Source organism: Castor canadensis, chromosome 7, assembly GCF_047511655.1.
Source record: "Castor canadensis chromosome 7, mCasCan1.hap1v2, whole genome shotgun sequence".
NCBI lineage: Eukaryota > Metazoa > Chordata > Mammalia > Rodentia > Castoridae > Castor > Castor canadensis.
Window position 1 is genome coordinate 113,585,069 of NC_133392.1, and position 72,089 is coordinate 113,657,157.

The following is a 72,089-nucleotide window of genomic DNA, read 5'->3' on the forward strand; positions in this document are numbered from 1 at the left end:
ATATTTCTTGGACAATCTTAAAAAGTGTCATCGAACCACTTGACAGAGATACTTGACTCTGCCCACTCAATGGAGAGTAGAAGCGAAGGAATGCAGGCCCAGTGCTAGGAAAAACCAGCCAAATATAGGCCCTGCTCTTTGTCATCTTCTTTGTTCATTTTGTTATTGCTTCCACTTAATTTTTTTGATCCTCTGCATTCTCTTCTCCACCCTGCAGTCACAGGAAGCTTTCCACAGGACAACCCTATCATTCTCTGTTGTCATCAAATTCAAGTCAATTCTCGTTTGGGTTATTTAGCTCTCAGTTAAAAGCATCAGATCCAATGTCAGTACATTTAATTAAAATAAATTGTTTCTTTTCCTGAGAGAAACCTGGGTAGCTCATAAAACTGCAGCAAGATCTGAAGGATACAGGCGCTCAAGTCTTGGAACTGGTATCTCTATGATATCCTCCTTTTCTCCCTGTGGGTTTCCCATTTCTTCTTTCTTATCTTTGTTTTGTTTGTTTTTGTGAATAAACACATTATTTTCTACTACTGCACTCAAGTCTTCTCCGTGTGCTGGGCTTTCTGATTGTTCTCAGTCCCAGAGAAACAACTTTATCAGAAAGGATATTAATGAAATGTAGTACCTAAATGTTTTATAGAAATGCATCTATACATTTGTGGGGAATGGATTAAAGCCTAAGAGAACTGGACACAAGCAAGGCGAGATGCAGCTCACCTGCTTTTCCAAGACTGGCACAGCCCTGGAAGCAGAGTAGCTGTTTCTCCTAAGTTGTTTGCATTCAGTTCAGAGAAGCAGGAATCCTGTTACAATGTCATGCCCATCCCCAAGAGCCTCTGGTCCACCCTGTTTGCCATGGTTTGTAAAAGGCCTGCTGAAGGAGGGTTGGCTTTTACTTTGGGCTTTTGCTTTGGAGGTTTTTGGGGCTTTGGCTTTTTGGTGTGGGACGCTTTCAGAAGGGAAAAGAACTGCTAAAGGGAAATTGCTGAAGGGAAAAGAATGGCTAAACAGGGGCTGATAGAAAGTCTGCACCGAAAACTTTAACATAGGCCTTAGAAAAAGAAAGCTAAAGAAAGAACTTTAACATAGGCTTTAGAGAGCTAAGCTAAAGAAGAACTCTATACATAGGCCTTAGAAAAGCAAAGCTAAAGGAAAGCCAAAGAGAACATGGGACAATGCAAGATAGAGGACTGAGACTTTAAGAGTTATGCATATGCAGTTTTCAGGCACTGCTGTTGCAAATCTGAGCACTGAGGCTTTAAGAAAGCTAAAGAAAGATGGAAGATGCAAGCCTGGGGGCAAAAAGACTTTAAGAGCGATGAAGCTAATGATAAGCTAAGAGAAAACATGGGAGGTGTGAGTCTAAGGAAAGACCTTTTAAAGAAGACTTTAAAAGCAAGGTTTTAAAGAACTGCAAGGAGTGAGGCCTTAAAGAATAAAGATAGTGAAAAGAAGCAATGAGGATTGGGTGTCTCCACCTGAGCGCTCAACACACCTGACCCCACTTTCTGTCTGTCTGTCTATCCTGTGTCTTTTCTAAATCTCCAGTGGCCCCCCCCAGTAAGCCCCATTAGGTTCAGTAATAACCAGGGTGTGAGCGAAAGCTGGCTCTAACAAGAGAGGGAGCGAGAAACCAGCACCCCCTCCACATACTAATCTTATAAGAGGTCTTTAATGAAACCTGACTGCAGTACATGCCCACTTTTGACAAATGCCTATGTTGAAAAGACTAGGCCAAGTCTAGGTCACCTCACTCCCTCCAACCCAGTGCAGGAAACTTGTGCTGAGAGATGCAAGGCTGTAATCACGGCACCGCAAACGTAAAAGATTTCATGAGTAGACCCCTGCCTATTCTCATTTCTCTTTGGCTGCCACAACTTTTGTACCATATGGAACGAGAGGCATTTGGAATCATCTATAGCAGTGTGCTTTTGTAAAAGGTGTTTCTTCAACTTGGAAACATCATGGATTGTCCACCTTTACAAACTGGAAAATTGCTGCTATGTAATTTAAATTTCTATGAGAAATCTTTCCTGACTTCTGCTGGTAGATATGTGGCTACTTCATGCATGCTTTCTCTCTAGACTTATTTTGCTTTCCCATTAGGTTGTAACCATAATAGTAGGGTTTCTTTCTTATTTACATTCACCTTATGTTTATATCCCCAGCCTCAAACCCTTAATGTGTAAAAAATCCCTTACTGTACAAAAGGCAGTAGAAGTTTTGGCTAAACCTTTAGCTTTCCAAAAAGATACATGATAGAGAAGGAATTTTCAGTAAATCAGCCTGAACAAAATGGTTATTCACATGTAAAGTAAAGATACTGGATCTCTACCTCATAATACATGTAAAACATACTGAACGACTGAAGACTTAAATGTCAAAGCAAAGATTAGGAACATTAACAAGGAAGTAACAGATAATAGTATCTTTCTTACCATTAGTGATGGAAGGATTTCTAAGCAGAGATTTTAAAAAAGAAAATCTATAAAATATTAAAAAAAGATAACTAAGAACTGTTTATCAAAATGATACCTCAAAGAAAGTATCATAAGGTATATTTCTTAAAAACAAGTCCTAAGATAGAGAGTTTGGGGCAAGTGATTTGTTGAGGACATTCTTTCAGGAGGAACCTGTAGCGAAACAAAGGAAGTAGAAGGAGGAGGAGAAGGAGCTGAGTAAGGATATGGTTTTAGCTAGAGTCTAAGTCAGCCTGATTCCATGAGACGCTCTGGGGCATGAACTGTACCACAGTGAAGGTCTTGTCTTGAGGTAAAGAGGCAGCATCTCCTGTTTACTACCAGTCAACTGTTGGATATAGGCTGACTCCAGGGTATGGTTGAGACAGATGCATTGAACAAGCACCTTTCTCTTGAGAAGGATGTAGTTATAAACTATACTGCCAGCTAAAATTCACTTAAAAATAATATCTTCTAGACAAGTCAAATGGTAAGGAGCAAAGGAGGAGGAGATACTGACGATGCATATAACTAATGAAGGATTTGTATCAAAAGTATGTAAAGTCCTATAAACAAATTGAAAAAAGAAATAGAGTCAATGTGTGATGGTATTCTCCACCTTATTGGCAATTGATGTAATGCAAATCAATACCCAAATGAGAGATCATTTTCCATGTAAATCTCACAAAATTATTAGAATGTGATTCACCCATATCTCTTGCACCTTATTGGGGTTTAAAATTTGTCATAACCACTTTGTAAAAGCAATGCAGCATTTTCCTGTAAAGCTAAACATTGCCATAATTTACAAACCAGCAATTCTACTTCTAGGTGTACTACTTCCAGTAACCCGCTCTCAAAGTCTTCTAAAATATTTATGGCAGCATTGTTCATCTTAGAAAAACAAAGAATTGAAATGACTCAAATTCATATGAATAGAAAAATGGGTGAATAAATTGTATGTCATATAAAATAGTATGCTTGCATATTTATAATATTGAATTAAGAGTTCTTAGTTCTAGAAAGCTATGCAATATGATAATTTCAATTCAAAAATAAACTTCAAAAATAAGCAAAATGAATAAAACTAAACTAAGTATAAAAAAGAGGCATGATACACATAAAATTCAAAAGGAGGAGCACATAGATATAACAGTTAATGACAATGTTTTACTTGTAGGGTTGAGTGGTGGATTCATGGATATTAGTCATAGTATTAAATAAAGAATATTCATACACAGAAAGCATTCAGGACCTAGTGATGACTGTGATGAATTTAGGAATATAATTAATCAAATTTCATGCACTTGAGGTCTATTTAAATAAAAGGATAGCTTAAAGGAATAAATTTATGAGCATGTGGCTCTAAAATTCTATTTAATTAAATATAGTGAATTGAATTTTGAATAAGAAGAAGGGAGATGATTTCCCATCTTCTATTTATTTTTCATGGAATATTGGTCAAGACTCTCTAAGTTTCCTCACTTTCCTGCTCTGAAAATGGGATTAAAGACAGCTGTCTTTAAAGTCCTCTGAGGGAAACTTGGGGTTCAAAAGAAGACCATATATTTGAGCTCACAATGTAAATTATAGGTAGATAAAGAGAGATAAATGAATAAACATATACATATACATACATATGTATACATATATGGCAGGTGATGATGATGATGACATAATTGAAGAAATAATCATGTCATCATAACAAAAAGTATTGACTGAGGTCTGCAGTGTACCAGGCATGGAGGTTGGTACTGCCTACTGTGGAGAAACACAAATAGGCCAAAGATAGAGTGCATTAAAGAAGACTACATAGGAGAAATGATTCTGACATCCTGAAGGATGATTGGCTTGCCAAAAGAGATTTGGAAAAGGCATCCCAGTAGGTCAAAGAGAACATGGCCAAGATAGTTTTAGGAAATGGTAGGTTTGGGGGATGATGGGGAAGAGGATTGCTATCAAAGTGGAATTCATCTGGCAACAGAGTAGAGATAATACCTAAATTCCTGAGGAAAAAAACCACCTATTATATCTTCCATGACTTTTATAAAAGAGTCTACTGCACATAATTTATTCTAAACCAATCTTTCCCAACATATTCATAACATCCCTTCCTAGAGAATAAGTAAATTGTGCCTTCTGAGTCTAAAGGAGCTATGAATTTCATTCACAACTAACTTTTATAGTAAGAAAAATACTTAATGAATACCATTTGTATTATCACTCTGAGATCATTTCCTTCTTACAAAGGAGAATAAACTTCTATCAGCTTCACCTAATTTACTAAAACTTGTCTTTGATCCATAAGAAACATCCAAAGATTTTCCTCACACCAAATTCCCTACTAAACTTATTCTTTAAATTAGACATGGGTCTCGTCTTGTGTTTATTAAGCTGTCTGAGAAAAACCACTATGCCCACATCATCTGGAGACCTTTCATTCACAGTCTTTAAAAATCTCAAAAAAGCTATCAACCAGGAGATGATTATATTACTCATTACTACTGTAAGAATAAGGCTTTTTAATGCTCTGTTCTTTGCATCTGGGATAAAAATTTTTGTATAATAGACTCCTATGTTGTGAGTGCTTCCCCAGTATTTTAAAAAGAGAGTAAATTGTCTCTTTGTTCCTTAAGAGATTAGAGAAAATGTGAGAGTGTCATTTAAAACAGTGCCTACAAAATTCTTAATTCTTCTATTAAAATTTCCATGAACTTTTTTTTTCTCTATGGTTTCAGGATTCAGAAGGGCTCAACATAGCAGAGGAAGCAGATATGTTCTGGAAAAATATAATACATCAAGAAGCTAAGTCAGAATCTTTCAGCAAATCAAAGGGCTTTGCTTGTTGCATTAAATAATTAGTGCCACTCAGATGTCAGACAGATGATAGACAACTGATATCATTCTCATACATGCTGTCATTCTTGGTGGGTCTTCCCTTGTCTATATTCTCATCTCCCTTTACATATGGATTATTCATCTTTTCTCATAACTACCTCTAAACTGGTTATTTCTAAATATCTGTTTCTTGCCCCAATCTCTTCCTATCCAAATATCCAAATTTGCATTTTCATTTGAATGCCCCAAAGCATCTCACTCTTACCATTTTCAAAAGCAAATTCATCTTTCTTATCCTTTCCCCAACATGGTGGTTAACTTGTATTCCAATATTTACTTCATTATCTTCTAAGAAACCCGGACTTAGCCTTGAACCAGTCCTTACATGGACCAACTTTCTAAGTCTTGGAGATGGTTGTCTCCTAAATATATTTAGAAAATGCTTCTTTATATTTATTCTCATGACCACTTCTTTATTTGTAACTTTTATTATTCCATGTACCTATTATTGTAATGCCCTCCTAAATTATTCCCTGCCTTTATTTCCCTCTTCACCTTTATGCTTGATATGTGCAAGAATGTGCCATCTAAAATGAAAAAGTAAATAAGTTTTTTATCTGCTTAAAACCTTTCCATGGGGCTGGGGGAGTGGCTCAAGTGGTAGAATGCCTACCTAGCAAGCATAAGGCCCTGAGTTCAAACCCCAATACCACAAAAAAAAAAAAAAAACAAAAAAACCCAACCAACCAAACAAACAAACAAACAAAAAAACCTTTCTATGGTTTTCCATTGCCTTTAGGAGAAAGAAATGATTCAGTTTATCATGGCATGCATAGGCCACATGGTCTGGCTTAGTGCTTTTCAGACCCTATTCTTGTTACTCCTTTCTTCACATCCTAAGATCTAGGCACACAGAGATATTGGTGATTCCCTGAATTTCCTATGCTCTTTCCCCTCAGTGACTTTGAATGTTCATTTTGCCTAAATCATCCTTTCTCTTCTTTCTATTGATCACATTCCCCTTTCTTTAAAGGCAACTCATACTTTATCTTATTCCAGATGAATTCCTTGTCCCTGAAAAGATTTCCCTCCTTCTCTGGTGTACACACCTGTTTATTGCACTCTACTTTAGCATCCATCACATTGATGACTTTAGTTTATTTGCATATTTATGTCCCCAATTTAGTTATGAGAATTTTAAGAACAGAGGCCAGAATGTTCTTAGCATTCCCAAATAGTGTCTGATCCAGAATAAGAATATAGTAAATATTAGTTCCACAGTTAAGTGGATTTCTTGAAGAAATGAAATGAGGTCCACAGAAAACATAATTTTCTATTTCTGTTCTCTTTCAGTCCAAGAATTAAATTCTTCCCAGGACAATTGTGGGAATGTCCTTCCCAGGACAATTGTGGGAATTCTTTATGGAAAACACCTTTCTCCAACAGAGGTACTGTCTGGCCATGGGACTACAATAAGACAATGACAAAAGAAGGCAACATGCCCACAGCAATGCTGTTGGAAAAAGGCTCAGGTACTTACTTCCAAATTCACTGGTACCCTAAGGTCACATTGCTAGGATGGGATGGAGTAGAAATCCAAATCAGTCCAGTTTGGGTTGCCAAACATATGCATCTTGGGTAAAATCAGCAATAATTTGCAGCCTAAGTTACTTAATAAAGAAATCTTTCTCCCAAGCAAGCAGCAATATATGTAAAGAAATAGCTTTGCTAAAGCAAGCATTCAGTTTTCATTGCCAAATATCACATTTATCCTTTTATTCTAAAACATATGTATTTATGTTATTTCACTGTTTTCTATAAGAAGGTAGACAGCAGTGAGGTGGGGTGGGATGGAGAGTAGGTATTTACATTTGCATAGCTAAGTACATATATCCAGATGATTCTATTCAAAACAAAGAAATGATTTGCTTCGAAATTTAGTTAAAATATCTACCACTTGCAAAATAGAAATGACATAAGCTCTGATACTATTTAAATTTTCTGCTTAGTTAACTTTTAAGCAAAAAAATAAAAAACTTTAAGACCAAAGTAATCCAAAACAAATGCATGAAGTAAAAATTAACCCAATAATAAAAATAGTCATAAGAACAGCAAGAGTAAAATAACAAAATAATAGTAATAATGATAATATAAATAGAGCTTGTTATTTGCCAAGTTTAATTTTCAGCATTTTCCTATATGTTAATACATTAAATCTTCATGACAATCTTTTGTGTTAAGTACAACTATTACAGAGAAGGTCACTGTAGAGATTAAATACCCTGAATAAAGTCTTATAGCAATAAGTGATAAAAGGAAATTTAGAAATCTTGATTTCAGAGTCTGCACTTTTAAACACTACAATATATACCTAAATGAATGATAAGTATGAGTTCCGTATTATAAAACATATGCATATGCGTATGTATGCACTCAATTCTGAAATAGTGAACATAAATTTGTATATACATAGATGCACATTTAAATGCATATACTATATGTAGACACATATGCTCACATGGGTTATATGTATATACATAGAAAATGGAGGCATACATATTTATATATACACACAAATATGGAAATATAAAATATGTAATAAATATAAAATATAAGTATAGCAACAGTTTTGATAACTTTTCCTACAAAAATCCATTTGGGTCTCCCAAATTCAACAACATGAAAATAAGAAAGTTTCCCTCACAATTATACTTAGCAAATGTTTTCCAAGAAATATTGTTTAATCACTTCAGGGAAGCAGAACTTTCTAAAGGCTGAAGCCAAGTAAAACTTTTTAAAATTGTTTTTGTAATGTTTACCCAATGAGATCATATTTTTATTGCCTTGATGAAATACAGGTGCAAAACCTAAATATAGCCCCCATAGTGCAGTTTCCTGCAGAGCTCCTTTCTTAGCATGGCTGAAATCCTCCACCCTTTTTTTGCTATCTCTGTCCTCCACCCCAGAGTTTATTGGACTCAAGTGAGTCTAACAATTTCCATTACAACAGTAAATGAGGAAATTACTATTTCCTTTCTGCAATAATACTTTCAGTATTGCCTACTACGTGCCAGTAACCTTAACAAGAATTATTTCATTTAATGCATTCAGCAACGTCATGTGGCAATGCATTATTTGTTCACAAGGAGAAACACAGGCTTGGAGAAATTAAGCAACATACTCAAGAAAACAAAGCCATTAAATGTTGGAACTAGTAACTTACAGTGTTCTCTTGTTGCCACAGCAGAATGAAAGAAAGAATAGAATTATAGAAAATCATTGTTGGAGTCAACTTATTTATTGGGTTCCAATTGTCTGTTTACTATGTGCTCCTGGAGGAAGATGAATAATTTTTGTTCATATTTGAACACACAGTCATGTACAAAGTGCTGGCACAGAATAACCACTGGATAGTGTTTACTTTTAAATAATTGATTTAAAAATATAATATTTAGGGGCTCAGATTTGTTAGACATTTTTCTATCCATATTGTGTATCTTCTTCCCTTCAATAGACCCTAGCACTACTTTCTAATATTTCATTTAGAAACATGGAGGCCCTGGAAGATAAAGCAGTTCATCCACGGATACCCAAAGAGCTTGGAAGTGACCAGTTGGAATTAGTGTGCTTGGGATATGACAGGAAATAATCCTTCATTGTTGGTACATTTTTGTTTAGATGCTTTGAACTGATTGTACTTGAACCAAACAGAAAACTATAGATTCCTTGCTCATCTAAACTGCCAGTGCAAGTTCACAGAGCAGATGGAAAGAATGTTTACTCCTAATGGTGCTAAGAGGTGAAGACATCCTTTTTTGTTTTAATAAGCAGGACAGTAGCACCCTCTAGCCTGGAGCTGGTGTTCCCACGCTGAGGGCCAGAGCTGCCAACCATAAATCACAAAGGTAACAGCCTCTGCTGGGGACTCAGACCCACATATTCCTGCATGGAAACTAAAATCTTTTTGCTTCTTAATTCAATCACATACCCAACTGGCAATCTTGCATATCAAAATGGGAATCCTGGGAGGCTGTTGGAATATGCAGATCAACAGAAGCTAATTAGCATTAACTTGCAGCCATCCTGAACTGATTGGCAGCACAGCTGTGGGGACCCAACAAAGCATGCTGAGTTGCATGTTTGTCAGGCCACCTGCCACTTGGCGGAACCCAAAATAGTGCAAACCACTATGCCATAATACTTGGTGACCTTAGTTTGGGAGGAGCAGGGAACAGACATATTTGGATTGAACAGTAATTAGTACAGCCTTCACCTGACACACATTCAACAATAGGCTGTATGGCGCACCTTCTCATCTGACCCGTTGATGTCTTAATTCAGATTGACAGCTTCTTCCTGAGGCTACCAGTTCTTCATGATGCCTGTAATCTTACTCATGATCATTGCAGCCTGCCTGAGCTGTGGGCAGAGATTCTCCATGTGTTTGAGATGTCCTGGAACCTGGCTCTCAATTTTTAAATGTAAGAATAAACACAGAAGACTTTAGGGTGGTTATGGGGAGCATGGGTGCCAAAAGTTTTCTGAGGTATTTTGGGCTTTATTTTCGTTGGACTTTCAGGTGTTATTTAGAGTCTGAATTCCCTTTGATTGTCCATACTGGAACATTTGCAGTTGGAGACTATTGTAAGTTTACAGTGGCAGAAATCTCCTTGTCATGTTTACTCTACCTCTTACTACCATTGCTGTTAAATCCCTCCTATCTTTACACGTGGCTTGTGAAATGCGGTAGACGTGTATTATGTTTGGAGTGGGTAAAAATTCAACTCTGAGATGAACAAGCGCAGGTTTCAGCTTGGATCTTGGCTCTGGCCAATTTGCAGATAAAGCTGGAGCGTTGAATGGAGATAGCTTGGCTCGTGAGGACAAGGTGTGAAGCTGGGATCAATGTGCCATGAAACAAGTATACTTCATCTCTATTCTAAATTTCTTTTAACAATTGGTTATTTTCTTAAAGTAGGTTTGCATTGGAGGGTGGCAGGCAGAGACAGCGTAAGGACACTGTGCACCAGAAAGGAAAAAATTGGGTCATGTAGATAAACTGGGTAATTGAGTTGGGATATCCCTCACAGGCATTAAAAAGAAGGAAACAAAAAATAAGCAAGTATCATTTAAAAAGCATTCACAGTGTTTCAGCCCAAATCTAGCAGATATAAACACAGGCAGTCATTTGATGGATAAAAATAACTGAGGACGCAGAATGTTGGACAGAGTGACAATCAGCAAATGATAATTCAAGATCAAAGCTTATAAGTCTTTGCTTATGCTTATGTTTGTGCTCTCCTTGCTAAGTAATTCTGTGTCTTAGTCTAGGAATGCAGGACACGTGTCAGTTAAGGAAGGAGGGCCACGGTAGAGGAGTATAATATGATACACATTGTTCTAACTCCCTCTTTGCTGTCTGTGAACCTGGGCAAGTCACTTACCCTGATAGTAAAAGTTCTATTTCATTGGGGTAGGGCATGAAATAAACACTCAACATCATTGCTTATTTAATTCCTACAGTAAGAGTGAGATATGGTTCATTCTATTTTATAGACTGGATTCTGAGAGCTTAAATAATTTTTCCAAGAAACATTTAGTGAGTATCTGAGATAAAAGTCCAGATCTCTCAATCTTCAAACTCTATGTTTTATCATGGATGCTCAATGGTAAAATAATAGTTTTTAGAATAAATGAATGCTTTGATGCTACAACAGGAGAATTAAAAATGAGGGGAGACATGGATTTGAAGGGCTAAGAAAAATACTGTAGTGATAGGAAAGAGAATGGATGGCAGTGGGAAGAAAAGAAACCCCTGTAATCTACCTAAAGTGCTAACATGCAATATACAATGCATAATAACTCAGTTCTTCCTTTATCAGGAACTCTGGGTTCCATCCTCTTCTCCATCTCCATGAGCAGGAAATTTTAGCCAAAACTATGGGGCAGTACCAGTTCTCAAAAACAATCTTGGTCCTTTGATGAAAGCCCTTGTAGGACTTTGGGAGAAATGTCTGGGTGATCTGGGATCTCCCCTAAAGAGTGTGTATGGGGAGTATCAAGAGGAAGACTTACAGGATAGAGTAACTAGGATCTTCAGGTTTACATGGGGCCACCATTGGATTCAAACAAACCTGGGATATGAAGGGAAATGAAGAGAAAGTAAAAAACTATGAACACTGGGAGACCTCCTGGTTTACACAGGAAAAACATTATTCTAGGTAAATTCTGGGAATTCTCAAGGCTCACTAGGTACCAAGATGGTTTTTCTGAGCCATATTTTGTGGTTTTAAAATGTTTCCCTAGTGGAAGAAAATAAAAGTAGATAAAGGAAAGGACTGACAATGGAAAGGGAATGAGTGAAAGACAGGAAGCTAGCCATGGGGCCTTGTATTTCACACCAGATTCACTGCCCTTCTGGTTCAACAGGCATTCCCTGAAACTATGCACTGAATTGTGTCCCTCCTCCAGTTCAATTCCTTTTTCTGGATATTTCTTACAAATGTAATGATCCATTATGTAGTCTGTTATCTCTTCTTTTACTTAGTGTAATATTTCTAATATTTTTATGTAGAACATATCAGTTTTATGTAGAATGTATCAGTATTTTGTTCCATTTTATTGCTGAATAGTATTCCATTGTATGGATATGCCTTACTTTGTTTATCCCTTTTCCAGCTGATGGAGCCATTTGCCTCACTAGCGGCAGTATTCCTGCTTCCTGAAATCTCATGGCATTGTCTCTGGACCTCTCTAGGTACTTACAGAAATATTTCACCTCTAATTTAACTTGTTTGTGTACATATCTTATCCTTTTGCTCAACTGGAAAATTTCTGAGTAGACAGATCCTGTCAGTCGTCAGTATCTCAAAATGCAAAAATTGAACACTGAACTTTGTTCATATTTGATGTGTGAGTGAATGTCCCAAAGGATAATTAACAGGTTTTAATATGAGTTTTTTTTTTCTTTTTCTTTCTAAATTGGAAGTATAGAAATGCATTGTTGGGTGATTCTGTCTTCTTGGAGCATCATAGAATGTAATTATATGAACTAAGATGGCTACAACAATAAGTGATATAGTCATCTTATTGTTAAGATAGAATTTTTTTTTTCTTTTGCAGTACTGGGATTTTAACTCAGGGCCTACACCTTGAGTCACTCCACCAGTCGTTTTTTTGTGATATTTTTTTCTTTTTCTGAGATAGGGTCTCATGAACTATTTGCCCAGGGCCAGTTTAGAACCATGATCCTCCTAATTTCTGCCTCCTGAATAATAGATTATAGGCATGCGTCTCCAGTGGTGGGCTAATATATAATCTTAGGGGACCACCCGCATCTGTGCATTCCATTAGTCACTAAAAGTCATGAGAGACACCTGATTGTGCTTCAGGTCTCATTTTACATTTATTTCCAGTAAAGAAAATAAAGCATTTTGGAGAGTTTGGGCTAGTAGAAAATTTCCTTTCACAGGCTGCCAAAAAGTCACATTTAAATAAACTCTGATATACAGAATTTCAAATAATTTCTAACATATAGAATTTTGAGAGCAATCTAATGACCATAATTGTATTGGTAAATGTCCTTCTTCATTGGCATATTAAAAATTTTTTTTTCAGAATTCCTTTAGAACTTTCTAATCTTCTGTACATGAACCCCCTTTCCTTGGTACCCTTATATCATCATGGGTTCATGAGACTACTCTATGTGTCCTTACAAATTGCCAGTAATTGGGAAGATATAAGTCTACTTTGATCCCATTGTCAAAACTTTGAAAGACCTCTTTTGCTGCCTTCCAATGCTCCATCCTGTTTTCTGCTGGAATAGGTAGTGTGAACAGTTCTGTTTCTGAGACTGCTAAGATCTTATTTTGATTCTGAAGAATAGCAGTTTAGGAGTGGAACTGTGACTATGACATTTTGTTTTATTGACTGATTTGTTCCGTTAGTAAATCAAGAGTACATTTTATGGGATTTTAAAGCTAAGTGAACACCCAAATTGAGCACCAAATTGCTATTGTCTCAATGATTGTTTTTTTCTACTCTGGGAACATTTTGAGATTATAGCAGGTGGCATTTTAGGATTCTACAGACCCAAAAATATATGTGCACCAGTTCATGGAACACTTCCTATTTCAACATTGAATCCTGAGCATATAGCATTGTACCTGGCATATGTTTGTGCTTAAATAGCAACTTTTCTTTCCACTTCGATCTCTACGTGTTCTCTTTGTAGTTTTACTAGGAATCTTAACATCTCTGAGCTTATTAAGTTTCATGTGAAAAATACAACTACTGCTAAATACTACTAGAGATTAAAAGGCTGCCTTCTTCCATGGGATGATCTGACTGTGCTCAGGATGTTGAGAATGATTTATGGTCCCTTTCTGGTCGTGGTATTGCCACCACAGGTTGAAGCTAACTCTTAACAAAGACCGATTATTAGTTCCTCATTTTGGAGATGCCTTTTAAGGTTGGATGTCACATAGCTAGGTTTCTGGACCTTTAAAACATTTTAAAGTACAAGTATTATAAGATTTTCTTGTATACGTTGAAGCATACAAGAAATAAGTATGGAATACCTATATGTGCCAGTCCCTGTGTTAGGAACTAAGGATAAAAGATGAAGATACAGTCTCTGTCCTCAAGGAGCTTACAATACAATTGGGCAGTGCAAACAGAACAGACTCCACCAAGCTGCACAGAATGCTTTATTAGAGGAATGAATAATGTGCTCTGGGAATCAGAGAAGAGAGTGAATAATGTTGCCTGGGGGCTGGGGAGTGTGTTTATTTTGTTGGTGAGATACTCTTTTTCATCACTGGAAGCCCTGAGGACAATTTTTACACATACTCATTTGGCATGATAATATTTGTAAAATATTTTACTGTCCCCAGATCATAAGGGAAACAATTCATATGGCATAGCAGGACATGAAGCACCAGTCTAACACTGGATTAATATTTTCAAAGTATTTGCAGTCATCACTGTGAAAGGACCTAGAAAGATTCTAATTATTTGTCACAGTGGATGTGAATTAAACCTTGCTGGACAAATAACTGTTTCATCTAACTAAGAATATCCTCTCTTTAATTTGCTATTGTTAAAAAAGTCATTCCCTTCCTTCCTTCCTTTTTTTCCTTCTCCATGCTCTCTCTTACCTTCAAGCATTTTTGAGCACTTGCCATGTGTTAGACCTTGTGCTAGGCGCTGAGCATACAAAAGTGGCAAAAACAATCTAGCCAAGGGAACAGATACAAACAAATCAACTGTGTTCATTAAAGTATATGTGGTAATAGAAGGAGCGTAGTATGCTGGTGATGCTTTAAGAAACCCTTATTATTTCTGCTTCCTTGGAATCCAGCAAGGTTGCAGAGAGTTGGTGATACTTGGCTAGGGTCTTTTTCTAGTACTTTTATAAATTTGTATTAAAAAAAACTATTACAATGACATCAATGATCAATCACCTATATTACTCTTACTGTTGTGGGAAAAACTTACATAGTTGAGTCCCAAAGGAAAAGCCAAGACATTATTATTAGGCACCATGTAGTCAGAAAAGGCTGTTGGGTCTTGCCAGAAACAGGTATATTACCTGTTTCATGGGTAAGGTCTTACTGATGACCTACAGTAGCACTCCTTATCCACAGTTTTGCTTTCCATACCTCAGTTTCCTTCATTCACCAAGAGTGAGTTGAGTATAATAAGGTATTTTAAGACAGACCACATTCACAAAAGTTTTATTATAATATATTATTATAATTGCCTTATTTCATCAGCCATTGTTAATCACTTCTTGCATCCAATTTATAAATTAAACTTTATTGTAGGTAAAACATAGGCTCCAATACTGTCTATGGTTTCAGCATCCACTGGGGATCTTAGAATGTATACCCTGTGGATAAAGGGGACCATTGTGGCTAGTTTCTGTACAATTGTAGCAATACACATAAAAGATAAACCTAATCTGTATAAGAATAAAGTTATAAATTACATGTGAAAATTCTGTTCCTGAAACCCTAAACCATAAAATGTGTAATTGGCCATGAAAATAAGTGAAAAGCAAGGAAATTTGCAAAACATTAAGTTGTAAAATTATACCTTTAGTATAAAAACCATTTCACGAGTGTTCCTTTGAAGTGCTTTTTTAATGAAATCTGGGTTGTCTGAGAGTTCTTGAAAATAAGTGTGATAAAGTTTGGATTAACATTTCTAGTGCTTGATGTTCTTTGATGTATAAAGGGCCACTGAAAGTTTTTGAAATGCATTTCTAATAGACGGTTAGTTCCCATGACAATCAGATAAGGCCATGCAATCTTGTTCAGGTCTAATTCCAAGGCATGCTATTCCAAAATAAAAAGTCTGCAATATGAGTTGTGCTCCCATGAGTTAGATGGGTAGTGTGATAGTGCTGATATTTTCCAAGGTAATCTCATTTGACTCATCTTTAACAAAGAGGAGTCATACACACAACGTATACACACAAATGAACATATGTAAATACATCTTAACAGTACAACAAAGTGAACACATCATGTAATAAATATGCAAAAAAGAAATGGAATGTTACCAGAACATTATCATAAAGTTTGCCTCATGTCCCCTTCCCCTTCTAACAAAGTTAACACCTGTTCTGATTTTGAAAGTCATGATTTGCTCTGTTGTGTGTGTGTGCATGTGTGTCTTAATTACTCTATAGCACATCTTTGATGTACCTTTTAATGCGAGCCCTCGGTGTTCAGTGTGCATCTTTACATTTATCATAGTCTACATTTAAATAACTGTATCACTCTTTTATAACACTAAAGCCTTACCATGTACAATTTCATTTCCCTTTCATTGCTTTGCTCTACAATTGTTGCAATTTATATGTAAACCTATGTTCTACATAGGTTTAAGTCCTTTGAATGCATTACTATTACTTTGTATTAAATGTATATCCCCCCTTTTTTTGGTGGTACTGGGGATTGAATTCAGGGACTTAGGCATGTAGGCAGGTGCTCTACCACCTGAGCCAATCCTCCAGCCATCTTTTGTGTTGAGTTTTTTCAAGACAGGCAAACATGCTTGTCTGCCATACAAAATCCATTCAGTTTTTGATTGTCCGAAAGTATCAATTCTGCTTTTATTTGGAGGGAGGAATAGGATAGATTTTTTGTGGGTATGGAATTCTAAGTTAATTATTTAAAAAATTATTATTGCACTTCAAAAATTGTCTTCCATTTCCTGTGGATTCCATCATTTCTGTTGTGAAGTCAAGATTCATTATCTTTTTTCCTTTGTATCTAATATATTTATTTACTCAAATTTATTTTAAGACTTTCTTCCTATTATTGGCATTGAGAAATTTGATTATTGGGTGCATTGCTGTGGTTTTCTTTGTATTTATACAAATTCAGAAATTGTGGAGAGCAGATTATGAGAAGCCTATGAGAACTGCACATAAACAAGGCGAGACGCAGCTCAACAGCTTTTCCTAAAATGTTTATCTGTAGGCTGAGATTGGCACATCCCCAGCCACAGAAGAAGGAAATGCAGAACAGCTGCTTCTCCTAAGTTGTTTACATTCAGAAAAGCAGGAAGGCAGGTTTCTCCTGTTACAAGGTCATGCCCCTCCCTGAGAACCCCTGCTCTACCCTGTTTATCACTGGGTATAAAAGTCTCACTGAAGGAGGATGCTTTGCTTTGGGGATTTTTGCTTTGGGGTGTTTGCTTGAGGCTTTTGCTTTTGGCTTTTGGGCTTTTGGCCTTTTGGTGTGGGAGGCTTTTGGAAGGAAAAAGAATTGCTGAAGGGAAAAGAATTGCTAAAGGGAAATTGCTAAAGGAGAAGCTAAAGAGAGGTTGATAGAAAGTCTGCACTGAGAACTTTATACGTAGGCTTTAGAAAAGAAAAGCTGAAGAGAACATGGGACAGTGCAAGTCTAAGGACCAAGACTTTAAGAGTTATGCTAATGTAGTTATTAGACGCAGCTGTTGTTGGTTGCAAGTCTGAGCACCGAGGCTGTAAGAAAGCTAAAGAGAGAACATGGGACAGTGCAAGTCTAAGGAAAGAGACTTTAAAGAACAGAAAAGAAGACTTTAAAAGCAAGGTTTTAAAGAAGACTTTAGAAGCAAGATTTCAAATAATTGTAAAGGAGTAAGTCCTTAAAGAATAAAGATAGAGAAAAGAGCCAGAGTAAATGAAGAGAATTATAGAGAAAAGAAGCAATGAGGGCTATGCATCTCCACCCGAGTGCCCAACACACCTGATCCCACTTTCCATCTGTCTATACTGTGTCCTTTCTGCATCTCTAGTTGCCCCCAGTTAACCCCAGTTAGGTTTGGTAATAACCAGAAGAGAGGAAAAGTTCACTCCAACAAGGAAGTGAGAGGAAAAGCAGCTCCAAGAAATATTTTGGCCATTATTTCTTCAAACACTTTTTCCTGCCTCCTCTATTCTGAACCTGAGTTACGTGTATTTGTTCATTTCTTTTAGCCTTTCTTGTGTCTATGTGTATGTGTCTTATTTTGGATAACTCCTATTTTCCTTCCATCAAATTTATCTTGCTTTTTTCAATGTTTACTTTGCTATCAAGATCTTCCAATGATTTTTTTTTCATTTTATGTGCTATGATTTGCACCTCATAATTTTGACTTGTTTATTTTACCCCATGGTTCTTCTTCCTCTACTCCTTATCTTAATTTTCCATAAATATGTTTATAAAAACTGTTTTAAAGGTTTACCTATGAATGCTAGCATATTTATCATTTTTGTGTCTGTTTCTATATACTATTTTTCTCCTGGTTATGGGTTTCCTTTCTTTGCTTCTTGGCTGATCTAGTAATTTTTGGTTGTATACTTTGACATTGTGGTTTTTATGTTGTTAAGTGTTTGGATTTTATCATCTTTTAAACAATGTCCCAAACTTTCAGAAAATAGGCTATTTACTTGCAGATTATCACAATTATTTTTATCATTTGTGTGTAAATTTTTTAGTGGCAGTCTTATGATGACTTTCCTCTGGGACTGAATTAATCATCTTCCTAAAAAGTGGATCTTATAGCTCAATACTAAATGCTCCAAATTGTTGATGAACTTTCTTCATACAGATTGATAAGAATGAGAACAACTGCCAAATCTGTGTGAACTACATTAGTTATTGAATTTATAGCTTTCTGCAAGTTTTCTTTCCCCTGATAGTTGTTTTTTGCCCTAGCTCATTGGGTCTCAACTGTGCAGCAAAAGTTCAGAATTCAGTAAAGCACTCAAGTGAGTGCTACACAAATTTCTTCACATTTTTTTCTGAATAACTTTATTTTTTCTCATTCATTCTATTTCACAAGTTCCATCTAATTCTGCTTTCTTAATTTCCAGTCTGTGTGTCCTCAACTTAGTGATCTGTCATACAAGGTCTGGAATTTGATTAGAGATACAAATATGAGTTAAACATCGAGCTTATTTTCTTCTAGGGAATCTAGTCTGTGCTATTAATTGTCCAATATGTGAAAACCATTATTTCATATTTTTCTTGGTGTTGATTTATTATTTTTAGTGGCAGCCTGGTCTAGTACTAATTACACCATCATGGGCAGAAGCAGATGTTTATTTTCCCTATTACTTCTTAATGTAACTGTAATCATACATCAAGCCACTCCTTGGTTGATGACTTCTTTTATTCAGTACTATGTGTTTGGCCGGTGGGCAGCCACCCCATGGTGATCAGGGACTCTCTGCTCACTTTCCACTCCGTCCCCTTCTTCCCTTCATGATTACCATGGCAACTCCTGCTGGCAGGCAATGGGTCCTGACCCATATTACCCCGAGCTCCTCCCCACCAAACCTCAACCTATCCCAATGCCCCATAACACCTTAAGCTCTTGACTTCACCCAGGATATAAAAACTGGGCTGCCATTTCTCCGGCGTGACTTCTCCAGCCCTGCTCTTTGGGGACGGTGAACCTCGCCTGAGAGCGCGCTCTCAATAAAGCCTGCTTAAAGCCTGCTTGCTTTATTATTTGGCACCAATTTGGCCTTCCCATCAGTGTCGACCTAACATTTGGTGCCGGAACCCAGTCCACACCACATATTAAAACTAAACTAAAAAAGGCTGAAGATGGCCCTCAAACCCCTATACAGGATCTGATGAAAATGGCATTTAAAGTTTTTAATGCCTGAAAAGAGGCAGCAGAGTCAACCCGCCAAAAATACCTCCAACAAAAGGTGGCCCTCCAAACCCAAGCCTTGGTAACAGCCCTGCGGCCGGCAGGACCACAACCCCGAGTCAAAGAAAAAACCCAAAACCTCCCATCAGCCCCTCCGGGGGCCTGCTTCAAATGTGGCAAAAAAGGCCACTGGGCTCGCCAGTGCCCCATCCCGAGACCTCCAACTAAACCCTACCCAAAATACAAACAGGTGGGTCACTGGGGTCAGATTGTTCTGGACAGGGCTTACCCCCTACGGCTCCTTGTGGAGGGTCAGCCCCACCAGCTATCCAGATCCCTGACTTTCTCGGACTGGCAGAAGATTGACAACGCCTTGACTTGGGGACCCCAATCACCCTCGCCGAGCCCAGGGTCATACTCCAGGTAGTGGGTAAGTCCATCTCCTTCCTCTTGGACATGGGGACTACCTATTTTCTGCAGCCTGCCCACTTGGGTTTAACAGTTCCTTCATCAGTCTCTGTTATGGAAATTGACAGCTTTCCTTTCTGCCCATACAAAATTCTGCCCCTTCCTTGTTCTGCTAGAGGTATTATATTTCCACACTCTTTCCTTACCATCCCATCCTGCTATGCCCCACTTCTAGGTCGAGATATTGTAACAAATCTTGGGGCCTCCATAACCATCCCTCCCCACCTACCAGAACCTCTAGCTTCCCACTCACTCCTTCTGGCCTCTGCCAGCCACCTAACCCCTTCACTTCCTAAACCTGCTCCGCCCACCCTTTCCTCTTCCGGTCAACCCCATTGTCTGGGACATCTCAGTCCCAGTTGTGGCTACACACCACTCGCCCATCCACATTTCTCTTATGGACTCTAACCAATATCCCTGTAAACCCCAATTTCCTATTTCAAAAACCCAGTACACTTCTACAATATGTCAGTGACCTCCTTCTGTGCTCCCCCTTCCAGCAGGACTCTAAAACGGGAACAGCCAACCTCCTTAACTTTCTAGCCTCTAAGGGATACTGGGTCTCCCCAGCCAAGGCCCTTCTCTCCTTCCTGGAACCCTTGTTTCACCCCAGGGGCCTCCAATCCACCATCCATCGGGTCCAGGAGGCCTGCTCTGTTTGCTGTCAAACAAACCCCCATGGCAGACTCCATCTTCGCCAATCCCTCCACAACTCCATGGTAGCCAGCCCGGTAAAGACTGGCAGATCGATTTCACTCATATGCCAATTAACTCGGGTAACGTTCAACCAGATGATGCTCCAGGATTCATGACTACCAGCTCCTCCCCATGGGGTCCAGCTGTACCGGTCAAATGGCCCAAAACATCCCTACCCCTAACTTCACCCCCTTTCAGCAGGAAGTAGCCAGAACCGATTCTGCGCCCCTATACCAAAGAGTCTGGGATGTTTGGCTGGTGGGCAGCCACCCCATGGTGATCAGGGACTCTCTGCTCACTTTCCACTCTGTCCCCTCCTTCCCTTCATGATTACCATGGCAACTCCTGCTGGCAGGCAATGGGTCCTGACTCATATTACCCCGAGCTCCTCCCCACCAAACCTCAACCTATCCCAATGCCCCATAACACCTTAAGCTCTTGACTTCACCCAGGATATAAAAACTGGGCTGCCATTTCTCCGGCGTGACTTCTCCAGCCCTGCTCTTTGGGGACGGTGAACCTCGCCTGAGAGCGCGCTCTCAATAAAGCCTGCTTAAAGCCTGCTTGCTTTATTATTTGGATCCAATTTGGCCTTCCCATCAGTGTCGACCTAACACTATGTTTGTGTGGTTCATCCATATTTGTACATGTAGTAGAAGATTGCCTGCTCATTACTTTATAATATGCAATTGTATGAATGGGCTACAACTTTTTTGTCCATGGTATTTTTGATAGCTTCCTATGGACTTGAAATCAGAATCAAGACATGAAAGAAAACTAGTATTTAGTAACTATATGCCAAGCAATTTCTCCACAAGATGGTCAACACTCATGTGTTACTATGCAGTAGTCACTGTTCTAAATGCTCTACTTTTATTAACCCACTAAATGATGCCAGTTACCTTATAAAGTATTGAGGAAAGGACAATTCCTGGGCCATAGTCACACATTGAAATTGCAGGAACTGGATGTAGGGCACACATGCCATGCTCATTCTCCATGACCAAGCCGTTACGCTTACTCTGATTCAATTCTAAGTATGATTAGGTGCCATTGTTACTTTTGAGTTTAACAAACACACAGGAGAAGCACAGTTTGTCCGGGGGTAAGATTCAGGTTCTTAGCCTGCGTTAAAATAGGAATCCTGCATTTCCTATTTTTGTATCCTCTATTAAGCCTTTTTTCTTTTATTTTTTAAAAATAATTTTATATTTACAGGAAATTTCAAAGACAGAGCAGAGAGGTCCCACACATCCATTGCTTCCTCTAGCCAACATCTTAAATAACTAGAGATCATTCTCAAAACCAAGAAACTGACATTGGTGCAGTTCACAAGTCAAGCCTGATTTTATAAAAGCTTCTCAATACTCTAAAATTTATCAAGAGACAGAGACAGGGAGAGAGAGAGAGAGAGAGAGAGAGAGAGAGAAATTAGGCAAAGGGGAAAATTAACTAAAAAGAGTCAACAGTATTGTGAGTCTAGAAATCAAGCTCTCATGCCTAAAAAATGCAGAGGCAGGAGGAAAATATGTATTAATGGTGCTACTTGCCATCATTTGGTTCTAATACAATGTAACTCTACTACGTGTTAAAATTCCAATCCTATTGAAGGAGATGAGTTAAAGTGTGGATCTGTAAGAGCACAGCAAGTTCTATTCAATACATGAAAGCAATATCTATGTGAGGAGTTAAGGAGCAGGACTCCACATCTGGGAACATATTTTAAGAGTGATGCTTGTCTAGTATCTTTGAGAAAACTGATGACTGGTCTCTTTCTAAAAGTTTTCCATTCAGCATATGGTTGGAAACTTTTGCTCTGTAGCATTACAGCTGTGAAACTATTTTCATGGAATTCACTAGAAAATGGAGATTCATTGCTAAGAATTGAGTGTGAAAGTACTTATCCTGTAAGGCAAGAGAGACCTGTATTTGCTCTCCTTAGGCCGTAAAGCAGTTGCACCTCAGGGATCCCAGTAGCTACAGCTGCATGAGAATGAGAATTATGATATGTTCATAAGAATAAATCTTCACAGCTTTTCCCAAGGTGTAAGACTAAGTCTAGTCCCACATTTCGTTCAAATTTAAAAACCAAAATCCAGTGCCTATGCTGTCCTGCCTAGTTGTTCTACTTTTTTATTTATTATGTTTGTAGTTGCCGCTCCTCCAAAGCAACATCTTTGTCAAACCTGGCTTCTGGAAGAACAATTGATCACAGGGATGCTGTGGAACCTGTGGAATAAGCAGAATATCAAACACTTTTCCCTGTTAGAAATAGACATGACTTTCCTGGTTGCTTTGCAGTTACTTGTCTCACTTCTTTTTAGTACAGTTACCATATAAAATTACTAAAATCTTGGAAGAGGTAAGACTTTATTTCCCTACCATGTCATGAAAGTTTTAAAATTCTTTAACATATTTATAGTCCTAAATTATGATATATTCACTGCTAATTCATCATAAACTGAAAACAAATTAAGAGAAAAGTTTCTTATTTTCTAATTTAAACAAGATAGGAGAAAAACACCTAAATTGTATGGGTCTCTGGAATTAAGCTTTGGCAAATTCTCAGACATTTTGATGTGTATGGATAGCTCTCAGTCTTTCCGAGCTCTGCCGTGCCTCCTTTTCCCCAAACACTCAGAAATATATCAGGCAAAGTTCAAATATTTGAAAATCCATTCCAGATTTGTTTGTGTTTAGGAACTTAAGTCCTCTGCCCCAAAGGATGACAGTTGGGTGCTATTAGCATAAAGCTGCAGACATTCCCATATCTTTATTCTTGCCTTAACAATCCCTTATCACACTTCTTAATGGTTGCTACACACAGACATGTTCTAAAACATTGCCACAAGGGGTTGATGGAACAAATGAAGAAATAACACAAGTTAAAGAGAAAAATTAGGCCAAGAGTTAGAAAACTTGAATTCTAGTCTAGGTCCATCATTATTTGCTATGTGACTTTAGGCAATTCATTTGTTATCTCTGGTCCTTAATTTCCTTATGTCTGGTCCTTAATTTCCTTATGTGTAAATTGGAATAGAATACTTGATCAATTCTTAGATCATTTCCCTTCCTAGTCTTCTAGACAACTCAAACCCAATATTTGGAAGCCTTAGTGAAGAGAAAATGTAGGACAGAATCAATCCTTCTGATCAAGTGCTGATATTTTGATCACATTTTGTAAGTGCAGTTCAATTTTGTTAACATTAAAACCAATTTGTGCATGTATTTATTTTATACCTACTATATGCCAGATGCTATGCTAGGTTACTCAAACAGTGTTACAAAAGAGACACAGAGTAACAGGGAGTTTATAGCCTAGCAATACTGATAGAAATTAAATTAAAAAGCAAAAAAATTATTAATTAATTACATGGTGGTAAAAGCTATAAGAGAAAAATACAGGATGTTATTGAGAGCTTATAGTAAAATTTGATTACGTAGGCCAGTTACATGCTCTGTTGACTTTTGTTACAAATTCTAATACACATCGATCTGTTTTAGGAGAGTCAGAGATAATACGAGATTACAGGTTTTTTTCATTTTATTTTTTTGTGGTACTGGGGTTTGAACTCAGGGCATCCTGCTTGCTAGGCAGGTGCTCTACTACTTGAGCTGCTCTGCCAGCCTAAGATTATCTCTTAAAGCATCCTTTGGAGTATTAGTTACCTCCTAAAATACTGCATCCGTGTAGTAAATTATCTGTTAGTAAGAGTCATCTGAAATCAGGCTGGGCATTTCCATCACCAAACATGGAGCACCACTCTTGTTTACTGGATTATTTTGGTGCCATTTTATTCTGGAGTATCTTTCCACAGATGTTTGTTTAAAGAAAATTCTTGGATGGTTGAGGGTAGTGTTTCCTTCCAGAGAAAAGAGAAGGTTGGCTCATGGCCATGGAAGATATATTATGTATCTTGTTTGGGAGCAAAAGGCAGACAGGCTTACCATCCAGGATAATAAAGACAGTGCTCCTCCCTCCCCTGGAGAAAAGGCAGGCACGTTTAAAATCCATTTCAAAATAATTAGGTTCTCTAAACTCAGGGTTCCTCTCTTGTGACACAAATTTACTGCATGTACAGGTGACAGTTGACTCTTGTCATACTGTGGGAGCTGGAACTTGAGGGATTAATGAGAAATTGCTGATACTCTGGCTACTGTGAGTAATGAGCTGTTCTTTGTCTTCTACTAGTATTTATGAAATTGTAGCAGGTTAACGTAATAGATTTCCAGTAAAGTGAAGTCTTAGACTTTTATAGTTCTTAACAGTAGATAATAGGCAAGGGGGTATTAGAGGGAACAAAAGGGAAGCCATGTTAGAACTGGACCGACTCCTCCTTGAAGTTGGCTTACTAGAACCTCTTCACCAGGCCCTAAAGAAAAATAAACATCTACCTTTAGCCATTTACTAGAAACTTCCCACCTGGCCTAAAACAATGGCCCACCCTTAAACCATTATCTCAGGAACATCAGAGGGCCTTTAAGGATTTTCCTGCCCAGTGACCTTCATGGTACTTTACCACCAACCCACTATATCTACCCCCAGTCTGTTAGCAGTTGTGGGCTCCAGCTCCCTTGCTGGGGATGCCTTCTGCAGGGCTTCCTCCCGAATAATAAACCCTGTGCTGGCATTGAGCTGTCTTTCCACCTGTCTATTCTGGGCCTCTTGCAGTCTAACAGAGGGAACAAGAATTTTGATCTTTTTGTTTTAGGGTAGCTAATAATAAAGCATGTAGATGTATTATTTGAGTCTCACTAAGATCAACATTTGTGACTTGGAAGAGTTTATGATTCTCATTTTCAAAAGAAATTCCTTTTGCAGGAAGGATTGCTTTCTTTTTTCAGAAATGATAATAATTTTATAATATGTCATCAACTGAGTATATATTGCAGTACTATCACCACAGTATTTTCATACATCACTACTTTGAAACCTCAAACAACCAACAAAGCAGATACTTGAAGCCTCATGAACCACACTTATGGTTTCTTCTCATTATTTCTTTAGGCTCTTTTGTCATTCCAGTCCTTATCTACATGGTCATCCACAGCTCTCAACTTTTCTATGTAGAGCTGCTGTGGCTCTTGAGTCTCAGAGTTGCTTAGGATTTAAAATGATCCCAAATTGCTGTGGCATTCTGTGAAGTGACTCACTTTCTTCTATCAGCCTGCACAGAAGCCAGAAAGTCAACTCCCTGTCAGTATATACTTTACCTAACTTTAACTTTGTCTTAAACATAAGTCTATGTAATGCCAGATAAACCAGAGTGCCTCTTTCCCAAGGTTCAAATAGAATAGAAATATTGTTCTGAAGATAATTATAGTTTAGGTCAGCTTTCTTGATTTTGAGTATAAATATTACTTCTTTTATTGGGAGGTGGTACAACCTTTATGACATGGGGCTGAATGGAAGAAAATTAAGTCATTGAAAGTGAGCCAGGAGATAGAGCCTTCTTCTGTTTCTCCTCTTCCTCCTCCTTCTTATTCTTCTCTCTCTCTCTCTCTCTCTCTCTCTCTCTGTCACTTGCTCTCCTCCCTCCCTCTCTCCTTCTCTTCCCCTCTCTTCTTCTTAGTTATCTCCCCAGAGGGGAGCAGCTTTCTCTGTCACACACTCCTGCTGCTATGAAGTACTGTGCCGCCACAGGTGCAAAGCAATAGGGCCAAGCTACCATTGACTGGAACTTCTAAGACTGAGCCAAATAACTCTTTCCTTCTTTTAATTTATTTCAAGTATTTTGTCACAGTGATGAAAAGACGAAGACCATACTATTTTATCAGTATATTGTATTTAGTAAAATAATGCTCCCATATCCTCTGGATAATATCTGGTAAATATAAAATGCTCAATAATGCTTTCTGTTACTGTGACTTATCTCAATTTAAACTAACAAGTGAATGCACAGTAATTCACTACTTCAACCCAGGACAAAGTTTCTAGATAAAATATAGGGCACCAAGTTAAACTGAATTTCAGATAAAAAAGAGTAATTTTTAGTATAAGTAAATCTAAAATATTGCATAAGACATACTAAAAATACTAGGAATCATTTGTTTCTTCTCTGACCTCTACATTTAACAGGACAAATTATGTTTTTATTTCCTGAATTTGACAATCCTAACTCAGTGTTAATTGGTTCCAAAGCCCATACTCTTTCTACTGTGCAGTATTAAGGAAAAATTAGTTATTTCCATTCTGTCTCCATCATTTCCAATTTCTCTTACTAAATCCCTGTTTCCTGTGTTTCTAATTATTTTTCAAAGTTGCCACAGAGTATTTAAGAGAACAGAGTTGTGAATTAAGTCAAATCATGGAATATTATTATTAGCAGCCTAGCAGAGTTAAGGATAAGAAAAACCTTAAACTGAACAATAAAAATGTTTCAGATGCTAAACTTCCCTGGGAAGCTGAGTGTGAGTTCTCCATGCTGGTTAACTAGCCACTCCTGTGTCTACCCTGTGCTCTGAAATGTTGCTCTACCACACTGGTCACACTTTTCAACATTCTTAGGCATGTGACATCATCAGAATCACCTGGTGAGCTTGGTAAACTGGAGATTCCTGGGCCCACGCCCCAACTTTCTGATTCACTAGAAATAAAATGGGCTTTGAGAATTTGCACTCTGACCTGTCCCCAAGAATGCTGATGCTATTATTCCAGGGACCACATTTTATTTTAATTAACAAAAGTTTAAATTATTTTTATTTTCAGCTTTATTGAGGTTATAGTGACAAATAAAATTGTACATATTTCAGGTGTACACAGTGATTCTTTGTTGTAAGTATACATTGTGAAATGATTATCACAATTAAGCTAATTAGCATATTTTTATATCACAGTGACTTTTTGTGATGAGAACGTTTAAGACCCAAGTACATAAAACAATATTCTTTTTTTATTAGCATATTATTGTTGTACTGGGGGTACATTGTGACATTTACAAAAGTGCTTACAACTTTATCTTAGATTCACTCTCTCCATCATTCTCCTTTATGCCTGTCCCTCCCAGGTAGAACGGTTTCAACAGGTCTCATTGTTCCATTTTTATACATTAGTACATCGTATTTCCACCATATTCATCCTCTTTCACCCTTTCCTTATGTCTCCCCCTTCTCACTGGTATCAACCCCCAGATAGGAACTGTTTTATCTCCCTGTCCTTCATTTTTGTAAAAAGACATTTTTATTTGTTTAAGAAAGCTATACAGGGGAGTTTTATTATGCCATTTCCATGAATATACATATTATATACCAAATTGTTTCATCCCTTCCATTTTTCTCCTTTCTACTGTAGTCCCCTTGTCATGGTGATTTCAACAAGTTTAAACATATAGAAAGTACTTCAGCTATATTCACATCGTTACTTCCTTCTTTTGCCCTCCCCTTCTGTTAGTGTGACCTGTTTTTCATTCTTGTCCTTCATTGTTTAGGTGTGTATTCATTGGTCAGTAGGACTTTTGCCTTGGTATTATACCTGTACGTGCATTGTGCTTAAGTTGATGTAACCCCTCTCCACTGTACTTATTCGTCCTTTTCCCCTAGCCTATGGGTTTTTTTTAAACAGTTTTCAGTATGTTTTGTTGTGTCTTGTTCCTAACGAATATGATGTATTTCATTACTACCTATTATTATTCTTTCCTTATTTTCCTCCTCCCTTATCTCTTCTACCAGTCCCACATTTAGGTACATGATCTGTATATATTTGTATGTGTATATAATAATGCTTATATTTGTTTTAGGCCAATATTCCACATATGAGAGAGAATATGTGGTCTTTGGGTTTCTGAACCTGGTTAATTTCACTAAGATAATGTTCTTCAGTTCTGTCCATTTACCTGCAAATAACAAAATTTCATTCTTCTTTAGGGCTGAATAAAATTCTGTTGTATATAAATACCACACTTTCTTAATCTGTTCATCAGTAGTGGGGCATCTTTGCTGTTTCCATAGCTTAGCTACTGTAAATAATGCTGCAATAAACATAGGTGTGCAGGTGTCTTTATTGTAACTTGACTTATATTCCTTCAGGTATGACAGTTCTTTTTTCCCTATACCCTCACCAATATTAGTTGTTGTTTGTGTTCTTCATGATAGCCATTCTAACAGGAATAAGGTGGAATCCTAATGTGGTTGTGATTTGCCTTTTCTTTATGATTAGTGATGATGAGAATTTCTTCATGTGTTTTTGGTCATTTAGACATCTTCCTTTGAAAAAGCTTCATTCATTTCATTTGCCCATTTCTTCATTGGATCATTGATTCTTTAGGAGTTCAATTTTTTGAGCTTCCTATATATTCTGGCTTATAATTCCTTATCAGAAGTATAGTTAGCAAAGGTTTTCTCCCATTCTGTGGTAGCTTCTTCAATCTGGTGACCATTTCTTTTTCTGCAAAGAAGCTTTTTAGTTTCATGTAGTCCCATTTGTCAATGCTTTCTCTTAGTTGCTGAGCCACTGGAATTCTATTTAAGAAGTTATTGCCTATCCCTATAAGTTCCAGTGTATTCCCTGCTCTTTCCTGCACTAGCTTCAAAGTTTCAGGTCTAATATTAAGGTCTTAATCCACTTTGAGTTGATACTTCTATAGGGTGAAAGATATGGATCTACTTTCAGTTTTTTACATGCAGATATCCAGTTTTCCCAGAAACATTTTTGAAGAGGCTGTTTTTTCTTCATTCTATGTTTTTGGTGCCTTTGTCAAAAATCAAGTTGGTAGCTACATGGATTTATATCTGATACTTCTATCTGTTCCATTGGACTTCATGTCTTTTTCTTTTTTGTGCCAATTCTATGCTGTTTTTATTGCTATGGCTCTGCAATGTGGATTTGTCATGTTGTAAACTAGGTCTCCTGAACCTTATCCTACAATTAAAAATTTGCACCATTTGAACAACATCTTCCAATGTTCCTTACCCTCTGACCATAACCTCTCTTCTACTCTATTTATATGAGTTCAACTTTTTAAGATTCTAAATATAAGTGGAAGTGTGCAGTATTTGTCTTTATGTAAAAGGCTCATTTCACTTAGCAAAATGTCTTCCAAGATTATCCATGTTGTCTCTAATTGGAAGATTTCCTCTTTTTTTGAGGTTCAATAATATTCTATTGTTTGTGAGAGTGTGTGTATCACATTTTCTTTATTCACTCATCTGTTGACAGACATGGAACCTGGGGTTGTTTCTGTATCTTGGCTCTTGTGAATAATGATGCAAGGACCATACTTTAAGGGACATGTTTCTATTGTAATTGATAGATTTTGCCTTTGATTTTGTTGTTGTTCTTGCTTTTTTTTTTTTTTTTTTTTTACTAAATGACATTCTTGCTGGTGATTCTAATATCAACTTCCTAAAACTTGGTTTCTGATGTCACCAAAACTTACCTCACCTAATTATTGCTGACTTGTTTTCAGTGTGTGTGATCTTCCCCTGCCCTAGAGAAAAATAGATGTGGTAAATTTTTTGGACCCTGTTCAAAGTATTTGTCAGAAATCCTCTGTGAGTGAGCCAGAAGTGGGGCAGAGGGTACGGCAAACACAATGTAAGTAGACAAGGCATAAACCCATCACTAGGTAGAGGTTAAAATAATAACACACACACACACACACACACACGTACTCATTTAATGGCAAAGGTAAACTAAAAGTATGTTCTTTTAATTTGGTGAAATAGCATTCCATTGATTTAGTTAGCTCTTTAGTGAATTAATACAAGGAGATTTTTTTTGTAACTGTTCTTGAATTGCCATTTAACAAATTGGCTTTGATTTCTTCTTGGGCAGAAGTTGTGTCTTGTTTGTATGTCCTTGTAACACCAAACAATATGCAGCAAGTACTTAATAATTTTATGTAATTGTTGAATAAATAAATTTATAGAGCTCAATTAACCATGATATTCCTGAGACTTATGACAGATGAAGCATTATTCAAATATTATGTTGGAAGGAAATTTGCAGTTTTTCTATCAGATGGGCCAAGAAATGAACATTATGTTTTTAATTCAATATCCTTACATGAAAAATGTATCTATTGGGAGTAGCTTCTGTTCCTTGAGATGATGATACCATAAATTCTGTTTTCATTTTTCTGGAAACAACCCCCTTACTGTTTTGAAGAGCAAAGATTTTACAGAAATTATAGACCATCATTGAGAATAAAAGTCAAAATCAAGTTATCTACATTATCCTGTCTCATGAAACTATAGTAATGTAGGTCTTTCTGCTCAGCTGGGAAACTTTTGGTTGTAGTAGAATACACATCAAGGAGATGATAATTCCAATTCATTTCAGGGAAGTTTAAATAATAAGTTGTTGAATATGTGGATGATAGAATTACTGTTTCTCTATATGCCACAAATTTGGAATTTCCTTCAGTCCTTCTTGTATAGTTTAGAGAATATTACTACATGGTCTAGAAATCTTTCAAAAATTAATGTCTTTTGTAAGTCAACTTACATCATAGACTCACATAATTGAAAGAGATTTGAAATATTTGTAGTCAAAATACATATTCAGAATAGGATTTCCTTTTATATTATCCCAGCTTATATTTCTCTCAGGTGTCAGGGAGCTCTTCATTGCATAAAAAACTCAAGAAGTTTGGTTGCAACTTTACTAATATTGTTAAGTATTGGTGCTAGTTCACTTACTAATTTCATTTATCTATTAATATGCACCACTATAACCATTTTTCTTGAGCTGAGGATATGTGATAGGAATATAACATTGTAAAATGGTTTTCTTTCAAAGATCTTATGGTTTAGTGAGAAACTATGCATAGAAACAACAACAAAGAAAGGTTGCTTTGATGGTGATGCAAAAGCATGATGAGCATTTTTGGAGAAGGCATTCCCAACTCAGCCTTAAGAGCAGTGAAAGCATCATAAAATAGGCAATGTTTTAATTGATATTTAAAGAGTGAGTTTCATTGTGGGCAGGAAATAGCATGTACCAAAGCTAAGATACTCAGGAAGGTCACTCTGTCCTAGAACATCAACCATGAACATGTGCATATATGTGTGTATGTATGCATGCATGTTGGGGAGAATTAAAGTGGATAGTTGCAAGAGTTGCAGGTCATGAGGGTGGACAGAGCTGTAGGAACAGAATATTTGGGTGCGTATACCTTTTGCTATGTAGGAGGCCTGGGAAAATGTTAAATCAGAAGGCATACTTTATGACCACATTTTCATTTAAGAAATATAGTTTTGATCAAGATGAGATCAGCTAGATAAGTGAGAAGCTCATTGCAATGGTCCAGAACAGACTAGAAAAAAGAGAGGGAGAACACATGAGGGACTAGGTTTGAGAGCTATTTAGAAGGAATAATTCATAAGACTGGGGTGACTGACAGCTTTTGAAGGAAAAGGGAAATGAAGCAATATTTCATCTGAATTCCAATTTTGTGAGTTTGATCCTTCCTCTCATGGCCTGGCAGCATTGGTATGTTTTGGGAACTTGTTAAAAAACATAGGTTCTCAGGCCTTGTTCTCAACTTGCCAAACCAGAATCTTCATTTTTAACAGTATTTCAAGGTAGTCTCTTTGTACACTGAAATTTGGGGTGCACTGACTGAACCAAAGTCATGGACAGAGATGCTGCACATTGATTCAGAAAACCAAGGAGAAAAACAGAGTAGGTTCTTCTGGAGGAAGGTTGTCCAGGTGGGAGAGGAGAGAGAGGATAGCTCTGTCTTATTGAAGAGCACTGCTTGTGGAAGATCCAGTTGAAAAAGTTGTTGTATTTAAGGTTCTAGATCTTAGGATAGATGACTTTTCGGTAACCACCAGGAGTATTGGAAATATGGTAACAGAGATTGCCTGAGAATGTAAACAGACTAGCAGCCAATTTTCTTTTGATAATGATTTTGGATTCCTTATCATTAAAAAGAGAATATATTCAAGCCAGTTTGCCCCAGTTTGGATTACTCGAGGACTTCTCTATGGCAGAGAAGATGGCCCCAATCTCCCCTCCTTCAGCACATTCTACCCTTCATGTGAAGATGTGGTGCTTGTTTTCCTTCTCCTTGAATCTGAACTCTTCCTCCAAGAACTCACTGTTCTCCACAGTTGTTATTGTTGTTGACTTTGTCCTCAATGGTAGACCTTTGGTTCTCCACATCTTTGTTATCTACTTCCACTACTCTGCATTTTCTTGGGTTTTATTGCCCTTCTTCCTTCCCATCCCAATCTTCTAAGTTGACTATACTTATCCAAGTTTCTACACAAATACTACCTCCATGGTTATGGTTTCTCTGTACCTACATTTAGAACTATTTGGAACATCTTACTAGATATGTACCATGTTAAATATTTCACTTATGGATTTTTGAATCCATAAGACAAATATAATGACAGAAAACCTTGAGGTGAAGGACAGACTGCAGGAGGTACCAAAAGGTGGTAAGTGGTCAAGGAGACCCCTCCCCTTCCCAGGAACATTCTGTCTGCGCACCTGAGAGACAGCTCTGCCCTCAGGCAATACTCAAAAAGGCTATAAAAACCCAATCCCCAGGGGCCACCGGGTCCCCCTGCATTCTCTACTGTGCAGCCTTTCTCTTCTCTCCAAATAAAATCTTTCCGATCTCTGGTACTAGAGTCCGCCTGTGCTTTCATCCTCAGAGTGGGCTCAAGAACCCCGAGCACCTGAAATTCCTGCATGTGTTATCTGTGCACCAGACATAGTTTTAATATTTCCAATTCATAGACAAGAAAAGTGACATCAGGGGGCTTATATAACTTGCTCAAGGTCATGGAATCAAGTTGCAGTGTCGGAATTCCAGCCCAGGTTTATCCAACTCGACAGCTGAAATCTTCAGGACTCAATTATAGTCTTTTCCTTTAGAGGACATTTTGATCCATTTGTCCCCTTTTTAGTTATAAAAGAGATGTCTTCCTTTATACTTTAAGATCCTTAAGAGAGGAGCTCTCACTATTCCTATACGGGAAAGGTATTTTCTTGCTAAGTCAGTTGCCAAACTGATATACTGTACTCTAATTCAAGTTGGTGAGGTATCTTATTTTAAAGAGCTCTCCACATTCCCTGTATTGTTTGAAGTGCCAAAGGGGAGAGAAGAAAAATTTATGCTATGATGTTCCCTGCCTTAATGCTTATAATAAAACTAGGGAGGGAAGACAGACGTTATTACCGTCCTACCAGCATGGAGGGAGTTAGGAAAATATTGTGCTTTAGCAAAGCTACTTTTCTTGTTAATCGCTCTCTATGCAAGCATTTCTCTCACACATTTTCTGTTCCTTCCATGTTAATGAGGATCAATTTTCCCAAAGTTGATATGAATTTTGACAGCAGGTGTTACCCAAGAAAAGAGGGAACAAAAGCCTTTACTTCATGGCAGAATCTAATAATAGAAAATTTATTTGCCTGGCACTAGCTACATTAACATTTGGGATGAGCTCATTGTTTTGGCAATCAGCATGCTGATACTCCTAGGGAAAAAAAGGAACCAATCTTCTTCCATTTCACCCTCTCCTCCACCTCTGTACCATCCTCACACACTTTCTTCCTCTACCCAAATGTAAATACCAGCAGTGGAAATTTGGCCAGTGTGGGGATTACATTGTAAACCATAAACCACTAATGAGAAGAGTAGATTTTGGGTAGGAAACAAAATGCTGAAAGCATGAATGCCTCAAGGGCTCTCAGGCTTTCTATTGTTTTTACCCCACTCCCCCTATTTTACTCACCATGATGAAAATATGATGAAAGATATAGATCTCCTTCAGAAAAGTATTCAGCAGCAATATTTTGATATTGTTTTAGCATGATGTCTCATGAACTCACAAAGGATCATAATTTTAGTTGTAGAGAGTTAAAACAATATTTTCCTTTGTATGGCATAAAAGGCCCTTACCTATTCCCAATCCTTGCCCTAACCACTTATCCTGAGTCCTTTCAGGCCATGTCTTATCTCCCACTTCAAGTTGTAGCAACTTCTGAGCACTGAGGTAGTTCATAGAGCCTTGTAGCCTCTCTTACCTTTGCATAGTTTTAGCTTTTGGGGGTTTTCATTCAAAGCATGCTTATTACTAACCTTCAATACCTGGTTCAATCACAGCTATGGTTTGAGAGTCTCCTAATGGTCTATTGTAATTAAAGATTTGTCCTTAAGGTGATGCTATTGGGAGGTGGGGCCTAGTAGGATGTCCTTAGGTCATTGGAAGCATTTTCTCTGAAGGTAGTTTTCATGTAGTTTCTTGGTGTTATAAAAGTCTGAATTTAGTTCCACCTATCTCTGTCTTCTTGGCTGGAAGTGTGACTGCTAGCTTCCACATATGTTCTGCTATTGCCACCTGCCGTTGGCCATGCAGTCCTCACCAGAATTGAGCTGATGCACATGCCATTCCTTGAATCTCCAGTACCCTGAGCTAAATAAACCTTTTCCCTTTGTAAAGATTAGCTGACTTGGGTATTTGGTGATAGTAATGCAAAGTAAACACTTTATAAACACTAAGATCTCTGAGAATCCTTTCCAACATTCCAAGTCAATATAGGCTTTTCTTTCTGTATATTCCATTTTAGAGTAATGACTGTCAACATACAGTATAATTATTAATCTATGTAACAACTTATGTAATCCTTTAGAACAGGAATCTTCTTTATATTCTTTTTTATTTCTATGACTTTCTAAGCAATGAAGCCACTGAATTGTCTGTTCAATAAATGCTAGAAATATAGCTGTCCACTTCAATAGCTTTGTGGGTTCTGATTTCAGGTCATCTGGGTTGATGCCCCAGCTCTACCACTTAATAAATTGTGTGTTGGTGAGCAGGTCACATGTCCCTACATCTTCTATAACTATGCCTCCATAGAGCTCCACATTTTTGCATCTCTTATTAAAGACACAAACCACCAGGAGAAACCACTGAATTGGCTGAACCTGATCATCTGGCACTTTTTGGGCAATCTGGCAAGGAGAGGAAGTTCCTTCAGGATACAACAAACTTGGGAGGTTCCCTAAGAAGCAGATAAAGCCACGAATAGGGATTGTCACAGGGACTGGGGAAGGAGGGATGGAGAGTTACTGTTTAATGGTGCATAATTCCAGTTTTGCAGGATGAATAGTGTTCCAGAGAAGGATATGGTTGCACAACAATGTGAGCATACTTAATGCTACTGGAATATACACTTAAATGGTTAAAACTGTATATTGTATGTTATGTGTACATCACCATTTAAAATATTTTAAAGATATTTAAGTGAAAAAAAGAATGAAAATAAGAAAGAGGATACTGAAAATCATAAGTAAGGGTTCATAACAAGGCCCAAAAGAAGTCACGATCATCACCATTGCTGGTTACAGTGGTACTTTGTTGTGTGGTCTTGGCCTCTCTGATGTGATCACATCAGATTGCTCCTGTTCTGCCTGACTGTTTGCTCTTCTGATTCCTCTTTATTTTCCAGATCTGCTCTTTCAAACCTTTGTCAATGAGATAGGCCATTAATAACATTCCAGTAAATTCCTTTTCTGCTTAAAATGGCCAGAGTCTATTTTTTGTTTTTGTTTTTTTGCATGTATCCAAGAATCCTGAGTAATGAAGACTTTTACTTAAACAAAACTTCAAGGAATAGTATGGGAGAGACCTTAAGAGGAAAAAACAGCTAAAATAAAATTTGAAAATCTTGTAAAGTTGCTTCATCCCCCCTAGAGATTTGCTGTAACACATACATTTAAAATTACTTTTTGGAAGATCTAAGGTTTTATAGAAATAATTTTTGTGTAAGTCATCCTTCAAAAGTCATCTTCTTTCAACCTTTTCATAGTCTTTCATTCCTTTCCTGACATTTCCCACCTCTGTAATCCTTTTCTGTTATTTTCTATCAGCATTGTAATACCATGTACATGCTTCTATTTTGAAGATAGCAAACTTGCCTTCAATGTTCTGTTTATATGTCTGTGTCCCTGAGTCAACCATAATTTCTAAGAGAAAACAGATCTTATATTGAACATCTATTTACCTCTAGTACCTAGGAAGCTCCTGGAATCTAATAGGTCACTGATAAAAGAATTGATGAATGAGGAGAAAAGAGAGTAGATGAATTGCTGACTTCAGTCAGTTTGGAATGGAGAACCCTACTGGATTCCATTCACTGTTCACCTCCCAATTGATTTCCCTTTCCCCCTCGAGCTTTCTGAACAGCAGACATTCTTTTTGAAGTCCCATTACCACAGTCAACATTTGCACCATGGCTAATAAATTAGCATCACTTTGAAAACAAAAATGATTCCATTTTGCACTTGGAATGTGGTCTGAGAATTAGAAAGGGCAGGGGTGTTACTCTCCCTGAGGCTTGGAAAGTCTGGTGGTATTTTATTAGCTAAAGATTTCTGTTTTTCCTGGATTTGCTGGTCACTAACTTGCCCCTGGGAACCTGAACAAATGCCAAGAGGAAAAAGGAAAACAGGCATGCTCCCTACTACCTGGAGACTAAGTAACCTCCAAACCAAGAGGTATTACTACTGAAATTAGAGGCACCTAAGGTTGTGATTCTGAGCATGGATTTCTTAAAGGGAAAAGCAAGCAGTACAAAGTCATAGTTAATGGCTTAGTTAAAGGCAGTTAGTAACAGGTTCCCTTTCTGCTGGTCCATTCTGCTTGTGGAAAGTCTTAAATGAGGGAAGTAGATTTATTTCTCCATGATGACTGTTACCTTGAAAATAAGTATTTCACAAAGGCAACCAGAAGATGATTATCTCTTTCTGATAATAGTGTGAGATTCAGGTAAGCTGCACTAATTTTTCAGAATATTTAGGGGTGATTTAATGCTGTAGCTGTAATCTTATTATCTCTTGAAATCCATATTAGGCTCCTCCATGACTCATCTTTCCTGTTATGTTTGAAGCCAGAGAAGTTCTGTGTCCTGGAACATGGTGTCACTATTGAAGAATTAACTGAGGAGTTGTAGACTTAAAGCTTTCTCTATGCTTTTCATAGATAGGTGAACCTAAATAAAACATTTGATCCAGCAATTCGACCGATAGGGATATACCCAAAGGAATGTAAGTGAGGTTATAATAAAGGCACCTGCACACCCATGTTTAATGCAGCATTATTCACAATAGCTAAGCTACGGAAATAGCCAAGATGCCCCACTATCGATGATGAATGGATTAAGAAAATGTGGTATCTATATACAATGGAATTTTCAGTCACAAAGAAGAATGAAATTTTGTCATTTGCAGGTAAATAGAATTGGAGACCATCATCTTAAGTGAAGTTAGCCAGGTTCAGAAAAACAAAAGCCTTATATTTTCTCCCATATGTAGAATATAGACCTAACACAAATACAATCAATATCATGCTAAGAGGAGGTCATATATGAGAGGGAAATGGTAAAAGAAGGAAGTTAAGAAGGTGAATGTGGCTGATGGACTCTCTGTACAAGAATGAATTTAGAATTTTTAAACCTGTTAAAAACATCATAAGCAGGGGACTAAGGTAGAAAGCAGAAAAATGGAGAGGATGAACTAATTTGGGCTATAATACATATATATATGAAAGTGCCACAAGGAAGCTCACTGTGTAGCTATTTTAAATAAGCAAAAGTGTCATTTTTTTTCTTTTACAAAATTAGAGAACAGGAGGGCTGGAACAGGTCCTGCTTGGGGTAAGGGGGAGTAGTACCAGTGGTGGGGGGAGGAGGTGAGGAAAGGGTGTGGGAAGGTGAATATAGTGCAAATACTGAGTACACATGTATGTAAATGGAAAAAATGATACTTGTTAAAATTATTCCAGGAATCAGTGGAGGGGGTAAATTCAAGTGTAATGTAGTTGATATATTGTAACTGAATCTAACTAAGGTATATTGTAAGCATATATGTAAATGCCACAATGTACTCCCAACCAGCACAATAAATAAAAAAAGAAAACAAAATTGAGACTTTTGATTTTCTGTTCCTTACCTGCAGTCAAGGATGCTGCTGGGTGGATTCCAAGATGGCGGCTACAGGGAGGAAGCAGAAAGCAAGCCTCCTATAGTGAAATCTTGGAGAGATGCTGGAGACACACTTTGCAGGCAAAATCACCAAGAAGAGGCAAAACTCTGACCCTTCCACACCTCCAGCCAGTGCAGAGAATCTCCACTTCACGTTAAACGGAGAAACCAGGAGGGCCCCCGGGTTGCCAGTCGCCCATGCCCAGATGGCTTGGGAAGACGCAGACAAAGTGAGCTTTGTGGTACCGTGGTACTCCCACAGACAAGCCTGGGCCAGAGCACCATAGTCCCCTGGACAGACCGACCTCCACATGGGGAAAAAAAGAGAAACTGACTAATAAGCAGTAAGAACAATAAAGACACGTGGAAAGAGGGTGGGGCACACTGAGCACTGAAGATTGAGGGAAGGGAATCCTTCCCGGAACTGTAAATAAACAAGCTGGGTGGGCAGGAGAGGCTCTGGCGGGAGCGGAGGTGTGCGCCCAGCAACCAGGAACGGGAAAGCTTGTGAGAGTGGCAGAGGGAGGAAAACTCCACAGGAGAGGAGGGAAGAACCACTTCCCATGTGAACTGTAAATAAACATGGCGGCTGGCAGGAGCAGCAACACCACCCAGTAATCAGGAGCAGGAAAGCTTGTAAAAGTGGTGGTGGGAGGAAATCTGCACAGGAGAGGGGGGAAGACCCACTTCCCACATGAACTGTAAATAAACATGCAGGCCTGAGAACGCGGGTGCAGTGTCACCTTTCCCAGTGCTCGGAAAGGGGAAAGCTTGTAGCAGAGGCTCACGCACAGGAGAACTCTGAGTAAACAAAGCCTGCAGGGCCAGGTGAGTGCTAAGCTCACCCCAGAGATCTGCATAAATAACGCCTCCAGCAACAGAAGGCTGACAGCAGCAGGCAGGCAAGACACAGCTGCAGATACCACTCTCAGAACTGTCTCCAGACTCTTTTTTTTTTCTTCTTCTCTTTTTCTCCCTACCTTTGATGAGAGAACAACCGAATTACACCTGCATGCTGAAAAACTACTGAAACTGTATTACATTTGAACTTGGGACACTTGGTGGGGTTTTTTGTGTGTGAGTGTGTAGTTTTTTCTACTTTATGTGTCCCCTTTGATGAGACAACTACAGAACAACATCTCAGGCACCTCTCCAGGATTGGAGACTGAGTTGGACACCCAAATTATTAAGACTGAAACTTCATTGCATTTGAACTAGGAGGTTTTTTGGTTTTTGGTTTTTTTTTTTAATTTTCTATTTTTCATTTCATTTTATTATATATATATATTTCTTTCACTTACTTATTTTTTATTTTTATTCTAATCTTTTTTTTTTATTTTTTATTTTCAATTCTCTCCCTGTCTGCCTAATGCCTGTTTAGCTTACTGTTGATTACTACACTAACACTCCCTGTTTATACCTTTGAAACCTTCTTGTCTGATTCCTTGTTCTGTTTTCTCCTTCTTGTCTGTTTATTTGTTTATCCCTTTTCTTTAACTTCTTGCTTTCCATCTCCGCTCACCCCTCCATTCTAAATATCACCATTGTTATTATTACAAGCTAGAAAATACTTAATTGTACACAGTACAGGGACAGTAACAACACCAAAGACAATGACAGGAAGACAGAAAAAACAGGGACACCAGTTTCCCTACAGCAAAAAATTAGTACAAGAACCAGAGAGGAATGAAGAAAACAGATACTCAGATCCAGACTCCTACAAGAACCAGAGAGGAATGAAGAAAACAGATACTCAGATCCAGACTCCAACAAAATGAAGATAAACTATGCCAAAGGACCCAATGAAGTCCACAAAAATAATTTAAGAGAAGACATACTACAGGTACTCAATGAGAATTTTATAGAGATGATACTGGATAGGGTCAACCAAAATGTACAGGAGACACTCAAGAAATTCCAACACAACAAAAATAGAGAATTTGAAAAAGCAAAAGAAGAAATAAAGGAAACCAGAGAAGCATTGTATAAACACCAAAGTGAAACAGAAAACACGATGAATAAACAGATAAGTGAACTCAGGGTAAAAACAGACAACATAAAAGAGGAAACCACCCAGGATATGGAAAACCTCAGAAAAAAGAACGAAACAGAACTGCAAAACAAAACAGAAGGCCAATCCAGCAGAATAGAACAAACAGAAGACAGAATCTCAGAACTTGAAGATGAAATGGTAATTAAAGGAAAACTGAAGAACTATTAATTAAACAAATCAAGACCTGTGAAAAGAAAATGCAAGAACTCACCAACTCCATCAAAAGACCAAACTTGAGAATCATGGGCATCAAAGAAGGAGAAGAGGTGCAAGCAAAGGGAATGCGCAATATATTCAACAAAATAATAACAGAAAATTTCCCAAATCTAGAGAAAGATATTCCCATACAGATGCAAGAGGCCTCCAGGACACCAAACAGACCAAATCAAAATAGAACTACCCCATGACATATCATCATTAAAACAACAAGTTCAGAAACTAGGGAAAGAATATTGAAGGCTGTAAGAGAGAAAAAACAAGTAACATACAAAGGTAAATCCATCAAAATCACAGCAGACTTCTCAACAGAAACATCAACAGCAAGAAGAGTGTGGGGTGAGATCTTCCGGCACTGAATGAAAATAACTTCAACCCCAGGATACTCTACCCAGCAAAACTATCATTCAAAATAGATGGAGCAATAAAAGTCTTCCATGTTAAGCAGAAACTAAAACAATATGTGACCACAAAGACACCACTGCAAAGGATTCTTCAAGGGATTCTGCACACAGAAACTGAAACCCAACTTAACCATGAAAAGACTGGCAACACCAAACCACAGGAAAAGAAAAAGCAAGAAAGTAGAGAGTAACTTCCACTTAGGTACACACAATCAAACCTTCAAACAACTAAGACAACTAAATGACAGGAATCACCACATACCTATCAGTACTAACACTTAATGTTAACGGACTTAATTCACCCATCAAAAGGCACTGCTTGACGAAATGGATTAAAAAGGAAGATCCAACAATTCGTTGCTTACAGGAGACCCATCTCACTGACAGAAATAAGCATAGGTTAAGGATGAAAGGCTGGAAGAAGATTTACCAAGCCAATGGCCCCCGAAAACAGGCAGGAGTGGCAATACTTATCCCTGACAAAGTAGACTTCAAACTTACATTGATCAAATGAGATAAAGAAGGACATTCCATACTAACAAAAGGGGAAATAGACCAAAAGGAAATAATAATTATCAACCTGTATGCACCCAATGTCAACGCACCCAATTTCATCAAACATACCCTGATAGACCTAAAAGCATATATAAATGCCAACACAGTGGTTGTGGGAGACTTTAACACCCCATTATCATCAATAGATAGGTCATCCAAACAGAAAATCAATAAAGATATCCAAGATCTAAAATATACAATAGATCAAATGGACCTAGTTGATGTCTACAGAATATTTCATCCAACCTCTACACAATATACATTCTTCTCAGCAGCCTATGGAACCTTCCCCAAAATAGATCATATCCTAGGGCACAAAGCAAGTCTCAGCAAATATAAGAAAATAGAAATTATACCATGCATACTATCTGATCACAATACAGTAAAAGTAGAACTCAACAACAAAAGTAAAGACAAAAAACATGCAAACAGTTGGAACCTAAATAACTCACTACTTAATGAAGAATGGATCATAGATGAAATAAAAGAGGAAATTAAAAAGTTCCTGGAAGTCATTGAAAATGAAAACACAACCTACCGGAACCTATGGGACACAGCTAAGGCAGTCCTGAGAGGAAAGTTTATAGCCATGAGTGCATATATTAAAAAGACTGAAAGATCCCAAATCAATGACCTAATGATACATCTCAAACTCCTAGAAAAATAAGAACAAGCAAATCCCAAAACAAATAGAAGGAGAGAAATAATAAAAATAAGAGCTGAAATCAATGAAATAGAAACCAAAAACACCATACAAAGAATTAATGAAACAAAAAGTTGGTTCTTTGAAAAAATAAACAAGATCGATAGACCCCTGGCAAACCTGACTAAAATGAGGAGAGAAAAAACCCAAATTAGTAGAATCAGGAATGCAAAAGGGGAGATAACAACAAACACCATGGAAGTCCAGGAAATCATCAGAGACTACTTTGAGAATCTATATTCAAATAAGTTTGAAAATTTTAATGAAATGGACAGATTTCTAGATACATATGATCATCCAAAACTGAACCAAGAGGAAATTAATCACCTGAATAGATCTATAACACAAAATGAAATTGAAGCAGCAATCAAGAGTCTCCCCAAAAAGAAAAATACAGGACCTGATGGATTCTCTGCTGAATTCTATCAGACCTTTAAAGAAGAACTGATAGCAACCCTCCTTAAACTGTTCCACAAAATAGAAAGAGAAGGAAAACTGCCGAACACAATTTATGAAGCCAGTATTACACTTATCCCAAAACCAGGCAAAGACACCTCCAAAAAGGAGAACTATAGGCCAATCTCCTTAATGAACATTGATGCAAAAATCCTCAATAAAAAAATGGCAAACCAAATTCAACAACACATCAAAAAGATTATTCACCACGACCAAGTAGGCTTCATCCCAGGAATGCAGGGTGGTTCAACATAAGAAAATCAATAAATATAATAAACCACATTAACAGAAGCAAAGACAAAAACCACTTGATCATCTCCAATAGATGCAGAAAAAGCCTTTGATAAGATCCAACACCATTTCTTGATAAAAGCGCTAAGAAAACTAGGAACAGAAGGAAAGTACCTCAACAGTATAAAAGCTATATACGACAAAGCTATATATGAAAATGGTTTCAGAAAAACTGAAACCATTCCCTCTAAAATCAGGAACTAGACAAGGATGCCCACTATCTCCACTCCTATTCAACATAGTACTGGAATTCCTAGCCAGAACAATTAGGCAAGAAGAAGGAATAAAAGGAATACAAATAGGTAAAGAAACTGTCAAAATATCCCTATTTGCAGATGACATGATCCTATACCTTAAAGACCCAAAAAACTCTGCTCAGAAGCTTCTAGACATCATCAATAGCTATAGCAAAGTAGCAGGATATAAAATCAACATAGAAAAATCATTAGCATTTCTATACACTAACAATGAGCAAACTGAGAAAGAATGTATGAAAACAATTCCATTTACAATAGCCTCAAAAAAAATCAAATACCTAGGTGTAAACCTAAGAAAAGATGTGAACAACCTCTACAAGGAAAACTGTACACTTCTGAAGAAAGAGATTGAGGAAGACTATGGAAAGTGGAGAGACCTCCCATGCTCATGGATTGGTAGAGTCAACATAGTAAAAATGTCTATGCTCTCTAAAGTAATCTACATGTTTAATGCAATTTCCATCAAAATTCCAATGACATTCATTAAAGACGTTGAAAAATCTACTGTTAAATTTATATGGAAACACAAGAGGCCACGAATAGCCAAGGCAATACTCAGTCAAAAGAACAATGCAGGAGGTATCACGATACCTGACTTCAAATTATATTACAAAGCAATCACGATAAAAACAGCATGGTACTGGCACAAAAACAGACATGAAGACCAGTGGAACAGAATAGAGGACCCAGATATGAAGCCACACAACTATAACCAACTTGTCTTTGACAAAGGAGCTAAAAATATACGATGGAGAAATAGCAGCCTCTTCAGCAAAAACTGCTGGGAAAACTGGTTAGCAGTCTGCAAAAAACTGAAACTAGATCCATGTATATCACCCTATACCAAGATTAACTCAAAATGGATCAAGGATCTTAATATCAGACCACAAACTCTGAAGTTGATACAGGAAAGAGTAGGAAATACTCTGGAGTTAGTAGGTATAGATAAGAACTTTCTCAACGAAACTCCAGCAGCACAGCAACTAAGAGATAGCATAGATAAATGGGACCTCATAAAACTAAAAAGCTTCTGTTCATCAAAAGAAATGGTCTCTAAACTGAAGAGAACACCCACAGATTGGGAGAAAATATTTGCCAGCTACACGTCAGACAAAGGACTGATAACCAGAATATACAGGGAACTTAAAAAACTAAATTCTCCCAAACTAATGAACCAATAAAGAAATGGGCAAGTGAACTAAACAGAACTTTCTCAAAAGAAGAAATTCAAATGGCCAAAAAACACATGAAAAAATGCTCACCATCTCTAGCCATAAAGGAAATGCAAATTAAAACCACACTAAGATTCTACCTCACCCCTGTTAGAATAACCATCATTAGCAACACCACCAACAACAGGTGTTGGCAAGGATTTGGGGAAAAAGGAACCCTCATACACTGCTGGTGGGAATGTAAACTAGTACAACCACTCTGGTAAAAATTTGGAGGCTACTTAAAAAGCTAGACATCGATCTACCATTTGATCCAGCAATACCACTCTTGGGGATATACCTAAAAGACTGTGACACAGGTTACTCCAGAGGCACCTGCACACCCATGTTTATTGCAGCACTATTCACAATAGCCAAGTTATGGAAACAGCCAAGATGCCCCACCACCGATGAATTGATTAAGAAAATGTGGTATCTATACACAATGGAATTTTATGCAGCCATGAAGAAGAACGAAATGTTATCATTCGCTGGTAAATGGATGGAATTGGAGAACATCATTCTGAGTGAAGTTAGTTTGGCCCAAAAGAGCAAAAATCATATGTTCTCCCTCATATGTGGACATTAGATCAAGGGCAAACAGAACAAGGGGATTGGACTTTGAGCACATGGTAAAAGTGAGAGCACACAAGGGAGGGGTGAGGATAGGTAAGACACCTAAAAAACTAGCTAGCATTTGTTGCCCTTAACACAGAGAATCTAAAGCAGATACCTTAAAAGCAACTGAGGCCAGTAGGAAAAGGGGACCAGGAATTAGAGAAAAGGTTAGATCAAAAAGAATTAACCTAGAAGGCAACACACACGTACAGGAAATTAATGTGAGTCAACTCCCTTTATAGCTATCCTTATCTCAACCAGGAACACTTGTTCCTTCCTATTATTGCCTATACTCTCTCTTCAACAAAATTAGAGATAAGGGCAAAATAGTTTCTGCTGGGTATTGATGGGGTGGGGGGGAGAGGAAGGGAGCGGAGTGGGTGGTAAGGGAGGGGGTGGTGGCAGGGGGGAGAAATGACCCAAGCCTTGTATGCACATATGAATAATAAAACAACAACAAAAAAAGATGCTGCTGATGATCCTATTTAGCCTAGTACCTGTGCTGTTAAATGCCACAGAGAAGGCAAAGTCTGCCAAAGTATTTGGTTGGCATAAATTCATTGTCAAATGGAAGAAATTACTAGAATATAATAGGGGTCAGGAAATAGTAATTTTCCCTTTTGCTATCTAGTTGCCTCTCTAACTAGCCTCTAGGAAACTATTAAATCTTCATGTAAGGCTACAGAAATTGAGGAGCAGAGAAACAAGCCTAACCTTTGCTAGAAAGACTGACATTGACTTGATCATTCAAGTACTCTTTCTCCTTTGAATCTTGCTATCTCCATTCCTAAGCTGGAGATGGTAACACCAGTTTAACAAGGTTTCTTTTGGGGGGTGAGGAGAGAGATGTAATGATAGAATGTAATTGCCCAAAACATGGGAGGCACTTCTGTCTCCCTCTGTCTCTCTGTTTCTCTCTGGTTTGGAGCATTGGAGTTGATTAAATTGGTGGGGAAATTCTGTTACATGCTACTCATGGTCTCTGCTTTATAGAAATTTGATCAGTTGATTTTAATTGTAATTGGTATTTCGGGAATATTGAGAGGAGGTTTTATTCCCCATCCCTTATTTTTTATTATCTATAATAGTAGTGCAGAGTATAGGGGATACATTGTAATATTTACATATATGTTTATCATATATCTTAATTAGATTCACTCCCTCCATCATTATCACTTGTCTCCCCTCCTCCCTTAGAATGATTTCAACAGGTTTCATTATTCTATTTTCATTTTTGAATGCAAAATACATCCACCATATTTCCCCTCATTCACCCTTTCCTTATGCTCATCCCCTCTCACTGGTACTCACCGAAGGAAAGGACCTGTATTACTTTCTTGCCCTTCTTCTTTTTTTTTTTTCATTTTTCTTTTATTATTCATATGTGCATACAAGGCTTGGTTCATTTCTCCCCCCTGCCCCCACCCCCTCCCTTACCACCCACTCCACCCCCACCCGCTCCCCCCCCTCAATACCCAGCAGAAACTATTTTGCCCTTATCTCTAATTTTGTTGTAGAGAGAGTATAAGCAATAATAGGAAGGAACAAGGGGTTTTGCTGGTTGAGATAAGGATAGCTATACAGGGCATTGACTCACATTGATTTCCTGTGCGTGGGTGTTACCTTCTAGGTTAATTCTTTTTGATCTAACCTTTTCTCTAGTTACTGGTCCCCTTTTCCTATTGGCCTCAGTTGCTTTAAGGTATCTGCTTTAGTTTCTCTGCATTAAGGGCAACAAATGCTAGCTAGTTTTTTAGGTGTCTTACCTATCCTCACCCCTCCCTTGTGTGCTCTCGCTTTTATCATGTGCTCATAGTCCAATCCCCTTGTTGTGTTTGCCCTTGATCTAATGTCCACATATGAGGGAGAACATACGATTTTTTGGTCTTTTGTTGCCCTTCATTTTTTAAGAGTATATATTGATAGTCCAACGGGGTTTCACCTTGGCATTTCAGATATGTATATATGGTGCTTTCATCATATCAACCCCTCTACTACTTACTCTTTCTTGCCCTGTTTCCCTATTATTCAATAGCTTACAGTGCATCACGTTGTATTATCTTCATATATAGATGGAATGTTTCAATAGTTTTCACTCTTTTTTTCTTTCCCTCAGAGTCCCCTCAGACAGATCCACTATTGCGATCTTGTTCTCTCTCTCTCTCTGTCTCTCACCTCTCTCTCTCTCACACACACTATATATACATATATGATCATATATGTATTTATGTGCACATTTAACTTATAGGTCCAGTTTTCACATAGGAGGGGGAACATTTCTTTCAGAATCAAAAATATTGCAAAAGATTACTTTTTAAATTTAATATAAGGGAAAAATAGCAAAATCAGTAATGGATCAGAACACAGACGTACGGAGTCATCCAAATGAGACACCACAAGTGTCCTGATGTTCCTCACTCTAACTTGGTTAAATATATTCACAAAGTTAAAGGGAGTGCTCTAGGTTAAGGGATATTGACTAACAACAGCAACATAGAGAAGAAAAAGAGTTATGTAGGTGGTCAGTGGCAGAGCCCATTTTTGCTTTTGACCTCTTAACAGTAACAAAATATCTTGGCAAAGGGATTATAAGTATGATAGCCCCACTGGCTGCATCACCTCTGACTTGGGGAAAGCTGTGTTGGTCTGTGGCACACAGCTGAAGGTAGTAGTTAGTATCACTGCTGTGCTTTGAGATAGACTGAAATTTAAATCTTGGGCCCTAATATTTACTATCAGAGTAACAGTGGCAAAGCTATCTTTAACCTCTGTAACTCTCAGTTTTCTAATGTGAAAAATGGGAATGATATTAGACCCAACTTAAAGAGTAGCTGTGAAGTTAGGATTCCAGAATACACGTGAATTATTTAACACAACAGTTAACACCTGGAAAATATTCAAGAAACATTAGTCATTTTACTGTTGCTTGGCTTGTTTACTTAAAACATTAGAGCCTTTCAGTTAACTCTCCTGGTTTTGATTGCCATCTTTTAAATTTATTTTTTTAATTAATTATTTTTTTGCAGTCCTGTAGATCTATTGCTTGCTTTTGAAGAAGCTTCTTGATTTCCAGGTTAATTTGGCCATAGAGAGGAAATACAATCGTAGTTTTACTTTGCATTACATGTTTTAAAGTTGCTGTTCTTGTTTACATATAATTTTTAAAAAATTATTCATTTATTCACATGTGCATACATTGTTTAGGTCATTTCTCCACCCTGGCCCCCTCCCCCCCCCAACTTCCAGGAAGAATCTGTTTTGCCCTTATCTCTAATTTTGTTGAAAAAAAGACATAAGCATAATAAGGAAGACAAAGCGTTTTTGCTAGTTAAGTTAAGGATAGCTATACAGAAATATTCCTAGCATTGCTTTAGTGTACAGATGTGTTATAACCCACGTTGATTCATCTCTAACTGATCTTTACACTGGTTCCTGATCCCCTTATGTTAACCTCTGTTGCTTTAAGTTTTCTATATTAGTTCCTCTGGAGTGCGGACATCAAACACTTTCATGTTTTGGGTTTTCTACCTATTCCTGTATCTTCCACGTATGTGCTTTCCCCTTGTCATGTGAATCACTTTTTATTAGCCTGCATCATTTCAAACCATTTCTGAGGTGATAGCTATAGTGATATAGATTGACAAAGGTCAGATTTCTGAGGTTATATAGTCAGATTTTGATCTGTGCTTCATGCAGCACAAAAAACACCTCAGGCCAACTGCAAGTTAGCAAGCTAGACATTCCCCTACTGCACCTAAAAGGTCTACGTGGGCCACCAAAAAACACTTCCAGTGGAGGAAATTTTGTGGGGCCATCATAGTCTTACCTGGCTGACTCAAGAACTTCAATTAGTTTATTAGACTAATTTCTAAAGCAGTGTTTCTCAAATGTCTTAAATATCAGTAATCACCTGGAGGGCTTATTTTGAGCCCTGCCTAGAGTTTCTGATTCAGTGGCTCTTAGGTGGGACCCAATTATTTGCATTTCTTATAAATTCTCAAGTAATGCTGATGCTGCTATAGTCTGGGACCACATTTTAAAAGTCTCTGCTTAAAAGTCATTTAGATTATTCATATTACAGGATAATTTTTTAAAATGTAAAATCATTTACTGAGTGTCTGCCATGTTCTGGTACCACACTTAGTTTTGGATATACAAGAATAAGCACCTATCAGGAGATAGATAAATAAACCAGAATGCCAATAACTGGAAAAACTAAATTGGCAAGACATTTAAACTACTTCATTTGGCTGAGGTCTCTTCTCAAGAAGAATCTATATGGGAATTCAATCATTCTGAGTAGCTTGTTGGGAAACTTTATAATGTTAAGCACAAGAGTGCTGAGTAATATTAATGAGAAGGATTGCAGTAGGAAAGGATGCTTACATCTCTCTATTTTCTTCTCTGACCTTCATCTACCTTCTTTATTACTTATTGCTCAAAGATGAGTTTTTAGTCTCATTAGCCAAATTAGGTACTTTTTGTGGATACTGTTTCATACATGTGGTTTTATTCCCTGTTCCTACATTTTCCTTCCGTGCATTTGGATAGATAAGGTAAACTTAGGTTTACCTCCTTAGGACACACCTTGTCATCTTGATTTTTAGCTAAGAAGAGGGGAAGTCCTTCATTATCTTTAAGGATATAGCAAGTATTTCAACCCAGAATCACCAAAAATTCACATTGGGTTTTATGCAAACCAGCCCAGTTTATCCCATTATACCATAAATTTGGTTTGTAAAGTAGGCTTTTTAGTGGGCTCCAGTTGTTCATACCTCTAATCCTAGCTACTTGAGAGTTTCTATAAACATTGGAAATTTCATTGAGATCCCTGAAGACCATTTGCCTGATGTAAAGATAACATAAAGCACAACAAATTCAAAAAATAATCCAAACAATCAACACCAGTCCCTGTGTGGACTGGTTTGTCCACACAAACCAGTGTAGATGAGAATGATTGGTGGTTTGATACAATTTGAAGGTCAAACAACTTCAAAGAATTACCAAACATATCCTCATATGTTTCACATGATTAATGAAATACCTCAACTTTCTGAGCTGGTATGAATTAGAGTCTACTCATTGAAATTCCTAACCATACCAGAAACTTTTCAAGTGATTTATTAATGTAAGAATATATTTGAACACTTATTGGAAATTCATGGATCATTTTACTACAGAGTGATATATATGTGTATATATAATATACATGTATAATTATCTAATTTTATTATAATATCAATATATGATTAAATTTCAGCTACTTTAACTTACCATGATCCTAAGAAAATAGAGGTGCTCTAGACATGTATATTAGACTTGAGCACTTCGTTTTGTTCTAGAACTTTACTTCTACACTCTAGTGTAGATTTTTCGTTCAACACATATTCATTCAGAGACTATACATTGGCAGGTACTGTGCTAAACTCTTGAGATATAGTGATAAAACAATCTGAGAGAGAGAAAACAGTGGAGTGTGGAACTAGAGAGAAAAATATTCTAATCCCACTTGTAGATCACAATTTTTTGGACCTTAGCCAAATTATTTAGTATCTGTTTTTTACCATAAATTTTGTCATTTAAAACAAGAAGAAATATTAATGGCTATGAGGAGTGATTATGAGGATTACAATGCAGAGTCTGAATTGACATATTTTATTTGGGGTGTTTGGGATTTCCTCTTTTCAGGTGACTTTTTTTCTGATTTTGTCCCAAATGGTCTGGAGGTACCTCAATGTAGCTACAGTAGAAGTTTACTTTTACATATCAGCTATTGCTGGTAAGAAACTACTCTCTCAGTTATGGTAGATTTTTCTTCATCTCCCTTCAGTACACACATTTCAGAGCAGAGTAAGATCTGTTTTCGACTATTGCAAGCAAAAAAATCCTTTGCCAAGAATTTAGCTCTGATGTGCTTGGCACAGCAAAGCAACACAGAGAGAGAAATGAATGATTGCTGCAATTATAAATGGGTGAACATTCCACTGTACTCCAGAAGAATAGATTTCAGGCAAGACTGCAATGAGAGATTTGGGGGAGGGGGAAGCACACAAGTGACTCCATTCAAACATGGGAACAAACCCTTCTAAGAATGACTACAGAATGAAACACCTGCCACCCAATTCTTCACATAAAAGTTTGGCAGAAATACAGTGGGCAATTTGGAACAACTTTTATATTCTGAGTTAAAGGAACGGAACAAGAGAACTATACAAATGAATCCCTGAGAATGGACTTTTTAAATTCCAACCGCTATTTAAAACTAATAGAGCAGAAGTCAAGGATCAGAGCTTTCCATCTTGCATCTCCAAAATATGCTTTCCTTTTGTATCAAGCTTTATTTTGGCCACTTAAAGAACTGTAGAATTCTGACTGGCATGCTGACCCTTCAGAGCCCTGTTCTCTTCTTCTCTCAGCCTTTGGCTCAATTCTTCCCAGTTCTTGGGACCATAATTTTCTTCTTTCCTTCTGCCCCTTCCTTCTCTCCCTCCACCCCTTCTTTTGTCCTTACCATACTCCCTCTCTTTTCCCTCCATTTCTTCTTTTTCTTTTGAATAAAGTTTAATTTTCATAGAGTAAAATGTATCAGCTAGGCAATTCATTCAACTTGTATAAATGCAACTGTCTATAACGCACTCTTATAAAAATATAGAACACTACTATCATGTATGATAGCTCTCTTGTACCCACTCCAAGTCTACCATTAGCCAATGTCAACCAATGTTCTGGTTTCTTCCACCATTTCTAGTTTCCTGAAACTAGAAATTTAAATAAAGAGAATATAGTATATACACTTTCTCTGGTTTACAGTTTTTAAAAAATTCATTCATACATTGGATGTGTTAGTAATTGATGTTTTATTGCTGAGTAGTTTCATACAGTATGAATATGTCGTAATATATTTTTCCTTAAGATGGTTGGTGAGATCCAGGCACCAGTGGCTCACACCTGTAATCCTAGCTACTCAGGAAGCAGAGATCAGGAGGATAATGGTTCAAAACCAGCTTAGGCAAATAGCTCACGAGACCCTATCTTGAAAACCTTCCATGAAAGTAGGCTGGTAAAGTGGCTCAAGGTGAAGGCCCTGAGTTCAAGCCCTAATACCTCAAAAAAAAAAAAAAAGATGGCTAGTGACTACTTGGGTAATTTTTAATTTTATGATAATATGAATAAAAGTGCTTTGAACATTCCTCAAATTTATTTTTCTACATTATTTATAATATTACTTTTTAAATGTCTTTGCTGGTTTATACAAAGGAACTAGATTCTTTGCATCCTGAAGTTTTCTGTATTTAATTAATAATTATTGTAGGTACATTGTAGGTTCAGAAGAATTTTCTACATGAATAATTATTGTCTGTTTATGGAGATTGTTTTATTTCATTCCAGCATGCATGCCTTTTCTTTTTCTTGTCTTACTGCATTGGTCACAACCACTCTGTACAATACTGAATGGAAATGGTGAGAATTGATATCCTTATCTTGTTCCTAGGCTCAGAGGAAATGATACGCTTTTTCTCCATTAAGTGTGATGGTATTTGTGCCTTTTTGGAGCTGCCCTTCATCAAGTTTAGGAAGTTTCTATCTATTCTTAGTTTGTTAAGAGTTGTTCATTATGAATTAAAGTGAAACTTAGCTAAGGGCTACATTTGTACATATTGAAATAATCATAAAATATTCTCCCATATTGTGTGACTCAAAAGTGATTGGTTTTGTTGTAATTTACTTCATCATTAAATCATATATAAATAGATAGTTCTATAGGGATAATGGCAATAATGACTGTAGCTCACATCTATTGACTACTTAAGTGTTAGTTCATTTCCTAAGGGTTTTTCATTCATTCACTTAAACAATAGATATTTAGACTGTCCACCTCTTTTATATAAAAATGTAGTAGAGATGTGTATTCTATATATAGTCATCCCTTGCTTTGAAGTGGTGGTGCAGGGGTTTTTAGTATAGAATATTAAAATACATGTATGCTCAAATGCCTGATCTAAAATGTCATTGTATTTGTGCATACCCTACATACATCTTCCTGTATACTTTAAATAATCTGTAGACTACTTCTAATACCTAATGCTTAAATATAATGGATATAGTTGTGTTACTGTTTAGGAAATTCTCACAAAGGAAAAAGCCTGTACATATCAGTATAGATGCAATTTCCTTTCTCTTGAATAGTAAAGCCTTCTCAACACTTCAGTCTAACCCTTTCCTGACCAGGATTTGTGATTTACAGAATTGCTCCATCACAACTACTAATATGAGGTGAGGGTCCCTTCCTTCACCTATGCCTTGGGTTCATGCATGTTTTCAGCTGAGTGGGATCAGGAGTTGATTTACTTTTTATGTATACTTATACACTAAATTAATGGTTTTGAGAACAAAACAAAAATTATTGTATTTTAAACCTTAAACTAAACCTACATTTTTGGGATGAAATCTCTTCTTTGTTACAATGTATTAAAAATTATTTTAAAAAGTTTTGCACTACTGTGGTCCTCAGGGCCTTCTGCTCGAGCTATTCTACCACTTGAGCCACAACCCAGTCTTTTCTGCTTTAGGTTATTTTTCAGATAAAATTTTTGCTTGAGCTAGCCTTGGACCATGGTCCTCCTATATGTGCCTCTCATAGAACTGGACTATAGACAAGCGCCTTTATGGGCATGATTTTGTTGGTTGAGATGAAGTCTTGCTAAATTTTTTCCTAAGTAGACCTCAAAATGTGATCTTACCAATCTCTACCTTCAGAGTAACTGAGATTACAGGCATTATGCCAGCAAAGCATTTCAAATTTTCAAGATTCAGTGTTCCTATATTTTGTTGCAATATCATGAGGAATATTGGACTATGTTGTTTTCTTGAAATGTATTTGTCTGGCTTTAGTATAAGGTTGGTGATAGTCAGATAAAATAGGTTGTTTCATTTTTTCTTTTTAATGAAAGATTATTTTCTTTAATATTAGGTATTATTTCTCCCTAAAAAGTTTGATGAATAATAACAGTATAAAAGAACAGTATAATATATAAACCTGATGTTTTCCTTGTGGGATAACTTTTTTTTTTTTTACTGAATTCAACTTGTCTAGTAGAGTGTTACTTTTATTTTCAATGCTTTCATATATTAATAGCACTGTTTATACTCAGGGCTTTGGACTTGTGGAGCAGGTGTTCTGTTGTTTGAGCTATGCCTCCAGCTCTTTTTGCTCTGGCTGTTTTGGAGATAGGGTCTCACTTTTTGCCCAAGCCATTCTGGACTTCAATCTTCCAATTTTACATTTGCCTCTATACTCAGATGACAGGCACATACTACCACACCCACCTTTTTTCTATTGAGATGGGGTCTGTCAAACTTTGTATTTTCCTGGGCTGGCGTGGAACCATGATCCTCCCAATACCAGCCTCCCAAGTAGCTAGAATTACAGGTGCAAGCCACCAAGTGCTCAGCTTATATGCTTTGATAATTTGCTTCTTTCTAGGAATTTGCAAATGATCTTTCAAGTTGTAAAATTTGTTGTCATAAAGTTGTTTGTAATATTCCCATATTACTCTTTTTTTCTATCTGCAGGGACTGCAATAATGGAATAACAACCTTTCTTTTATCAACATTGATGATTGATGTTCTCTTTCTCTCCACTCTCCCTCTAATTTTATCAACGTTACAAAATATATTGTAATATTGATATTGATACTGATATATGTATCAATATTTTCAAAGAGCTAGCTTTTGATTTTGTTTATTGTATTGTTTTTCTATTTTATAAAAAATTTATTGAAACTCTACAGTTGTATATATTTATGGGGTATAACTTAATGTTTTGATGTGTTCTATATATTGTGTTTTGATCAAATCAGGATATGTGGCATATCCATCCCCTCATGCATTTATCATTTCTTTGTATTGAGAACACTCAAAAATCCCTCTTCTAGTTATTTTGAAATATATGGTAACTTATTGTTAATTATAATCACCCTAATATGTAAGGAATCAGTAGAACTTATTCCTCCTAATCACAATGCTATACCTACTGACATCAATCATCCCCTTTACCCTTTCCCCCAGTCTCCAATAATTAATGTTCTACTTTCGCAAGGTCAGCTTTTGTAGATTCTACATGAGTGAAATCTAATTACATATATTACAAAGCTATAGTAACAAAAATAGCATGGTACTGGTATGAAAACAGATGTATAGACTAATGGGATAGAATAGAGAGTCATAAAGTAAACCTCACACATATAGCGAACTGATTTTTGACAATGGTACCAAAATGTTCAATAAATGGCTCTGAGAAAATTCAATATCCACTTGAAGAAGAATGAAACTAGACCCTTTCTTTTTGCCATATACAAAAATCAACATACCTCTAGCACTTTTTCCTCAGTTAATCTTGGAGATAGGATCATGTGTTTTGCCCAGACCAACCTGGGCAATCCTCTTATTTTAAGCTTCCGACCACCACTGGGATGACAGATGTATGTCACTTCTAACTTTTTTCTGTTGAGATGAAGTCTGGCTAACTTTTTGCCCAGACTAACCTCAAACTGCAATCCTCCCAACTGCAGTCTCCCAAGTAGCTAGAGCACCTGGCTGTTCCTCTTTTGTTCTTTTTCTTGCTTTTCCTCACTTTTTTTTCAGAGCAATTACCTATATCTTAAAATTTCATTATGTCTCCATTATTGGCTTTTTGGCTTTATTTCTTTGTGTTAATTTTGGTTGTTTTTCTAGTATTTTTGTGGTTTTACTTTACATAGAGTATAAGAATATTACATTTGATTCTATCCCACAATTTATGGTATCCTTGTCATATACTTTATTTCTGTAGTTATGATAAACTTCATATTATAATTTTTGCTTTTTTATAGTCAATAACCATTTAAAACACTAAAATGGGAATACTATGCTATATTTATCTACACATTTATCATTTCTACTTTTCCTTTTTTATATACAAATTTGTAATTGTTAATTTTCTCGCAGGAAGAAAAATTTTTCTTTATCAGTTCTTGTGGTAGTTTACTGGCTATGGATTCTCTTAGTTACTGTTGGTTTAAAGAAGTTTTCATTTCATCTCCGTTTTTGAAGGACATAAGCTTTATCCTGGGTCTGGGGACCTAAAACCTGTTTCTTGCTTATCCTTCTTTGTCTCTTTCATGAATACTCTCCCAAGCTCAACAAGGCCACACCATGCTAAGCCTTATATCTTCTTCAACTGATTAAGCCCCATGCTTGTCTTTATTATAACTGTTATTTGATTTGTCTTTTAGCTTCACTAAGATAGTTGTTTCTAGTATAAGTCATCATTCTGTGTACATTCATGCCATAATCACTTAAACCTTTTTATGTTTCTAATATGTGCAGAGCACTGAATTAGTTGACTAAAGAACTATGTTAAAGATAGTCAATGTGGCAAATGCATACACACACACACACACACACACCCTGTTGGGAATTGTTGACAGATTCAACAATTAGCTTCAAGTTAACCTCTTAACTATGAGTGAAGCTTGCTTTACTCATTATTTCCCCACCTGTGAAATGGAGATAGCACACATTTTACAAAGTTGTTGTGAAAATAACTAATGATATAGGAAAGTGCCAAACCCACTACCTGAGCTTAATCAATCATTGCTAAATCTGAATATGTCACTTAAATATGATCTGAGAATACCCAAAGTGTTACTTACATAGAAAGTGACAAGATGAATTATAAATAAAGACCGAATTTCTACCAAGGCACAAATAACTTCTGGGAATTTGAAGCATATTTAGGGAAAGAAAAATAATTTGAAAATGCTAGTTTTATGTAAGATGGTAGTAAGGAAATGATGTGAATGATAATTCTGGGAAAAGTTTAAATAACATCCCATCCAATTCAATTTAATTACTTTCAATTTCATTTTATTTGATTCCTTCTAAGTACTAAATTCTAGTAATTCAGAAATGAAAAATAAAATCTCTTCCATCAAGGAACTCATAGTTTAATAAAACAAGTAAATGATATTTCATGAGATGGTATGGCATTTTGTCTAGATTTGCAGATTCTGGCACTACATTTCCTGAATTAGAATCTACACTACCACTTCCTATTGATATGACACTTGACAGCTACTTTGTCTCACTCTGAGAGTTTATTCAGGTAAGGTACTCTGGAGGTGGAATCGGGATGATCATGACATAGTGAGACTGTCTCAGATACACAAACAAAAGGTAGAGAACCTGCCTAGCAAACTCAAGGCCCTGACTTCAATCTCCAATACAACAACAGAATGAGATGCTATTAAAGACAAGATCTCTATGGTTTAACATAATAAAAGTTTACTTCTTGATCGTGTACAATCCAAATGATGGTATGGTTGGCCTACACTGGGAAAGCTTCTCTACAAAGTCATTTAGTCGTCCACCATAAATGATGACTGCCCAGAGAATTGTCATCCAGCCAAAAGATAGAGAAAAGAGAAGAGGAAGGATGACACCAGAGGCTTACATGGCAGACTTTGGAGTAAAGAACATCACATTTACCCATACTCTGTTGAGAGACAGGAAAAGGTAGTCCAGAAGTATGCCAACTTGCAAAGTGAAAAGTAAATAGCTAGTCAGCCTTTGCTGTGTTGTGTCTCAGCTGCTCATGTGTAAAATCAAGATAGTAATACCAATTTCAGCAAATTACTGTAGTTCAGTGAAATGACACACACTATGTGCTTAGCCCGGTGCCTAACTTGTGATATATGCCTAAGTTAGCTATTTTTATTGTTAAGTGCTATGACAAAGAAAAATGGCGAATTCAGCTACCATATGAGGGAAATTATAATCAACTGAAACTGGAAAGTCAGGTAAGACTAAACAGGAGTTGTGGTTGTGACTGTCAGTTGTGCTGAATCCCTCGGTCACCAGGAAGGATATACCAAACTATGACTCAGCTATATATCTTGAGGGTTCAGTGGCCTCCCAGCAGCTATTTCTTCTGTGGAAACTGTCTCCTGAATTTTGGCTCCATTTTTATTCCAGGAGGAAGGTGGGAAAGTCCTATTCTGAAAAGACCATTTCAGCTTGGAAGCAAGTGTTACCATTGTGAGCTGTCAGCTTATAAATATGCTGAATTTACTTTTTCTGAGATTTCCTCTATAATATCAATGTAGCAGGTATAACATTTCCAAGCTGCAGTGTTGGGTATGCAAACCTATAATATTGTTTGTTTTTCTATAATTCAACTTAATTATTACTTTAAAAATCCATTCCATCTTTTGGTAGAAAATCCAATCTTAGTCTACTTTATGTTAACTCAATCATATTAGGTTAAATCAGTCTATTTAGGGGTTGCTTCCCTCTCCTTGCTCTCTAGAGTAGTGTCTAAATTTGAAGGTCACTTACAGAACAACCTGGAATTTGGAACATCTCCTATGCCCTTGTGGATACCAAGTGTCCTCATGTGGCAAGTGTAGAACTCTGCTTTGTTCCTGTGTACTTTATTACCTTACACTGGCACACATAGCGGTATTTGTTTGGTCAGGATATTCCCAGTAAAACCTACTATCTTGGCATCCTGCTCATTCACATTTGAAATTGCCCTAATTTAGAAAAGAACTTATGCAGTCAGCCTACTGAAGTTTTTAATTGACATGTGACCTCTGGTCATGGGTCCATGTTGCTTTATGTTCCAAGTCTACTCGTCCTGACCTTGGTACCCATTAAAGTCCATCAGGTACTCAACTTTCCCCACTTCTTAAGGACAGAGTAAGATTTTGCTGTTTCTCTACTCCATTCTCCACTCCAGGGCCAGGAGACACTATCTTAAGGGCTCAGGCTCTCTTACTTCCTAAAATCTATTCAGTCATCTTTGTTTCCCAAAGCCATTTTATTTTTATCAAGATTCTACTTCTCGATGTTCCAATTAAAGAGACTCAAAGTTCTTGACTTTCTAGAATTCCAACCTTTTGGACCACATGGGAACAAAGAAAAGATGAATTCCTCTATTCATTGATATCATTAGAATTTAACTCTTTTACTCCCCTTCCCCAGCCTTCTCTCACCTCCTCCAACCCAAGGAATGGGCAGAAACTACTTTCTAGAGAATGTTTATAAGAGCTAGAAATCAAATAGAATTACTTGTTATAATAAAAGTAAATATAAGAACCATAGAATAAACATACAATGAAATTTGTATTTAGAGGGAGGAGATTCCTTATTTAGGAATATTTTTTCATATGGAAAATAGTGCTTCAAATGGTTTAGGTTTTGATGGCTGACAGTACAGGTGTTCTTGGTTCTTGTGAGTAGACACAAGATTGTGGGAAATCGTACAGTGTGTGGAGTTGAGTGGTTGGGAACACAGGGTGTAGACTAAGAAAGACCTCATTTTGAATCTTCTGCAGTTTACTAACTTTGTGCCTTGGGATAATTTATTTCACTCCTTTGAATCTCAATTTCTTTGTTTATAATTGGAGGTTGTAATGTTTATCTTGCAGGATAAAAATCAAGCAGCAAATGTAAAGCAGATAGAGCAAAATTGGTAGGTACTAAGTATTGTTTTGTTGCTAAGTAGTTGGTCTAGGACAGACGCTAGTAGAAAAGTAGAGAAAATGATTTATTTATGTTTCATTCTGTTCCTGACTGCTGTTATTTTTGCCTGGGAATCTGGATGCTGTTTGTCTCCCAAAGTATTATGATTCAGAGATCTGGTAGGAATTGGTTTTTCTGAACATGAAGCCATACTACATTTCAGCCTTCAATGGTCTCTCATTATCATTTCCAGCAGAAATGATGAAAAACTTGAAGGTGAACTCTATGAGGCTTTCTAGATGAACTATAAATGGTATTTATTTCCTCAACTGTGTCTTAATTGACCAACCAATGAATGCAACTAGATCCAAGTGTGTTTTAGAAAAGGAATCTAAAAATATTTACCATTAAGGTGAAGGACAAGATGACCTGTTTACCAAGACAGTGGTTCTGGACCAGCTTGTGGTGTTGGAAAGCATAGCTTTGTATGACAAGTGAACAGGACCCAAAGTTAGAAAGTCTAGTTACAATCTTAGCTTTCTTTGGGACTCTGGGACTTGGAAATCCATACAATAAGAGTATCTCTCTCCTGCATTGGCTGAGAAGACAATACACATATAAAGTGTATTTTTCAGTGCCTATCTGACAGCACATGTTCAAGGAATATGGCTGTTATTATTATGAGCTGAGAAGCAATTGAATCTATGCCACATTTGTAGTAATGTTTGACCTGGCTTCAAATTTCTCCTAGGACACTCTGTGTGCTTTCATTCACGTTTGTTTTATCTATGAAATGACAATACGAATATTACTACATAAGGAGTTGAGTATGGACCGAAAACAATAGATTTTGAGCTCTTCTTTTGAGTGAATATCTCTGCTGGGATATCCCTGTTTGTTCCACCTTAATAATGCTAAAAAGTACAGCATATTTGCCCACCTTAGAGATGGGATAGAAAATGGAAGAACCAGGATTTTAATGAAGATTTATCATGTGAAGATAAATAGATCACACAAACTGCCTCATACACATCTGGCACATAGTACCCACTCTGCACCATGCTAATGAAGAACATTTTCTACTCAGTTTCTTCTTCTATTGATTGGAGGCAACAATGTAGCAAAGAAAAGTTAGGGGCTTTGCCCTTCTCTGGTGGCATTCAGGAACTCTACATTTTCCTGGCTGCTAGAGAGTATATGGCTCACACACCAGACCTTGGTTCCAAATGTGACTTCCCAAAAGAAGATCATGGACCAGAGTTTCTAACCAATCTTGCCATGCTGACATTATTTTCTATTTTGGTCTGGAGGTATTTAGCTGCTTCTCTTGGTCTCCTACCCAGAGTTCTTATTCTCAGTTCCAGTTAACCTTGGGCCAATCTCTACTCCTTTCCCCATGTGGACTAGGTGTTCCCATCTCTTTTCACTGGCCCTGGTTAGACACCAGGCTTTCTGCTGCGTCCACATCCTCAATATTCTATGTGATCTTGGCTTCCTAGAGCTATAGGGATTGTTAGATTCCTACTAACACTGTATTATTTTCCAAATCACTTGACTTCACTAATTCCCTAAGTACTGTAATTCTTTACTTGTAAATATCACTTCAATTTTATTAAACGTCATCTGTAGACAAAACTGAAGATGAAATTCATCTTACCATTCTAATCTCCCATCTCAACAAAAGCCTGGTTTCAGCCTTATCTAGAGTGCTATGTTGATCATCCATGACCTTCAGCCATTCTGTGTCCATATTTGGTTTGCTGGATGATGCAAACCTCAGTTTTCTACTGCACTACCCTCTTCGCCATCTCTTCTTGCACATGCATGTGCAAAGGGTAACTATATCACCTCCAAGACTTGCTAAATTTCAAAAGCCTTGCTGGTACCCTGAAATGGCTTTTCCTATAATATCACATGCTATTCATGTGGGCATTTGAGGGTCCAGATTGAAGTTAACCTAATTCTTTGGCTTTTTCACAATCATCATTTGGCCAATCAGCAACTGTGTCTGTTAGGATTTCATGCAATGGAATGTAGCAGAGGCTTCTATAGTGGATTGGCTAGCCTGGGTTTCATTTTTCAATAATAAGACTAGAGGTGAGCCATTAAAGTAAGTGACATAGATCGTAAAGGACTTAATCTCCTTCCAGCTTCCTGTTCTTTTATCTTTAACATGTGACTTTTTTATAATGACAAAATGGGAAGAAATAGAGCAAGCCATGAACTAAGGCATGAGTCGACAGAGCCTGTTCTTTGTTATTAGGAAAACAGTAGCTTCTCCAGAACATGAGGAAGCTTCCAGTTCTTCACTTACAGCACTCCACTGCACGGGAGTGGCCAGTAACTTCTGCCTGTATTTCACTGGCCAGGACTATATCACACGACAGTTTCTAACTTCAAACAAGAATGAAAGAGGAGTTATTTTAGCTCCTTGCTGTCACCTCTAAAATCAGGGTTACATTCATGAAGAAGAGGAAAATCATTATAAGGATGGAGATTCGAGGTGTTTGTCATGCCCGCGATACAAATTTTATTCTCTAAATATTTCTTTGATTCATTACTTCCCATTCCCTTCTATTGTTTTTCTAACTGCTTGACTAGATGGTTATAATTGTCTAAGTTTTCACTATGTTTCGTATTTTTTCTTTTAAAATTTGTTTTCTGCCCATAGTGGTGTTTCTAAAGTGAAGATCTAACATCACTGCCTGTAAAATCTCTTCAGTATCTATCACTTATAAGATAAATTTCACGCTCCTAAGGATGACATCCAAAGACTGTCATGTTTTAACTCCACCTATGTTTTCATTTTCACCTTCAATGCCTTCTATTCCCTGTCCTGTGCCTTCACTCAGAAATAGTGGCAGCTCTTGCCTTATCGTGCTTGACCACACCTCAGTGCAAAATCAAAAGTCATTTTCACTCCCAAGTTTTGTTTTTTATACTCCTTCTTGAGCCATTTCTATACCATCAGTTTGGACAAGGATGTACCTCCCAGAAAAGATTGGCTACATAATCCGTAGGACCCAAAATCAAAATATGGAGCTCTTTCTTCAAATTTTATTAATAATTCCATCAGCAGAGCATTAGACCAAACATGGGCCCTACTAAGAGTGGGACCAAGTGTGACTACATACGAATTAGCCTGATCCCTGTCTTGGACCTCAGTCTTCCTGTGTTATAACCGTCATTTGACCTGTATGCCTCTGTGAGCACAGTGACTGGGTCATCCTCTTCTCTATATTACAGACAAATGATGTGTTTATAGGAAGCAGAATAAATTGGTTTATTTTACTTCCCACTTATCAAATAAATACCAAAACGTTTTCAGAGAACTAGACTGGTGGGCTTCCTTTCCACTCCCCTGGATTTGCTAGTTATGGTGGAGCCAGTTAAAGATGGGGAATAAGAGTCAGCTTTTTGAATGGAGACTCCTGCCTGTGGGAGTTGTTCCAACACTAGTACTTCAGGTGGGTTCACAGTACTCAGGTTTAGTAACATATCAGGGAATGTCTGCACATTCTTTAGGCCTGATTTTGTGACAAATAGTATAGTTATCGAGCAAGAACTTCTAGGAAATGAAAAGAGTTTGTGAAAAACACTAAAAATTTCAGGAATTAAATAAGCTGGGAACAGCAGGACTGTAACAGGCGAGAAAGGAGGAAACTTGCAGGAATGTGAGTCCTGCAGAGATGTGTACAAAAGCTCCATGCAGCTGCAGGCTGGGCCCTTGTTTGGGACTGTGTGTGTGTGTGTGTGTGTGTGTGTGTGTGTGTGTGTTTGTGGAAAGAGCATAGATCCAGCACATGTAACCAGTGTTTGTGCCCCAGTCCCCCTGCTCACTAGCGAGCTGATCCTGGGAAAACTGCTAAACTAGCCCAGTTTCCTAGATTCTTCAAGACAATAATAGAGCAAGTGAAATGACTATAGCAATTACAACAAGCAAACACGCACAGCATTAACCAGAAGGTAGAAAGTACGTATGCATTTTCTGTTCTCTACAAGTTACCTGAGCATGTACAACATCCTTCCATTTCTTTTCCAACTCCTACCTCCTGGGAGTTTTATGAATCCTCCTTCTGCATAGCTTGTGATTGTCTGCCTACCTCTGTCTTGACCTGCATCGTCTGTGTTCATAAGAGGGAGGAGTGTAAGGGAATACAGAGGTTTAAAGACAGATAGAAAGACAGATAAGCAACTTGGTTCTACTTTTTAAAAGCACCTTAATGTCATTAAGCTTAGGTTTTCCCACATGTTTTAACAGGTCCTTTGTAGAATTTTTGTGATTTTTTTTATGGAGTAATGCTTATAACAGCCCAAATACAAAGGAGTATCAGTAGTGGTTCTTAATAGTAACTAGTTTTGTTCTATCATTCCTGCACCACTTGATCCTGCTGTGATTCTCCCCTATGCCTCTGTATGACATTGGGCAATGCTACTTTACATCTCTAGGGCTGTGAGACAAACTAGGCAACCTGTAAGATACTGTCCCCATATCAGTCCTGTTGAAATGTGTACCTGGAACTGCTGATGTCCACCTTGCCTGCCCACTTACCAAAGAATGAAAAAAAGTCAGAGGAAGGGGAGAAAAGGGATTGTAAACAGATACATTCGTAGTATTGTTTAATTATATGGATACACCGCGCTTGTATACATAGATGAGCCAGTTTATCCAACTCTAGTTTTAAGTATCGAGTTTCTATAATGTATAATCTAAAAGGAAGGGAATGGGTACAAGCCTTGAGTTTAGCAAGGAGAGACATCTAATTGTTTTTTGTTTCCTTTCTAAGTGCTCTCTTAACTCTGTGGTACCACTGAATCCAGCTGCTACTTGTGTCCCAATTTGTTTAGACAGGAACTTGTGAGTTGTTACTTTACATGTCACAGGAACTTTCCAGACATGATTATGCTAAAGACTGATGCAAGGAGATTATACTGAATTATTCTAATGGGTGTAATGTAGTTTGAAGGGTCCCCATAAATGGCAAGAAGCTCAGAATCAGAGCAAGAAATGTGATGAGGCTGGAGAGGTTGAAGTGATATAATTGGTAGCTTTAAGTACAGAAGAATGTAGGCAGTTTTTAGAAGCCAGAAAGGGCAAGAAAATAGTTTCCAATAGAACCCCTAGAAAAGAACCAACAAAGTTAATATCTTGGCTTTAGCCTAGTCAACCAATTTCGGACTTCTGAACTACAGAGCTCTGAGATTGTTGTGTTGTTTTAAACCACTAGTCTGTGATAATTGTAATGTCAGTATGAATCTAATATATAGCTCATAATGCACAGATTTCAAGTAATAAAGTAATAAGTATTAATTATAGGGGACCGAACATGTACCCAACAATATTTAGATTTTTTTTGTAGTTTATCTCATATCCTAACAGCTCTGAAAAGGATTAAAGATAGGTCATTACTAGAATCAGTTATTACAAACCTGCAGGCTGGAGTCCATCTGCTCTACCCAGATAAAAATTGTAGGGAGTGAGAAGTAGCTCCAGTTATTCTGGGCCCTTGGGGGTATACAACAGTAGCCAGTGGCAGTCAGCCTGGACTTTTGATAGCTAGGGTGGCAACACAGGGTTTGGGCTTTGGGATTTGGGCCCAATGCCCTTGATAGCTTAGGCAGTAGCACAGGAATCATGGCCCTAAGTGTTACAGCTCCTGTCACAAAAGGGATCTCTCTACTTTCAATCCCAACTAGCTGCCATCAATTCTCTGCTGCCAGCCACTTTCTGCCCCTACCACTTCTGTCAGTTTTGCCAGGCTACTCAGCTTATTGGCCTTACTACTGCTAAGGCAGTTTCCTTCCTGTCACTGCTGCTTCTTCTTTTCATCATGTTGCCGGCTCAGCAACATGCAGAGTCCTTACTGGACTCTCTAGACTCTCATAAATACTGGAGAGAGCCTTTATTGGGATCTGATGTTATAACATCAGGGAAGCAAAAGGAGTGTATCTCCTAACTGCTCACAAAGTGAGTTGAGCAGTCTGTTTCTATAGCCAGAAGTGGAAGGGGACAGTGTGTCTGTACCAATCACAGTGGTCACCTCATATTTGCACCAGTCATGGTACAGTCCATTATGCAAATGAAGGAATATTTGCACCAATCATGAGTTTTCTGTTCCCAGTTGGTTTTTTGTTGGGCCAAAGCATCCTTCAAGAGGGTGCTTACAACAAAAGTCTATCAGTAACAATGCTTACCTTCTGTCCTAGTATGCAGGGGCAAGTGGATTTCTACCACTTATTTCATTATGAAAAACACTGATTGACCATTCCATATATACATGGCATTATTTTGGGCCACGGGCGACAGGAAGAAAACAAAATTAGTTTAAACAATAAGAAATATTAACAGAAGAATTTTGAACACATATTGTGTTGTATTTTGAACACAATAGCCCAATGATGTCAGGATTCATGCTGTCTTTGTCCTCAGCTGTCTTGTTATGATTTCAAGCAGCTCCAAGCACTACAACTTCCCCAACCAGAGTCAGAAATGGGAAGCTTCTCTTTATCTGTGATTTTAAATTTTCAGTAAGAAATAAGCTTTTCCTTAAATTCTTCCACCAAACATTTTTTTTTTCTTTTTGGCATGATATTACTACACACTGCCTTTCCAAGAAATCTAACCATCTTTTACATTGAACTAAAAGTATACTTTGGTTTTCCTGGACTTTATCAAGCTTTCATCACTGATTTTGTAAAATACTGACATTGAGGTAATACCATCATAGAATTTGCCAATATAACGTACCTGTTTCAGTTTGTACTCATTTCTATTTCATTCACAGTGAAAATATGCATAACTGTAAGCAAATTGCTATTATATATTCAAAAGTAATCATGCCTGAGAAGTAGTTGTACATTAAAATACATAATATCTTAAAAATTGTTAAGACTATAGCATTATACACACATACATATAGAGATAGATTTTAAGATCTGTTTTTAAATTAAGACTAATAAAGGAGGCACTGCAAAATATTTGTTATAAAAAGAGGCATTTATGGGATTAAGAATGACTGCCATAAATCTTCATAGTTTACCATATCAAGAATATGTTGTTTTTTTTTAACTTTGTGGGACATTGCAGACATGTTCCCTCTGTCTAGAATACTGCCTCCTCCTTGTCTGCCTAAGTCCTTCTTGTTTATCTGTCAGGAAGGATTGAATCCTTTCTTGACTGTGCTCTGTTTTCGAATATAACTGTGTGACTGCTTACATCACAGGATTTCACTTGGCATCAAAATAATGCATGAGTGTCCATTTCTGTGTTGGTTTCCTGAGACTTCTGTCACAAATTATCCAAAATTTGTTGACTTAGAAAAGCATAAATTCATTATCTTCTATTTCTGTAGTTCAGAAATCTTAAATGGGTTTTATCAGGCAAAAACTAAGCTATTAACTGAGTTGGCTCCATTCTAGACGTAAAAAATTTAGCTTGCTTCTTTCCTTTTCTAGCATGCTGAGATTGCCCACATTCTTTGGCTGATGGGCCCCAAGGCCACCGTCTCTAAAACCAACTGTGATGCACCTCTCTGTGTCTTTTTTTCAGTCATATTTTCCTCTTCATCTATGACTCTCTTTCTCCCTGCCTTCATTTCAGGACTTTTGTGATAATATAATCACAAAATAGGGCCCCCAATATAGGGCCTTTTTGGAGAATTCAGGAAACTTAATTCCATCTGCAAACTTCATTCTCTTTTTTCCTGTAAACTAACATATTTATGGGTTCTAAAGATTAGAATGTAGGCATCTTTTGGGGCCATTATTCTGACTACCACTGTCTCCTTCACTCAACCACAAACTCCTTCCTAAGAAAATTTTAATTAACCATTGCATTATCAGCTCCTATCACAGTTCTTGACACAGTAGGTGATGCTTAGTAAATATCTGAACAGATGACTGTCTTAATGAATGCATGAAGATTAATGAAAATAGAAATTTCAAAAATTAACTTAGATTAAAATAAATTGATGAGGATTTTGGTTTTGAGAGATGAATAGTGTGCAACATAATAAGTAAAGCATAATGTTACTAATGTAACTTAAGTGACAAGAATATGAATGTTCAAAGGAAATGTTTGAAACTTTCCTATATATTTGAAACTTTTAATAAAATGATGCTGGGGAAAAGGTTAATCCTGGTCTCAGTGTACCAAACTACCTCCAAAATTAGTTGTTGAGATAGATATATTTATTGAAAGTTCTGATTACCAATGTGTCATGAGGTTAAGAAGGAGATCAGGACAATCTGTCCTTTTCATGTTTCTGATACACTGATCCTTTTCTAGGAAGCATTATGCAGTATGAGCAATACTCCATTTGGAGGTGCTTATGTGTTCAAGAAACAGTGACTGCAACAAGATGGTTGGTAAGAAACCCACACATCTAGTCCCAGTAATCTGGGCAACTGTTGAACATGGACTGTAAAGCAGGAGGTGTCTTGTTGTCTAGAGTCTTCAGGGAGCCCTATGGTTACTGTGCATTACAGAGGATAGATTTTATCCAGTTTTGTTTTTGATATTTGGATGAAAAGAAAATAAGTGGGAGATTAGTTCAGTGATTTTCAAGTCCAATTATGAACATTATATTTTATGGTTTGTTTTATGACCATGTCAAAGAAAAAAATAAGCTCTTTGGCAGAGAATAAGCCAGTAATTTCTTCTGCTAGTCATTTAACAAACATTTTCTGTGCACCTACTATGGACCAGATCCTGGGCTAGGAATTCTGACATATGTAGAGATAAATTAGCAGAAAGGAAGTTGGTGTAGATCACCCACTCTAATCTTTAGGGAGATTATCTTTCCTACACACCCCAATCCCCCCAAAAGAGGATCTCTGTTCTGGTTGAAGGATAAAACATTTTTTTTACAGGATATGCAGACAGAGGCACAGTTACACTTGGAACTCTCTTGAGGCTCACCCTTCACTATTTCAAACTAAGGTCATGCTAAGATAAAGTCTGGAAGTAGAATCTTGGGAACTACCTTTGCCCTTGGAAGGTCAAACATAACATGGAGAGTCAGAGGACTGCCCAGAATGGTTGGTTTTGACTAATTCTGTTCTAGATATGGGGCAAGTATGGAGAGGGAAGTGTGATATAAAAAAGACTAAAAGTCCTTCATTTACTTAATTCAGCATTGCTTGGTAGAGGACCATGCAGGGATTCTGGGTGAGTATGGGGCTAGTAAGAAAATGCATCTTTCTGGATACATTAGGTATTTGTACCTTGATATGTTTTTTATATAGATGGACACTATATGTACAGGTACTAGAGTCTCTGTAGGGGTATACATCTACCCATTTTCCTCAAGAGATTTCTTACACACAGCTCAAGTGTAAGACAGCTTAAATTTTAATTTTTCTTAGATTTTAAAAGGAGAGATAGCATTTGTACTTTCATCATGACTGATCGTGCCCTGCCTTTGTTGTATAATTTTATGTTCTTGTCTCCTCCACAAATTTTTGAGCTATATTTTCCCTTCTATTCCTAATGTCTTGTACAGTGGCACTTTGTTGATTAATAAATATATTTGAATGAATTAAATAAATAGCAAGATGTTTGAGGTAGTAATTAAGGTTAAGTGAGGTCATAAGAGTATGGTCCTGATTTAATAACATTAATGTCCTTATGAGAAGTGGTATCTTTGAGTTCTCCCACTGAAGAAAGGGCTAATGAAGGTGTAGCTCTAAGGTGGCTACCTTATAACCAGGAAGAGAGCCTTCACCAAAAACTGAACCAACAAGAACTTTTATTTTGAACTTATAGTCTGCTGAACCATAAGAAAATAAAATTTTGTTATTTAATCTACCCAGTCCATGGTATTTTATTGTGGCAGCCCAAGTTGACTGATACAGTAGTCCTACCAATGTGAAGAAAATGCTAGCACATTTAAAAGGATAAAAACAATCAAGTTTCAGTAGCTCATGCCTGTAATCCTAGCTACTTGGGAGGCTGAGATCAAAAGGATCGTAGTGCAAGCCCAGCCTAGGCAGGTAGTTTCAAACCCCCATCTCAACCAATAGCTGGAAACAATGGTGATTGACTATCATCCAATGTATGAGGGAGGCTGAAATCAGGAGTATTGCAGTCCCAGGCCAGCCCAGACAAAAAATTTCCCAAGATCTCATCTCAATAGAAAAAAACCGGGTGCGGTAGCACATGCCTATCATTTCAGCTAAGACGGGAAGCGTAAAATAAGAAGAGATCCAGGCCAGCCTCAGCAAAAAATGAGACCCTATCTCCAAAATAACCAGAGCAAAAAAGTTGGAGGTGTGGCTCAAGTGGTAGAGCACCTGCCTAGCAAGTATGAATTCCTGAGCTCAAACTTAGAACTGCTCCCCAGCCCCCCAAAAAGATAAAGACCTCATTTCCAGCTGAAGAAGAGAGGATCATGTCACTGTGGAAACAACACTGAAGAGCCTTGAAACACAAAAGCAATTTTCAGTGAAGAGGAACAGGAGCAAAGGCTGAGGGAGGTAAAGGATGGAAAGTCAGGTCACAAAAAAGGAGATGATGTGTCTGAAATGGGGTTTGAGAATTTAAATATTGCAGCATTAATTTAATGTCCCTCTAAGGTCTTTGAATTTATTTTCATTGGTATCAGAAAGCTATCACAGTCTAAACAACAATAGTAATGTTAGTGCTACTTTAAGAAAGCTTCTGTGTTCAGGTTTCCTGTCTGAGGGTGACTGACATCAGGCATTACCTCATTGTTGACAGTCCCAAAAGGATAATTCTATCTTGTGTATAATAAATCGGTTTCAAAATTCATATGTGATACTCCCATAGTTACAGGGATCTATTCCTTACATCACTTCTACTACAAAGGTTACTCTGGGGCCAGTTCTCATCCAAGCAGTTTATCAACCCAGGGTCACAAGAAACCGGTTGTAAGAGGAAGCAGTAGCTCAGGAACCTTCTTAAATTTACCACTAGATTTATTTCCAATTCTTTTGTAATCTCTTCCTTAGAGCAGTAAATTCTGAGCTCCTAGGTCTTTGCATTTAATTCCAGTATTTTGATTGTGAGAGCTTTTAATACCTGTGGACTTGGCTGTTTGAGGGAGTTAAATGCATCCTCATTAATCAGAACTGGACTGAGTCACGTTACACAAACCACAGATTTCTACAAGAAAATTAAAAGGCAATATCATTTCACTTCTGTTAAATGTTTTCTTATGATTCAGGGGGAAAATTGGGACACTCTATATTGTGTCCAGTGATGGTGCCAAAAATATATCAGCCAGAAACACGACAAATGAATGTATAAATAGGAATTGCTCAGAAGAGGTTAGTCATAAATCACTGAGTGAGCCGGAACCCAGGCTCTCCTTTTCGTGTTGCTTAAAATGTGAAACATTATCAGTGACTTCTAGAAAAACAATTTGATTTTTGTATGGTTGTATTAGAAGGTTGTGGGAAATAGGGAAGTATAATTTCCCTAGGTGAAACCAAAGGCAAGAAATAAAATTTTCTGGTGACTCTAGGATTATAAAAACTACTTTGAAAAATGGAATGGAATTTGTTATACAACAGCAATGGTGTGGTGGTTTCTGGAATTGTGCATTTTCATCTTGAACATTTAGAAGTCTGGGATATGGTGATTGGCTGGCTTTGGGTCAAAAATGCACTATAATAAATTGGACTGATGCAGCAGCAACAAAATTATGGAACTATTCTGTAATTCTTCCATAGTACTTCTAGAAAACTTATCTCCACATTTTAAAAGAAGCTACTTTCTGATATCTGAGTTATGTCTGAACAATTATTTTTTTCTTAACAACAAAAAAAGAGAGTTTTTGTTTGTTTTTAAAATATTAAAGTAGGAACTAGAGAACTACAGGAAAAAGACTCTAAGACCTTCACAGATAGAAGTGCTAAGTATTTACATACAAGTGAAGATGTTGTTAATGCATGATAGATGGTAAGTTCTTTCTTACATACGCTATTCTTATTATGACAGTTTCACTTGGTTAAAAGTAGTGTATTTCCTTTTGTTTGAGAGCACAGTGGTTGAAATTGCTACTTACATTTTCAGAAAATGTGAGAAAAGGTTGGAGGGGAGAAAATTAGTTGTTATCAATTCTAACTCTAGTTCCTTAGAAGCCAGCCAGGAGTTAGCCGAACAAGTCTGGGGCATTGAATATGATTTCCAAAATACTGTAACATCTCAATGGCCATTTTTTGAGTTAGTCATGTGGTCATGGTCAGCTAGACGATTGACCTGCTATTTGTTGGTTCCAGATGGTCTCAGTCATATCTCTGAAGTTTGGA